Source organism: Rhodnius prolixus, unplaced genomic scaffold, assembly GCF_049639745.1.
Source record: "Rhodnius prolixus isolate KJV_2025 unplaced genomic scaffold, Rpr scaffold_6, whole genome shotgun sequence".
NCBI classification, from domain to species: Eukaryota; Metazoa; Arthropoda; class Insecta; order Hemiptera; family Reduviidae; genus Rhodnius; species Rhodnius prolixus.
In genome coordinates, this window is record NW_027411634.1 from 20,608,987 (window position 1) to 20,681,075 (window position 72,089).

Below are 72,089 nucleotides of genomic sequence, written 5' to 3' on the forward strand. Positions count from 1 at the left end.
CGGACGCATCAACTGTGGTACCTAATCTATCTTCTCTCAAAAACTACTTTTCTTTGTTGTACCATAGCCACACAAATTAGGATGACAACCTTTTAAATATGTGTTCAGGCTTCCTTTCACAGAGTTTAGCTGAGAGAAAGGCATGCTGGAGTCTTTTCCACCCTTGAAATAGAATAATCCATGCGGTATGGAGGTTATTGGCAACAGAAAACCAAGGGCGAAGACTGGAAAAAAACCATAGTTCTTTGCCCATTGGTAGCATGATCAATTACTAACGGATTCAGGGGAAGATGTTGGTGTAATGGTCGCGAAAGTTGCTTTGTAAGTGAGAGATCCCCAGTTCGAAAAACCGTGTGTAGCCTGACAACACAATAAAAAACTTGTATCTTGAACTCAACCAAATGTAAAAAAACAGAATTGCTAACGGAAATGACTTAGAATATTAGTATTTGCGTTGTAAGCAAATTTGTATTTAGAGCGAAAAGAATTAATAAGCGAGTTGCGTAAGATTGGCCCTTAATATTGTGGCTATTCAAGATGAGATTACTTTAGTAACTGTTGCGCCATTTTGGAAAAGTTGAATGAGGATGATGTATTTAAATTTGAATACAATAAAAACAGACCTAACTCATTCCTCCACAAACGGATGGAAAGATACACGAAGTTCCAAAAGGGACTTGTAAAATACCTTACATTCAATCCATAATCAGAACTCTAAATTCTCCTCAAACGATTTCTGGATTTGTAGAAAATGTGTTTAGCTCCTCAGGGCTCGATAATATCGCTGATTTATTTCATATTTCTTGTTGCCTGATCGGATTCAGTCTTAACGATTTATTTCCGGCTAACTTCTGAGACGTTTTAAGCAACAATGGGCTCGTGTTTTGATAAAATGATTCTATGTACTCTGAAATTATAAAATCTCTTACAGGGGAGTGCTACCACTGGATAAATTCTCTTCTCGTTCTTCTACAAACCAAGCTAAATTACTTGAGGCCCATTCCTGCCATAATAAAATTCATCAAATAAATTAATAGTAATAATAAAGAATAAAACGAGTAATGGCTTTCTACAAGTTCATATCCCTTGACTATTATCAAGTAAATAGTGCAAAATAGTTGGAAATTTGCCGGGAGAACATTGTAAAACATCAAAAACAGAAATTTAAAGAAATGAAGACTACCATTTATCTTGATTACACAAACGCATCTTTAACAAGATCTACAAAGAAACTGAACACGATTCAAGCACATGTTCAAAAGAAGTTTTTTACCCGCCTACATAGTATATATTTTTTATTTTTTATTTAGCATTAAATAATTATACGACAAACAATTCCATTGTTGTAGTATATACATATAAATTGTTATTATTGTATCATTTGAGGGACTTTCCAGATGACATAAGTACTTAGGTATGATGATATATCCTTAAATGACTTAAATATTTCTCTTTAATCATATAACCTGCATTTGCTGGGTAACGTCTCTTTTGTTAACAAAAATTGTGGTTGAGTTCGCCATTTTGGATAACATCGTTGATTTTTATTCGTCATACTTGTAGAACGCTTATTTCTTTTTATGTTTCTAATCTAGAGAGCTAATTACACAAACTTAGATAAATAACTTCGTTCGTAAAGATTTTTTTAGAGAAATTCTATGTCAGCTTTAAAGTTAGGGTTTAATCTAGAACGCCATTACTGTTTGCTGTATATTTTACAGGCTTACCAATGTTTGTGACAGTGGGTTTATACAATTTCCTTGCAGAGTGTACCAGATTGGGAGAGGGCCATCTAAAATATTTCTTTAAAAAAAACCTTACCATACAGGAATATGATAAATTTTCTGAATGGTTACAATAAGTGGACTCCATTAATTAATTTTTGTAAATATGCTTGTGTATCCACATAATATCTTATCTATTTCAATAATTACTTTTTACAAATTATTTGAAAATGTTAGTTGGTAATTACAAAAATGTAAATACGAGGGTCGTTTGAAAAGTCCGTGCAAAAATAAAATCTACTTAATTTTTTGGGGTAAACCTTTTTTATTTTTCAACATAGTCTCCTTTTAGGCTTATACACTTCGTCAAACGCTGCTCTAGTTTGTTGATCCCTTCCGAATAATAGGATTTGTCCAAGTCTGAAAAATAGCCATTCGTTTCTGCAATCACCTCCTCGTTTGAATAAAATCTTTTTCCCGCCAGCCATTTCTTCATATTGGGGAACAAATAGTAGTCCGAGGGAGCCAAGTCTGGAGAATAGGGGGGATGTGAAACGAGTTGGAACCCTATTTCCATTAATTTTGCGACAACAACTGCTGAGGTGTGAGCTGGTGCGTTGTCGTGATGGAAAAGGACTTTTTTGTGGGCCAATCGTGGGCGTTTTTCTTGCAGCTCGGTTTTCAAACGGTCCAATAACGATGAATGATATGCACCTGTAATAGTTTTACCCTTTTCCAGATAGTCGATGAGGATTATTCCTTGCGAATCCCAAAAGACAGTCGCCATAATCTTTCCGGCCGAAGGAACGGTCTTCGCCTTTTTTGGCGCAGATTCCCCCTTGGTAACCCATTGTTTAGATTGTTCTTTGGTCTCAGGAGTGTAGTGATGTATCCATGTTTCATCCACAGTGACGAAACGACGCTTACAGTCTTGCGGATTTTTCTGGAACGCTGCAAACCGTCCTTGCAACACTTCACACGATTTCGTTTTTGGTCAAGCGTGAGCAATCGCGGCACCCATCTTGCGGATAGCTTTGTCATGTCCAAATGTTGATGCAAAATATTATGTACCCGTTCATTCGAGATGCCCACAGCACTAGCAATCTCACGCACCTTCACTCTTTTGTCATCCATCACCATATCATGGATTTTATCAATGATTACTGGAGTAGTAACCTCAACAGGGCGTCCAGAACGTTCAGCGTCACTTGTGCCCATATGGCCACTCCGAAAATTTTGAAACCACTTATAAACTCTTCTAATCGAAGGTGCAGAGTCACCATAATGTTTATCAAGCTTCTCTTTAGTCTCCTGAGGCGTTTTGCCTTTCATAAAGTAGTGTTTAATCAACACACGAAATTCTTTTTCGTCCATTTTTTGAAAATCACTCGACTTCCTCGATTCAAACGAATGCCAAACACAAAGAAATAGACCGATCTGGCTGAAACTTGGTGTGTGTTCTTCCAAGAGATGCTACTAACTAAACATAACCTCGATACACGCCAGTAGTGCTATCTCTCTGACTTTGTACGGACTTTTCAAACGACCCTCGTATAATATATAATAATTGTTCAGATATTCAAAATTTTAAATCAACTTTTTTGAAATAAATAAATAAAAATATTTTATTATAACTAAAAAATGTTTTCCGGAATTAGTTAACTAACAACAACCCCGCTGATGGTATCGACCAAGTGTATGTCTTTAATTTTAATTTTATTTCTTTACTTTTGCTTTCTTTTGTAATGTTTTGCATTTTGTTAAATATTCTAATAAATAAATACTGGCTTACCATAAATATCGAATGAGAAAATCGAACTTGTTTTCCCAACTTGATAGAAATCGATTTACCTGGAAGAGCAGGCACTTTATCGAACAGAATTTTAAACCTTAAGAGTTTTTTATCAGCAAACAGCACCAAAAATTTGAATTGTTTAGTGAATAAAATGGAGAAAAAAAAGTAAAGTAATGTCAATTTTGTTTTTTAGGCAGGGTTTACCAATTTTAAATTAAGCATTGTGGACAGAGGCATCTAGAAAAACATATTTTACTATAAATTTCTCATATCGAGTAAAATCCAAAAGCCTAGCGTGACTTGGAAACTAACGAAAGAGTACCACAATACTTCTTTTCATGCTTTGCGAGCCTGGCCTCTAACCGCTCGGCTATCGTGGCGACTTCATGAAATGATTTTTTTTTTTCAAAAAATGATATTACCTACAACTTTTACTGCAAACATTTTACCCCTCAAATTTGGTAATAGAGATACTTCTGTGGATAGATTCCTTCAAAAGTACTAAGCATTAAATATGGACTCAAAGTTTCGGAATTTGTAGAAAATTTGTGAATTAGAATTTTGAGAAATTAGGCTAGGAAAATTAGACTCAAACGCATTCTATAAAGTATAAGTAAAGTAATCGCCCATTTTTTCAGGTGAGGCTTAACGTCCAACTACCAGTTAGGTATCGTGGACTGAGGTGGAAGTTCATAGTGCATTTTAAACAATTTTTTCTTACAAATAAAAAGTTAGTGGCTATATGCAAGATGCGAACCGGTGATCTCTCACACATAAAGCCACTCTCTTGACCACTAGACCATCACTCGCCCTCAACTCTGAAGCATTCTACGCAAATGAGTGTTACGATATAATGAACATCCATAATTAGGCCAATATGAGATCCAGAGTAGTGGATCGTGCGCATGTACTAAAAATCTCACATTCGCAAAGTCTTTCTCTCTCTCTCTCTTTGTATGCAGCCTCCCCAAAACATTCTTCAATTCCAGACCATGGACTAGGGGCAAGCCTGCCTAGCCTCAGGGTTCAAGTTCCCAGGTTTACTTTGGCCTAAAATTATTATAGTTTTTGGTTGTTTTGTTTTTCTTCCACTCTTGCTCGGCTCGGTGTTTAGATAACAAGATATACTGATTGAGCCAAACAGGATCTCTTCACTTATGTATTTTATACACTCTCTCACTTCGCCTCCTCCCAAGTCAATCTTTCTATTTCTTTTCACCTTTTTATACAGAATGATCTGCCGCTACAACAGAACTATGGTACACTAGCATGCTAGGTTTGTCTGTTGGTCCTACTAACTGAGTAGCTTTGTGTTTAATCTTTGTAGCTTGGACCATCTCTCCCCGCAGGAGGGCAGTCCGTGATCAATGGGTGTGGGAACAGTTTTGCCTTCTCACCTTAAGAAATCTCTCTCTCCTTACTTCTCTTCAGAGCATCTATTTTTTTTTTCTCTTTTTCTCTAAACGGGAAACATTTATCTTCTCGCTTAGGTTAACCATACAAATCTCTTTGAATTCTATAAAATTCTAAAATACGTAATATAACATTTTTAGATGTTCTTCTTTTGGTTAATTTTAGACTTATTTTTTAATTTAAGGCACGTTCAACATCTGAGGTTATTGGTGCCCTGAGCTTTTTTCAGTTCACTGCCGGTCTCCGGACAGTGTTCTCTTGTTACAGACAACACTGGTCCAATCACCGATCAGTGAGCTGTAAGAAGCTTCTAGAAAGAGAAAAATCTAAAGGTCAGCAACTGGATTTCGAACCCGGGATCTCTGCTTAGGAATACAAGATAGCTAATCCCTTATCTCAAATTTCTTTTATTAAACTTGTTTTTAAAGTAATATTTAATTATTTACGTTATCTATAGGTGATACAAACAAATGGAAATGTAATTTAAATGAAAACCTAATTTTCTGTTATCACGTAACAACTTGGACCTCAGCATAACCTTCTTCTTTGTTTCACCTATAGCCTCCATTGTCTGTCTCCAAGTTGTCCCAGGTGGACGTTTTCTTAACATCTAGACGTTCTCCTATCTTTTTTTTTTTACTAACCAAATATTAAATATTCATTAAAATAATGACAGCAGTCAAAAAACGGAAAATACGAAATAAGTGTACAGAAATTGAAAACAATTTAAAAAGTATAAAACTCGAGTTACTGGTTAAAATTTGCATTTATTGAATGAGATAACACTTCTGAAGGCCACGTGCGCTTCAGGTGACACTTAGGGATTTCAGAAAGTTTGGTAGATGATTTGGGATTGGCATGATTGGATACACCGGGATTTGTAAGCCATGGATGGATCCCAAAGTTCAGCTTCTTAAGCCCAGAAAAGTCGAATAATTGTCAAGTAAATCATACATAGCAATACATCTTTTTTAATAAAAAGTAGTCATACGCGGTATTCGACTGGTTAACTTCCACTTACAAAGCCACGCTCTGGACCACTAGACCAATACACTGGCAAGAGATTCTTACCGTAATCATAGGTCAATAAGTCTTGAATACGGGGTACATTAAAATGATGTGATAATTGCTTTCATTTGATGTTAAAACAAATTAATCTAACACACCCATAACCATTACATTACTCTACAATCTTTAAAATCTTCAATTTCATTATTTTTGTTCTTTGCGTCACAAATAACATTTTCTGCAGACAGAGGACCTCCCAAAACCTGTATTTCTGTTGGACCATTGAAAACCGATCACGATCAGGTATAATTGTAACTTTGATCTTAAATATCTCAACAAATATTAGGGATATCGAAACGGGGTCAACGTCATTTTTCACTAATTTTTATGTAGTTTTCGTAATCATTGTCAAAACCAGTGGTCCTTATATAATTTTGATCAGTTTTTTGGCCGTAACTCTGCCAAAAATGAAGATACAGTATCGGGGGTGGAAAATTTGAAAACTAGTCCAAAAAAAACATATAGTTTACTTCGTGAGTTTTTTCGGATTTCCGCTTTCCTAAAAAGTTATTAGCGATTGGTGCGTTTTAAATGGATCACCCTGTATATTGTACTTTGTCTGCATATAAGATTCTGATTGGGATTTGGCAACACATCAAAGAGATTTCAGATGATGTAAAATAATAAAATCACATGATTAATTATTATTAATGGATACCATTTAATTTTTTTTAAATTGAATTTCAACACTGCAATAAGACTAAATCGAAACACAGCATGAAATATTTATTACAATAATTTGTTTAAATTTAAAATAAGCTTTTGGAGGGAAAAAATTCGAATAGCTAAAGCAAAAAGATGGAAGATAGTTCAGGCAGTAAGAAACCAGAATCTTGTGGAAGTTATGATCAGAAGCTAGAAGATACGGAGATCTATGAAGAGATGTGCGAAGAAGAATTATTAGACCTCAATGAAGCATGTGACTTTTGCCATGATGAAAAGCAAATCAATCCAAAATTATTAAAATTATTAGCACCAGATGGATCTGAATATATTACTATGGAGTCATTGAAAAATATTGTTAGTAAGGCTCTCGGCGAAAGGTAAGTTTACTTATTATCGATATTGATATCTACCATACTTTTAAGGACTTAAATACAGAAAACTTTAAAAGACTTGATGAAGCTATATTTAGAAGCTTTCTTGCCAGAGTGGAAATCATAGATAGAGAATAGAAAAAACTGAATAAAAAATCTTACTTCTAAATTTTGAATTATTTTTTTAGGTTCACTGACGAGGAAATAGATTCAGCATTGAGTGACCTAGGCGTTCCACATAATGAGCCAATTCATTATAGGGTCTTCTTAGATTTGATCACTATGCCTTCACCGTCTGCTCTACGGCAGGTAATTTGATTTTCTAATTTGGGGTTGATCTTTAATTTGGATAAAAAAGCAAAAAAAAAAATGATAAATTAATTTGGTTCCCTTGTGTCTAGGCAGTGGATATTTTATTTGATAATTGCTAGCAAACTTGATCATTAACTTTGGCATGTATAATTTGGTGTTTTGTTCTTAGTCGCCACAGCCTTAATGATCGTCTTAATAGATAATTGATTAGATTTAGTAATTAAGTTTTTAAAATACTTCATTTTCTTTTTTATTTCTGAAATAATGGAAGGTTGGAATACCAACTTCAACATTTCTGATTTTTGGTCTAACATCACAGCTACTTCTTCAAAATAACTGCACTAGTTGAAGCTTTTGTTTTAAGTCTTCTTCTGCTTTCAATTACATGTAATTAACGTTAATTGCATTCATATTATTAAATCATTCATGAAAATCGGTTCAATTGTTGATAATTTGAAACGATTGCTATACTTCCCCTTAACTAGTGTAAGGGCAGATCGTCGCTTTAATGTTACGTAGGGGAGCCCTAACCCTATCATCCTGCCAAATTTTATCAAAATTGGGCTAAGATTTACTAAGTTATTAGCAATAATAATTTTGGAGGGGGCTTCACATATATGGTGCTAACTCCTCCCCCATTTGATGTACAGCGTCGAGAACCCCAAAAGGCACATCTACATAAAATTCCGAATCGAATGACATCTCATTCATGAAAATCGGTTCAAGCGTTTAGGCGCTACGTTGTTTACAAAAAAGGGTAACAAGAAGAACAAGAACATTTTCTGAAAATGCCGTTTTTGCCCATTTTCAGCAACGTATTTCTCGAAATCTATTTAATCGATGTTGTTTCAAAAAAAAATTACAGTTACAAAGGAGGATTTGCCCTTTATTTTAAAGAAAATTTGGGAATTCTATCTTTTATAGAAAAAGAGAAAAAAATTGTCAAAGTTGGGTGTTTTTCAACGCTTTTCGTGCAGTTTTTGACGATCAACCCTTATACAACTGTCCTACCGGACAGTTTTAATACAAAAAACAGTTGCAATAATTGGTTCATATTTCAATCATTAGTGATATACAGTGGTAAATTAAAATGTTTTCATTCACTATTTTGTACGTTACTTGCTAAATGAACCAGTTCACTGCATAAATCGATTAACTACATAAATGAAAAGTGGAGAAATGCGATGAAATAATGTTTCCGATGTTTCTTATATAAATGCGATGTTTTTTAAATACCGTTTAATATAAATCCAAATAAATACATGTACTCTTTTTCCGTTACTCTGTGGCAAAAATCAAATATAATGCCATGCTTACAGATAAAAGTTGATTATGGTAATGGTGAAAGCTTGACCGTAGAAGAATGGCAAGAAGCTATGGCGAGAATTGGTGTAGATATATCTAAAGAAGAAATTGAGAACATATTGTTGCGAGCTAAATCCGTTGTAGATAACGTTAGTGCAGAATATAAACCAAGAAGTCCGAAAGATGCTGATAATGCCATTAGTTCACATGGAGATCTTACTAAACGTTAGTTGATTTTAATTTTTTTTTTTTTAATTTTATTTTTTTAGCGCAGATGGCTTTTGTCCCATTTCTGTGGACGACACTATGGTCTTTCTGGATGGAGGCCGTAAAAAGAGGCGTTGTGATCCATATTGATTTTGAGTTTCCACCAAACAATATCCTTTTATTTTCATTTCGAAAATCTGTTTTTACCAATAGGTTTGTGTGTACTTTATAAGCATTAGTCAAAAACGGAAAATGCGGTAAGTTAAAATTTGATAATTCGGAATCGAAGCCTTTGTGGTAACTGAGCTAACCTGAAATGTCACCGTATACAATAGTTTCTTTTTTGACCTTTCTTTAAAATAGATAACTCACATTACTGTACAATACACACAAAAGTGGCTCTTCTGTGGGGATTCGTATCTACCACGCTTACCCAAAAATGCGAGTTCAAACAAAAGTTCTCATATTAAAGCATTAAATAAAATCTAAGGCCTAAAGACCGGGAATCGAACCCAGCCACTGCAATACTATTAACTTTGCAGTTCTCGCCTCTAACCGCTCGGCTATCGTGGCGCCTAGAAATTATACAAACAAAAAATTCGTATTACACCAGTTGCACTTAAAATTATCTATATTATATATACATTTTAATGTTTGTCAGAATGAAATATTAAACTTAAGCTGGGAACATAGTTTATTTACGTGGATGTTATCTAAGAATATATACATGCTTATGTTTACATATTTATATACTATCTCCTTAACAAAAACTTACAGTTTAAAAAGTTAAGTATAAGGGTTGATTAAACGCCAAAAGGTACACAAATCAGCAAGTACCCAACATTTCATTCAAGCTTAGTTGATATAATTTAAGTAATTTTGCTGCATTAACTTTTCCTTCACATTTTTTAGAATTTATTAGATGTCACAGACCCTTATGCTGGCCAGTTCGTTCATAATATTATTTGGTTATAATTATGATAAAATGTATATTATATCTTCGTTTTTAAATAGGTACTTTATTTTAACTCTATTCCAAATAATTATTATTCTTCTGATTTATCTTTAATATGCCCTTTATTCTGAAGTTGTCACATCTTATACATGCATGTTAAAGTAGAAAAAGACAAAGTTAGAGTCGGCTACTGTTTAAATTTGAATCACGGAGGATTTAAAACAATATTTCAGACTTGAATTCGTCTAACCGAAATATTCGTGAGCACAAATAACACACAGTTAATAACAAGTAGATTATTCAACAATTATTCATTTCTCAATTGTAATTTAATTTTACTTACAGTAAAATACTGGAATAATTATCTGTCCTAAAAGTATGCAATACTTATTTATTTTATATTACATAACATATTATAACATTGTGAGAAGAACAGCTACATTGAGAGTGTGATTGAAGAAAACTATATTATTTTCTATAAAGCCAGATAATTATTACCTATTATTATAAACGTTTGACTACTACATAAAGTAACAATTACTTTAATCGAAGAATGAACTTAAACAGACGATTTTTATTAAAAATAAAATAATGGAAATCATTGATGTATGTTGGTGTAAGCATTTTTTTAAAAAAGTTTTTAAATTTTGTAGCCTCGTAATTTTTTTTATTTTTTATAACGTTTTCTTTTTAACCTGTAATTAATAGTTTGATTATTATAGATTAATAGATATTACAGTCAATCTACAGTGCTACTTCAACAAATTTTTTGTAGATGAAAATGGCCAGCATAAGGTTCTGTGACATCTAATAAATTCTAAAAAATGTGAAGGAAAAGTTAATGCAGCAAAATTACTTAAATTATATCAACTAAGCTTGAATGAAATGTTGGGTACTTGCTGATTTGTGTACCTTTTGGCGTTTAATCAACCCTTATACTTAACTTTTTAAACTGTAAGTTTTTGTTAAGGAGATTTTTGTACCTTTTGGATAGATTTTCATTTTTGTCTATTTTGCTAAGTTACATATCTGCTTTACTGTTTTTTTTAAATTTGGAATAAGCAATTCTAACATTATAACCTGATAAGGTGTTAAGTAGGAACCGTAACTACCACTGGAGAGATCTTTTTAAAGAATGATTATAGTTGCGGTCCCCAAACCATCCTCAATAACAATTTTTTTGAGAAAGCCTTTTTATATAAAATAGGAAGGTATTTGTACGTAAAAAGCAAATTTAAACTGCGATTTCAGACCTTCCTTTTAAGAGGAGTAAGAAAAATAAACGGGCGATTACAGTACTTCTCCCTAAAAGGCAAAGAGGCAAAGATTTTGAATCGAACGACAATTCATTAATGTAAATAGGTTCACCCAATGATAATTTTAACGATTTCAGTACTTCCTCTTAGTAGGTGTAAGAGCATGATGGCACTTCACAGCCATGTAGAGGAGCTTTAATCACTTCTTCGTGCTAAATTTTATCAAAATCGGACAAAGCGTTATAGAAATATTGGTAATAATAGTTTTAGAAACGGCCTTACTTGGGTGGGGCAAACTCCCCTCCATATGAGGCGTAGCGACGAGACTTTTAAAGTGCAAATCTGTACAAAATTTCGATTCGAATGACACTTCATTCATGAAAATCAGTTCACTTGTCGATAATTTGAAACGATTGCTATACTTCCCCTTAACTAGTGTAAGAGCAGATCGCCGCTTTAATGTTACGTAGGGGAGCCCTAACTCTATCATCCTACCAAATTTTATCAAAATCGGGCTATGATTTACAGAGTAATTAGTAATAATAATTTTGAAGGGGGCCTTACATTAAGGGGGCTAACTCCTCTCTAATTCGGTGTACAGCGTCGAGACCCCCAAAAGGCACATCTACATAAAATTCCGAATTGAATGTCACCTCATTCATGAAAATCGGTTCTCGCGTTTAGGCGCTACGTAGTTTACAAAAAAGGTAACAACAACAACAAGAAGAAGAAGAAGAAGAACAACAACAATTTCTGAAAATGCCGTTTTTGCTCATTTTCGGCAACTTTTTTCTCAAAATCTATTAGGTCTGGGGGGTTGCAAAAAAATTACAGTTATAAAGGAGGGTTTGCCCTATATTTTAAAGAAAATTTGGGAATTTTATCTTTTATAGAAAAAGAGAAAAAAATTGTCAAAGTTGGGTGTTTTTTAACGTTACGCTTTTTCGTGCACTTTTTGACGATCAATCCTTATACAACTGTCCTACCGGACAGTTTTAATTTCTGTATATAAAAATGTATTATATATATATAACCATAATATATTCAAAAGCGAATACATGCACGCAATAAACACACAATAAACAAATTGTGAATTGTATGTATTATACAGTGGAATAACATAAATACCTACTGTGTTTATATCTGTGACATCGCATATTTACACACTAACAAAAATGCATATCTACCTTACAAAACATATTATTGCTGTATTATAACATACTACACTTTTCTTGTGTACATTACAAAACATAATATTACTGTATTATAACATAGTATACTTTTCTGTGGTGCGATCGTCTTCATTCTATTATATAGTTGGCATTGAACTTTATCTTTTTCTTTGTTTGTTCCATTTAAAGGAGACATTTTGTAGAATTCCAATATGGTTTCTTTTTTTGCCATTTATTTTGTAATTTATTGACTGTGTTTTCTGTTATTACTATATGTTTACAATAGAGAAATTTTCAGAGAATGCAAAAGAAGAAACGTCAACTGAACGTGAGGATGATGATACCAATGACGTGTTTGTTGATGTCAACGAAGATTTTCTGTATACTGAATAATAAATATTTCAAACCAAGTATACATTAAATATTGTAAATTTCCATATTCGAAGACATATTGTTATTAGTTGAAAAAAAAGGAAGGTTATCAATAAACTGTCCCAGAACTTCGTAAATAAGGACGTATTGTATTTATTTTAATTTATTATCTAAAAAAAGGCTGCTTAGTCTAAATTTTTGCGCTCCCAAAACGCTGACTTACAAATTCATTTTTAAATGAATAAAAATTACAGTACAGGAGGCAGTGATTGCAGTTGAAGTTAATGAGTTAATCTAGTAGACTAATTTAATCAAGCCCTAATTCTGTTAGGAAATCAACAATTAAATGTTTGATTAAAATTATAGTTTTTTAGAGGTGATGTAGTAAATATAAATTTTTATCAACTCATTGGTAAATTTTGAATAGCAGCTCCTTATTTAAATCATTAAAGTTGATTTATAATTTTGTTTTTATTTATTTATTTTTAATGATTTAACTCTTTGCGGCCAGGTGGGTTAAAAACTGTCCCACTTTTTGCTTAGCTTTTGCTGCATGCTGGGATATATTTTAACCCACCTCGAAAAGTTGAAGTTATTCATACACACAGCTTAATATGTTATTTAAAGTTCTCCATTCAGTTGGCAGTGCTGTGCACCAATGGTAAATGCGAAAATAAATGAAATAATTTTTATATTTATTATAAACTTGATCGATAGTAAAAAATGGTGGCACCGCATGCTGTTCTATTATTTGGATGCAGCTGTTGTTAATTCATATATTGTTTATAAAAAATTGGATCAAAACATGGAACTTAAACATTTCAAGGAACAGTGCGCTGAAGGACAGTGCTGTACTGTCTGCAAAGTTCCGCTTTGTTTTGGTAAAAAGTTGTGTTTGAATGAACACCATATAAAGCATTAGTTGCATAGTGGTCTTATACAATACCAGTGTCCCACACTCAAAAAGGACTATTGAAATGGTATTAATTTTTTCTCTTCTTTTTTTCGTATTTCGAGAGTGATGATTATTTGAGAGGGATGATTAAATATGGAAAATAATGGAAATGAATGTTTATTACCATTTTTTTTTATAATAAAAGAAATTGTGTGCAACTAGGGCTTTTATATTCTTTAAAATCGTGTGCCTCAAAGAGTTAAGGCGCGCAACATCTGAGGTTATCGCCCCCCTAAGCTTTTTTACATTGCACTACCGACTTCCGGACAATGTTCTCTCGTTACAGACCAACTTAAGCGCCAGCAGCTAGATTCGAACCCGGGACTTCCGCGTGGGAATCCAATACACTAAACGCATAACTAATCCCCATTTCTGATTTATAATTATTATTTGAAATTTTGTTTTTTTCAGAAAATTTTGTTTAAGGGCACTTTTAAAAGAAAATCAAAAATTTTTTTCGACTAAAAGTGCCATAAAATGAACAGATTTTGAGATTTAATTCCTCCCCTTCACAGTAATGGCGTCTCCAAACCTTCTTATCCTGAGAGTTTAACTGTTTTGGTTTCCTAACCAAAGGTAGGAGACATTTACCCTAACTCTCGCTGTTTTGGGAGGATCTAGAATTTTTTGGGGGGGAGATTTTTCTCTTTCAGCCGATGAAAGGCTTAAACTTTAAGGAACAGAAACCATAAGGTAGTGTACAGTGATGCCTTTAGGTTGAATGTACCTGTAAGGTCGCTTATTTCCCAATGTGTGGCAATCACGGTTACTTTAAATTACCGTTTACTAATTAAAAAGTAGAAAGTAGAGTAATCGCCAATTTTTTTCAGGCGAGGCTCAACATCCAACTAGTAATTAGGTGTCGAGGACCGAGGGTGGAAGCTCATACTTTGAAAACAATTTTTTCTAACAAATAAAAAGTAGCCATACGCGGGATTCGAACCAGTGATCCCCCACACACAAAGCCACGCTCTTGACCACTAGACCAACACCCGCCCATAAGTTTCTAAGTTTACTAATTATATAATACGAAAATCCTAAAAGAAGAAAGAATATGGCCAATTTCAGTCATTATTGTTTACTATTTTTGCTAAGCTTTTGACCTAAAGACTAGGTCATCTTCAGTGCTGTAGAACATATGTTACAGTAACAGAATGTTATTGTACATTAATTTGATATAAAAATAATAGTTCTCAAACGATTAATTACCTTATGCTATTAACAATAACAATATTTTTACATCTAAGGTTGGTCTATCTTCTGTCCTGTACATACATAATTGGCAATATTTCTTCTGCATTTTGGATTAATGAATCAGCCACCAAAAACAATAACTTGTATTTGTAAAATTTGAAACATGTATTTCTTAAATGATTTATTTTTATTTTGACAAAATCAAATTTTTACATAAATCAATGAGAAGGATGATGCTTAATGACGCATGGCAAGATTAGCAATGTTTGGTTTCGAAATTTAATTTAGTTTCAGCCTTAAATCGCCTCGAAGTCCTACATTTAATTTATTTGCTTTGCTTTGTTAAAATAGAATTAGCAAGAAGCCTGATTCAACCATATATGAGCTTTGGAATGCAATTTAAAAAGGGAAATGGCCACAAAGTTTTGGATACTTTTGAGTAATATTTATTGATATATTCGTACAAAATTTACTCAACAGTTTTTTTTTTTGGCGCATCAACAGCTGAGGTCATTAGCGCCCGGAGCTTTTTCCAGTGCACTGCCGGCCTCCGGACAGTGTTCTCTCGTTACAGACAACACTGTCCATCACCGGACAGTGAGCTGTAAGAAGCTCCTAGGAAGAGAAAATCTAAGGGTCAGCAGCTGGATTCGAACCCGGGAATTCACCGTATTCACCAGATTTGGCGCCCTGCGACTTTTTCCTGTTCCCATGATTGAAGAGACCCATGAAAGGACGGAGATTTGCGACGATTGAGGAGATAAAAACCGAATCGCTGAGAGAGCTCAAGGACATACCAAAAAGTGCATATCAGAACTGTTCCGAGGATTGGAAAAAACGCTGGCACTTATGTATTATATCTGAGGGGGACTACTTTGAAGGAGACAAAATAAAAATCGATGAATAAATAAATATTTTTTAAGAAAAATGAAAATTCACCTTATTTTTTGAACATACCTCGTAAATTTGTACCATTTTTTTTTAAAATCATTTTTTTATTTCACGAATATTCGTTTTATGGTTTATTTTTAGAGGGGAGGAGTTTCCGTTTCGTTTTTAGAGTAAATTACAGTTTCAAACTGTAGGATATACGGAAGTAATGCAGATTTTGACGCCAGATTATTTATAGAAGACTCTTAACTGAATTATATTAATGAAAAATTGGATTAATTTTGAAATTATTATTTTTATATTTGTCCTTCATGTTTCATATAATGTATGTATTTGTTTATATATATATATATATATATATGTGTGTGTGTTTGTAACGACCGGATGTATTGAACTTGAAGAGAGTGTGGGAGACCATGTATATATACATATATCTGTATCGAGAAAAACAGAATGGTTCGTTAAAAAGTAACATCATGAGTTGCAGATGTCGAACAGTCTCCATCAACATATATACATTCAGGCAAGTATGTGTACATTATACACATATGTAGGCAGGTTGAACCATACATATTACTTACAGATACCACTACATTCAACAATTACGCCTCCGCTAAATATTAAAACGAAAAAGAGATGTATATCTATATACAGCTGTACGATACTCATAACAAACACAAAAATATTCCTAACTAATCATTTTCATTGCCAAATATAAGATGATCAAATCATACTTTTAGATAGATCAAAACTAGAAAATAAAAATAAAATTAACAAACAAAGAGCCACTTTGTTTTTTGACATCAATTTTTTAGCTCTTTAAGAATTTGTTTTTATTGTTTTTAACTCATGAGCTTAAAATAAACTGTTTTTTAAACTGACCTGGTTTACGCAGCATATGGTAATAATATAGTACGAATTCAGATCTTAGAAATCATTCTATATAATTGAATTTTTAGGCGCTCGCTGAATGAAGAAGTTTCCGAACTATTAAAGAATTCTGCTCTAGATATTGATTGTTATGAAGCTAAGGTGTTGAGAGCTAGAAAAAGATGGACATCAATTTAACTAGACAACCATTGTTTCAAGTACTGGTGTGAAATAAATATTACAATTAATTAATCAGAAGTTCCAATCATGTCTGCTAGTAGCGATAGGTGCTTAAAAGTAACAATTATATTATTTATTTAAAAGTTAATTTAAAGCTTTACGAATAATCATACGGGGAGGCTGTAACTATGGCCATTACTAGGTTACACTATAATAAAACAATTAAGTTAATAATTAACATCTGCGTGTGCCCATATTAACACAAAAAAATGAGAGATCGTTATTTCGGATGCTGCGGGCTAGTTACTTTGTATAATTGTAGGAAAAATGTTTAACTGAATTTCAACTCTTTTCTGAATAACTTGACAAGAGTTTCATTTCACTTTCGTGAATAGTTTGGCCAAAGTTTCATCAACTTTCCGATAAGCTTGAACCGAGTTTCATCTTCTATCTGATAACCTTGGATAATCTCCTTTCCGATAAGCTTGCAACAGTTTCATCTCTTTCTTGAATAGCTTCGCAAATATTTGTCTCCTTTTTCGATAAGTTTGAAGAGATTCAACACTTGCTATTCATCTATTTTCTAAAAAGAACTGGCACTGTTTCATTTCTTTCCTGAATAGCTTTCATTTCATTCCCGATAAGCTTGGATTGAGTTTTATCTATTTTCTGAACAGCTTGAACAGAGTTTCATCTTTAATCTGATAGCCTTGGCACTATTTCACTCTTTTCTGATAAGCTTGGATTGAGTTTTATCTATTTTCTGAACAGCTTGAACAGAGTTTCATCTTTAATCTGATAGCCTTGGCACTATTTCATCTCTTTTCTGATAAGCTTGGACTGAGTTTTATTTATTTTCTGAACAGCTTGAACAGAGTTTCATCTTTAATCTGATAGCCTTGGCACTATTTCATCTCTTTTCTGATAAGCTTGGACTGAGTTTTATCTGTTTTCTGAACAGCTTGAACAGAGTTTCATCTTTAATCTGATAGCCTCGGCACTATTTCATCTCTTTCCCGATAATCTTGGACAGAGTTTTATCTATTTTCTGAACAGCTTGAACAGAGTTTCATCTTTAATTTGATAGCCTTGGCACTATTTCATCTCTTTTCTGATAAGCTTGGAACAGTTTCATCTCTTTCTTGAATAGCTTCGCAAAATGTCAACATCTTTTCTGAATAGCGTGGTAAATTTCAACTCCTTCGTGATAGTCTTGGCACAGTTTTGTCTCCTTTCTGATAAGCTTGACTTAGTTTCATCTCTTTCTTGAATAGCTTGGCAAATGTTAATCTCTTTTCTGAACAGCTAGACAGAGTTTCATCTTCTTTCTGACAGTCGTGGAAGCTCTTATTCTCGTTGTTCTCTTAGAACCTACTGAAATCAAATTCATATTTAAGTAATATTCCATTATTCTTTAAATCATATATCTTTATAACTAAACTTAATTTGTATTTTTACGCGTATTACTATTATTTTATAGCGAAAATTCGTTTCTTTTACATCCCAAAAGATTATCAGAAACTTTTATTATCTATGAATCATCGTGTAAGGTTTTGTAAGTAATTTGAAGCACATGTAACTTGAAAAATTACGATTTCTCTGTCGTAATAATCACCTGTCTAGGTTTAGTTCAAGAATAATTGGTTTCGTTTCTTTTAATTCAAACATTTTGAGGAAGATATGCTTTAAATTCAAAACTTGGCTGAATTTAATGAGAGGAAAGCATTATTTTGAAGCTATGTGTGCTTATAAATTGTGTCCTTTTTAATTTAAAGTAATTGTTAGTGAGAATTTTATAATATTATAATTTTCGAAGATTAAAATAAAGCGCTGAGACCTAACTCTGAACTTTTTTTCATCTTCATGTATCTATTTTTTTCTTTTTTAAATTTTTTTCATTTAATTCATTCATAAGAGAGCAACTACCAGTAGACCGTTTTTTTTTTTTAAACACATTAAAACTGTTGTGTAGTAAATGAAGCATAGCAGAGTTTAGTGATCTAGGCTCCAGCTGGAGGCACTTGTTGTACCCTACGGGGAACTGCCGGGGATGTGCAATAGACGCAGACAGCCTCCTAAGTGTGCACGGTGTTAGTAATAAACCTTAAAGGGCTGTGACTCATTTAACATCCTAACACCCTAACTACTAAATTAGTTACAATAACTTACTTATTATATTTAATAGATATTAACTATCTTTTTTTTTTGTTTTTTTTTTTATAAATTTTTTATATTCAAAATTTGATACGTAAATTTTCTTTTTCTGCTATCATACCTGTATAATAAAGTGAGATTCATTCTACCAAAACTACGTAATATCCGGCGTCAGAAATTGAAGTCAATAATACAAATTTCATAATTACTAGAGTTAAATTGTTTCAAGTACTTTTGCAATGATTTCTAGCTCATTTATGTAGTCGTGATAATTTATGTTTTAGAAGAATCATTATTTATTGAAACTTTTTAAAATAACACTTAAAAAAAGCAATAATAAAGATTTTTTTCTGCAACCATGTAGGAATGTTTTCATTACTCAATTAAAATCAGCTGTGTAATGCCCAACTTCACTAGTGGGGAAAAATTCCCATTAGTGTCACTTTCCTCACTAGTGAGTGGAAAAACTTTATTGTGCTTCCTTGATATAAGAAGTTTTGTTATTAACATAAATATTTTCTGTAAAACTTTAATAAGCTTATTTAACGTAACTAAATAATTAAAAAACGAATATTAAAAAATAAAATAAAAATTGAAAGGAATATAGACATAAAAATAATACTTTAATAAATAATTAGATATTTTTAATTATAACAGTTGAAAAGGTTATATAACTTTCGCTTCGCTCGCTCGTGCGTGCAAACCCTGCCTCGTGTGAGGAAAAGTACTACTTTCCACACTTGTTAAATAAATAACTATTATTGGACAAGTGAGGGAATTTCACTTTTCATGCACTAAGTATTGCTTTACCGACTACTTGGACGACGTTCCAAATTGCCCATAGAACTCAAACGTTTAATATACTATACTATCCTCAAAATGATGTGGACTTACGGCCTAGAGCTATGAGGTTCAGCCAAACCTACAAACATACGGACAGTACAAACATTTCAGTCAAAACTACTGCCGACCGATAGCTGACGCTCCTTTCTACGGTGACTAACCTCACTCTTCACAGCTACCTCAACATCTTATTCGTACACCAACTCGCCAAGACAGAATATCACAAGTTCCATACCGCTCTCTCTACTTGATCTAATCCTCTTGTACTCTCTCTCGCCTTCTCAGAAAATCCACCACGCCGACTGAATCGTCACTAGACCCGGAACTACCTTGAGGTCTGAAGACCATCACCATCTTAATCGATTTCCTGTAGAGAGTCCTACCGCTGGGTAGTTTCTCTCCTCCTGCTATTCAAGCACCAATATATCTCATCCACATTCTAATTTACCTATTGTATATACAGGGTGTTCAGCATAAGACTACGGTAACTTCGGGAGGCGATTCTGGGCATCATTTGCAACAAAAAATTCCATATAAACTATGGCTCGATTCGGCTCCGTTTTATAGATATTTTTAATTTTATGTTTTTTCAAGGTGTTACTACTTTTTAGCAAAAAGTTGTCTATATTTCTCAAACTATTAAAGCTACAATTATTTTAATAAGCTCATTAAAAAGAAGGTTAAATTTCCTTTTAAATAAGCTAATTTGTATTCCAAAAAAATAATATCAAGTATTTTACTTTGTGGCCCAAACATAGGAAATAGCAAGTTTCTAATTTTTTCCAAAAACTTTGACTTCATTTTTCTCAAAAACGTTTTATATGAAAAAACCGTGCACTATTCAGGAAAAACATCTACATACGATCACCTTTCGAACGGTATATAATAATTGGGGTTATGTTAAAAATTGATGCAGAAATCTGTGATTAATTGCAAAAAAGTAGGCCTCAAAACAACGTCGGCATTATGAAAGGAATTCTCCTACCATAAGAATATAACTGAACAGAATCATCAAATCCAGTACGATTTTTTGCAAACGTGTAATTTAATAATTCATTTATTTAAGAACTATATTCAAAAATATAAAACTTACATTGAAAGTAATAAAATAAAATAAGAAGAATAAAAATGAATATGATGTTAAATGAGTGTTAGGTACCAATTTCGAAAGAAAGGATTTTCGTTTAACGAGTTTAGATCTGTGTGTTATTCTTTAGTTAATTAAAGAGATATGCCAAATAATGTGAATAAATCACAGATTTTCTTGAACTACACAATAAACTTTTGGAATTAACAGGTTGTAAAGAGCTAATGAATAAGCCGAGAACTTACTTATCGCTATAATCTCCAAGTTAAAAACTGACATATTTTAACCTAATACGGCTTATAAAAACAAATAAATACAACAAGAAGAAAAGCTAGTTTAAAGTCTACATTTTCATTAGATATTTAGTTGTCATTTTGCTATCAATATGCCAACGAATTCGAATATTGAATATCGCGATATGTCATACATAATTATTATTTTTAATGTTAGTTTTATATTTTTGAATATAGTTCTTAAATAAATGAATTATTAAATTACACGTTTGCAAAAAATCGTACTGGATTTGATGATTCTGTTCAGTTATATTCTTATGGTAGGTGAATTCCTTTCATAATGCCGACGCTGTTTTGAGGCCTACTTTTTTGCAATTAATCACAGATTTCTGCATCAATTTTTAACATAACCCCAATTATTGTATACCGTTCGAAAGGTGATCGTATGTAGATGTTTTTCCTGAATAGTGCACGGTTTTTTCATATAAAACGTTTTTGAGAAAAATGAAGTCAAAGTTTTTGGAAAAAATTAGAAACTTGCTATTTCCTATGTTTGGGCCACAAAGTAAAATACTTGATATTATTTTTTTGGAATACAAATTAGCTTATTTAAAAGGAAATTTAACCTTCTTTCTAATGAGCTTATTAAAATAACTGTAGCTTTAATAGTTTGAGAAATATAGACAACTTTTTGCTAAAAAGTAGTAACACCTTGAAAAAACATAAAATTAAAAATATCTATAAAACGGAGCCGAATCGAGCCATAGTTTATATGGAATTTTTTGTTGCAAATGATGCCCAGAATTGCCTCCCGAAGTTACCGTAGTCTTATGCTGAACACCCTGTATACAGGGTGTTCATTTTAAGACGTCTTAAATGCATTTCATGCTTAAACGGTTGATCTGAACAAAAAAATGGGTAGAGGAAAAATTTGTTGCCCGTCAACTCTAGTTTCAGAATATGTGACGACTTTAAAATTCCTGCCGGCATACGCGGCAGACGCGCGTCCAAAAGTAAGGATTCGCAGCTTGTGCATCACGTACTGTGCCTTTAAAGGTGCCTCCTCTGGCTCGCAATCCAGGTTAGCCTGGAGTTTATCAACTGCTCTCTGTATCTGAGGAGGCACCTTTGAAGGCCCAGTACATGCTGCACAAGCTGCGTAAGGTGCATTATTTGATAAATTGAGCAATAATTTTGATCCTTTAAATGAAAGATATTGATCACTTAAATATGTAGCAGATTTCCATTTTTTTTGGTAATTAAACGCTACTCTCCCAAAGTTACCAAGAAATTATTAAACTTTCTTGTTTGTAACAGGTGTAAAATTAATTTTTAGCCATTTTGTGTATGCTTGAGAACATCTAAAGCTCTTAACATTTGATTATTGATTATAAAATCACTCGGAAAACTACTTATTTCCCGATATTAAGAAAAATACTAGCTTTACTGCCTTGGCAATATTTTCAGTAGAAAGGGGATGAAAAAATACATAAAAATGACCTATCGCGTGCCCTTCTTTCTCTTTGATAACATGTTAAAAAATTGAAATATGATTAATAATTATCAGATTTTGAAATAGCCTAGCACCTTTAATTTTAAAGATATCAAATTGCGGTTTCCGGTTTCTTTCATAACTTTTTATACTCATTAAAACTGTGTATATGAAAATGGGGGTCAACTGCAAACCCTCGCTTTTGGTCGTGCGTCAGCCGAGTATGCGGGCAGGAATCTAAAAATCAAGTCCCATATTCTGAAACTAGAGGTGACAGGCAACAAATTTTTCCTCTACCATTTTTCGCTCAGATCAACCGTTTAAGCATGAGATGCATTTGAGCCGTCTTAAAATGAACACCCTGTATTTATACAGAGTATAAATTACTAAATAATTTTTTAAAAAATGTGAAGTGAAAGAATTCAATTTTTAAAGAAAAAATGGACGAAAATACCTTTTTAGCAAACACCTTACACAATCAAGTGATATGGGGTTCCTGGTTGGTTTAGTTTTGGCTGATAAGTTTAAGCCGGATGCGCCAAATATGATCGGCAATACTTTAGCTATAAGTTTAGCTCCCAAATTAGTTATAACTACTATTTTAGAATGTAGATTATAGATACTAAGATATGTTCTAATGGAATGTGACGAATTAAACAGCACATGTCACAGAATGTAACTCTTCTTTAGTTAATTTTCTTTTTCTTGACTTCTCGTGGCCACAGTTAACTAACTCCTCCATCTTGTGTTCCAAGTGTATGTGGTGTGTCTTTTTTCTTTAACATTTACGAATCCTTAGTTCTTTCTGTTTCTTTATTTAGTTATATTTCATTTCTTATTCGTTACGGAGGAAGCTCTTTGTCGTCTGATACAAAGTAACAAATGTAGTGGCAAGTGAGACATAAAAATTATACCAGTAAGTTCATCTATCCATCTATCATAATGTACACTCGTGGCGCGTTTTAATTATTAATAATTTATCACGTCTGAAGAACCCAAAGTCACGTGTGGGTTCTTTTCGAAGGCAATGTGCACAACACTTCCCGATTAAAGTAGGATTATTTTTTTTTCATTAAATGTAATTAATTAAAAGTTTTTGAAAACTACATTTTAAGAGAGACCAAACCCGCCATTACCATAAAGGTAATTTTATTCATAATCCAGTCTTTCTATTTTAAGTTTTCTTCGAAAATGTGTCTCTGATAAAAAAAAGAAAAATATAATTTTCTAAACATCGTTTAATTATTTCTTTAAAAATCACTTACAAAACTTTTTCTTATTGTAATAGCCAAAGTTCTAACCAATAGAATTTATTAAAACTTGAAAATTCAAAAGAATTCGCCTAACACTAGACTGGGACTGCCTTCGGATTTTATGACTCCCAAATATAACTTCGACAAGCGTTTCAGAGTCTGTATTGGAGACCGGGAGGCTTGGAGACGTGGACCCCCAGTGGTGGGAGACTCGATGTGGTACACAGATGGCTCCACGGATGTAGCTTTTCGGTTAGCCTAGGAAAACTAGCTACAGTTTTTCAGGCTGAGCTAGCTGCAATTAGGTTCTGTACTGCCGAGATTAACGGGCGAGGATTCTAAGGTCTCGGTTAGTCAGGCTGCTCTACGAGCTAACATTTCCTACCTGGTCAACTCAAGGCTGGTTTGGGACTGTCTGGGTGCCCTAAAGGAAATTAGTGACCAAAATAAGGTCATTCAGGACACAAGGGAAACGAAGTGGCAGATTTATTGGCCCGGGAAGGCTCTGTGGGACACTTCGTTGGCCCGGAGCCCTATTTTGGGTCTTAAGACTGCTGCCATTAAACTATGGGTGCAGATTAAGGCCTCAGGAGTGGTGGCTTGCCACCACAGGGCAGAGACAGGCGAAGGAGTTTATTAAAGGGCTATTCGCCAAGGCTGACTGCAGAATTAATCCGTCAAGGCCGTGTGGGGCTATAAGGATAATTGTAGGCTCAGAAAGCATATGCATTGCATGGGCCTGGCGGATGATATCCTTTGTAGGTTCTGCCAGCAAGAAGAGGAAACGGCACTTCACGTGTTGTGTCAGTGTGAGGGGCTTGTCTGTGGCTAAGGATATTACTTCTCGGGGAGGAAAAACCAAGGCCTGGGAGCTTTACCCAAGAGTCGCTCTTCAGAATTAAGAGTCTGATCGAAAGGACGAGTCTGGAGGGTGAGCTTTAGAGTGAGGGAAGCCACAATAGATCCAAAGGGGTCGCCGTTGACCTTGAGCCGCCCTAATCTAACATTAGACTGGAATTATAGTTTTGGTTTTCGACCGTTGTTAAATTGACGATTTGGGGAATATTGAGGTGCTGTCAATCAATAAATTCAAACTCAAATTTGGTTTTATCTCACCAACGTTTCGGTAAATCTATTACCTTATTCAGAGTAGTGTAAAATTTGTGGTTAACATTTAACAATTATGATGATGTAACTTAACGTTAAACTTCAATTTGTGTTTGAATTTATTGATTGACCGCACTTCAATATTCCCAAAATCACTAGACTGGAATGTCAAGAATTGAATAATCGTTCTAGACTGCTTAAAAGAGATAAAAAAGAACCAAAATGTCTATTACCAACAATAAATTCCTTCTTAAAAGTCATCTAGAGCCTACGGAATAGAAAAACGATTGCAATCCCTGCAGTCCAAAATTTCTTCACCATTGTTATCGCTCCAAATCTTAATATCTTTTTTACTAATTACATTGCTTCTTCTTCGAAGTAAGAAACTTCTTAAATCCCTGTCTTTCTTACAGAGATTTACATCCTTTAGCGAGAATGCATTACCTTTTTCTGGACAACCTCTCCCTCATCGCCTCAAATGTCAGTGGCCTCCTTGATCTTCTTTCAAGAAGTGACAGTGAGTGACAAGAAATACTACTTTGGGTAGTTTCCGCACTCAGGTAGTTCGTGTATTTATTATTTCACTTATTGCTTATGCTCATTAAAGTAAAGTAAAGTAATCGCCTATTTTTTCAGGCGGGCTTTACGTCCAACTACCAATTAGGTGTCCTGGGCGCAGGCGACTAGCAAACGTTCTTTACTGTAAATTTCCTTTGTTAACCATTAAGTAAAATCCGAGGCATAGAGCGGGAATCGAACCCAGTACCAGCGGGAATCGAACCCAGTACCACAATACGTATTAGCTTGTTGGTCTCTTCTCTAACCACTCGGCTAACGTGGCGCCTGCTTATGCGCATTATGTTCTTATTAATCTACGATAAAGTAAGAACAATAAAAAGAAATATTTGATTGTTACAGGAGAATGTCTTGCAACAGTTTCAACCAGTTTTTTGTACACTCCATTTTGGCTAAACTTAAACTAGATCAGATCTATGCCATTTACTTCTGATTTCTTCTGTCATTCCTTATCATTAATGCTAAAACAAGATTCGTTTTTGTCTTCAAGTGGGCGTTTCTATTCTAACATTTTCTAGTTAAAATACTTAACTAATGCGTCCTATTTCATTAATATGTGTTCACAAATCAGATAAACTTGTTCAATTGTAAGTACTTTTGCGAGTTAGCTCTACCATAACTCGCGTGCCATGTGTCGCAATGCAATGCTTCCCAAGAGACTCATAAATTTCTGTGGCCTGTTTTGGATTAAAATAAGAAAGGAATCACTTAAGAGCAGTTCTAAGTAACGCCCTTCTGCCAGTCCACTTGGTTAATCTTGAAGCTATTTTTTGATAATTTTTCTTTGATGAGTTGTATCCAAAATGATACACCTGGAAAGCGACAGAATGTTTCCAGATATTTAACATTTTACGAAATAGGTTGAAAAAAACCAGTCGATGGATACTTTTTCCGGTTTCCAGGTGGTGACGCTTTCAAATTTGGTACCAAACTGATTCATATGACCTTCCCGTTCCTGAGAGAGCTACAGCCTTAATTTTAAGGAGCCATAGGAAGTGGGAAATGTGAAGGTTACGGAAACTGCCAAAGAACTTATTAAACGCAAAGGAAATCCCTGAATGGATTAGTAAATCTAGTATTGACTATTGAGAAACATCAGGAAACTGTCGCCATAGAATTTCAAGAACACCATTATAGATTTACAAATTAATTTCTTTTTCAAATTCCAATGTAAATAAACTAAAAAGATTTGGGATTTATATCAAAATAAAAGAGAGATTATCATACAAAAAGGTTATAGGACAAATTGGGACAACTATCGCGGAAATTTTCTTGCAAATTACCTCCTACAAATTCTTCGCAGCAATACTGCTTATTAAACAGATTATCTACTTGAAGAGAGGAGTACCATTGCGGATTCAGGGCAACCTTCGATTGTCCAGAGGTTTTAATTTTTGAAAATGCAAGATAAATGTTATGATTCAACGTCAAACTTCAAAAAGGTAACAACAACAATTTCTGAAAATACCGTTTTTCCCGAAATCTGTTTGATCTTGGTTGTTGCAAAAAAATTACAGTCATAAAGGAGGATTTGCCCTACATTATAAAGAAAATTTGGGAATTCTATCTTTTATAGAAAAAGAGAAAAAAATTATCAAAGTTGGGTGTTTTTCAACGTGACGCTTTTTCGTGCAGATCGTCTTAATAGATAATTGATTAGATTTAGTAATTAAGTTTTTAAAATACTTCATTTTCTTTTTTATTTCTGAAATAATGGAAGGTTGGAATACCAACTTCAACATTTCTGATTTTTGGTCTAACATCACAGCTACTTCTTCAAAATAACTGCACTAGTTGAAGCTTTTGTTTTAAGTCTTCTTCTGCTTTCAATTACATGTAATTAACGTTAATTGCATTCATATTATTAAATCATTCATGAAAATCGGTTCAATTGTTGATAATTTGAAACGATTGCTATACTTCCCCTTAACTAGTGTAAGGGCAAATCGTCGCTTTAATGTTACGTAGGGGAGCCCTAACCCTATCATCCTGCCCAATTTTATCAAAATTGGGCAAAGATTTACAAAGTTATTAGTAATAATAATTTTGGAGGGGGCTTCACATATATGGGGCTAACTCCTCCCCCATTTGATGTACAGCGTCGAGAACCCCAAAAGGCACATCTACATAAAATTCCGAATCGAATGACATCTCATTCATGAAAATCGGTTCAAGCGTTTAGGCGCTACGTTGTTTACAAAAAAAAGTAACAAGAATAACAAGAACAAGAACATTTTCTGAAAATGCCGTTTTTGCCCATTTTCAGCAACGTATTTCTCGAAATCTATTTAATCTATGTTGTTTCAAAAAAAATTACAGTTATAAAGGAGGATTTGCCCTTTATTTTAAAGAAAATTTGGGAATTCTATCTTTTATAGAAAAAGAGAAAAAAATTGTCAAAGTTGGGTGTTTTTCAACGTGACGCTTTTTCGTGCAGTTTTTAAAGATCAACCCTTATACAACTGTCCTACCGGACCGTTTTAATTCTTTTTATATTCTTCAAGTATCTTGAATAGAAACGCACTGCTCCTTTAGTTTCATCATAGTGCTGTTAAAGTCCTAGTTGGTAATAGTGAATTTTTTTAGGCCACAAACGAACCTCTGAGATAAGTCGTGGAATTGAATTACTGGCATAAAATGGAATTAACTTTGAAGATTTAACTAGCAAGTCTTACTGTTTTTGATACTTGCTAAAGTGAATAAAAAAAAAATGCATAGAATTTTGTTACACTCTAGTAGATTAATTAGTAAAGATCGAGGCGCCACGGTAGCCGAGCGGTTAGAGGCGAGACCTCCAAAACTAGTATGCATTGTGGTACTGGGTTCGATTCCCGGTCTTAGACCTTGGATTTTATTTAATGGTTAAAAAAAGAGATTTACAGTAAAGTATGTTTGCTAGTCGCCTCCGTCCACGACATTAAGCCCCGCCTGAAAAATAGGCCATTACTTTACTTTACTTTTTAGTAAAGATCATGGAATTCCATTGTAAAACCATGGTTTTTGTGCGTATTTTGTTTAAAAATAGAAAATAGATAAGCTATAATGAACCTAATAGATCATTTTAAATACACAAATCTAGTGCTGCACGAGAAACGAGACAAATCTCGTGAGCAGAAGACGAGACTTGAGCAACCGAGACCGAGACCGAGATCGAGACATGATATATATCTCGTCGAGAAATCTCGGTCTCGTCTCGGTTTTTCAAATATTAATTTTTAGCTACAAAATTATAAAATTGTGTTCTTTATTAATAAATAATCATTACGAGTATTGAATTAATTATTAAAAGATACGATTTTATTATATATGTTCAATATTACTACATCTATTTGACTTCGAATTACATAAGTAAAGTAAGCAAAGTAAAGTAATCGCCTATTTTTTCAGGCGGGGCTTTACGTCCAACTACCAATTAGGTGTCGCGGACGGAGGCGACTAGCAAACATACTTTACTGTAAATTTCTCATATTAACCATTAAATAAAATCCAAGGCCTAAGACCGGGAATTGAACCCAGTACCACAATACACTTAGCTTCGCAGGTCTCGCACCACTCGGCTACCGTGGCGGCCCCCTTCGAATTACATAATTTTTACATAAATTCACTAAATTTCACTATTCATATCATTCATTCATTCAATTTCATAAATTTCACTATTAATAATCTAATACTTTGAACTTTGATATCATTTGAATTATATTTTAGAATTTTGGAATTAGTGAATTTGAAAAAAAAGACTATCTATGCACCTAAGAAATATTGCCACAAATTTTCGTTTTTAAAATACACTTTGCCCAAGCATTGATACATAAAAGAGCTTTTACTGAGTCAGAAGTTAGAGAAGATCTTCTATTGGTCATTATCATCGCAGCTTGCGAAAATAATCTTTCCGATGGCACTGAAGTTGCACAGATACTAAAAATATCTTTCGCCATTCTAGACAAATTTTTGAAGGAATTCTCAAGTGTTTTCCACCATTCTAAAATGTCAACGTCTACTGGTGCTTGGTCTAATTTGGTGTAATTAATTATTTCTGTCTTCCATGCTTCGGTGATATTTGCTGATTTTTGAGCAAATGGTGAAAAAATATTGTCTTTCATTTGGCGCGTTTTTAACATCTTTTTGAAATTATATAAAGATATATAACAGTAATAGTAATATATGATGCATTGAAGTGTAAGTAGTTGTCTTCTTTTACACACATTTTCATTACCAATACATAAATTAAAATAATTATTAGAAAATAATAACATTTTTTGAAAAGTTATTAATAGCAAACCGCTTTTAATACTTGAACAAAAATTCAAAAAACCGAGACCGAGATATCTCGACGAGACCGAGACCGAAATCGAGACTGCATAAAGTCTCGCCTCGTCTCGGTCTCGTGCAGCACTACACAAATCTGATTTTATAAGAGATTAGTGCTAAAAAAATAAGTTCATGTCACGAACATGTTCAAACTTGAAACCATACGATAAAGACTTATTTTCTGCAAAACCTTCAAAAACATAAATCAAAACTATATAAATACAAAATAAACTTCGACATAGAACTGCATAATTTATCTTTTACAACCTCTACGAGTAAAGTATGTTAATCATAGTTGAATTTTTAGTTTGCATAAATAGCTAGACTGACTTTATGGCTAATATAGTATAAGTGTGTATCTATGTTTGAAAATAAGGTTTATAATGGTGTCTATTGAGGTCATAATTTCGGTGAATTCTTTCCCTTTTATTATAGGTCTATCATTACGTGAAACACAACTATACATAGTAACCTATTACACAATTATATCGGCATTACATACGCGTATAGCCACCAAAATAAAATAGAAACGTTTAAGAGAGTGTATGAGAAGTGGGGATAGAAACAGAGAGAGAATACATTCATAATCTGAGATGATCTCTGGGTATTGATCCTAATGCCTTCCTGATTCTAATAGTAGAGGGTACCTGTTACCCGCAGGTCTACCTGCACTTCCATTGAAGTACTAGACAGAAATCCTGTTTGATTATTTTTAGAAAAAGGAGTAAAAACAAAATTCATGTAAGTGAAAAAAAAGCATTCTGTATTTTTTGAAATGATTGTTACATCCTTTGTTCTTGTACGAACATCGTGGTCAATTGTTTTGTGAGGAGTATAATGTCATTTGTAATAAGATTGTAAAATTATTAAAGTATTCTAGTAAAACCAAAAAAATTATTTTTTGGGCTAACTTATCCAACTAAATAACCTATTGAATTTACATGTTAAATTAACAAGAAGTATTCTTTAACGGAGCAGCTGTTGAAGGCGGCATCCTGGAGTAAATAGTGTATAGTCTAAAGCAGGGATGTCAAACTGGGCGGCCCCCGAGGTAATTATCTTGTGGCCCAGGATGTACCGAAATAAAATGAAAATAGTAAAAGTTTTCTATGAAGGAAATAGCGCTTAGGGGAGGCTCGAGGCAAAATATCAGATTTTATTGTTTTTTGAGATTACAATATCTCCTAACAAGGAGTTGATAGTGAATACAATAATATTTATATAGATAAGAAAATAGTAACATTACAAACTTGTATTGAATTAAAAGGAACAAAAATAAATTTAATAAACAAAATCACCAACTTCTGGTGGAACTATTTAACAGGTCAATGTACAAAGCAATATGATGTGGTCGAAAGCCAAACTATAAACACTATTCATTCAAAATAAAAGCTCTTACTTTCAGTGCTGAGACTGTATAATAATACACATTATTCAAGTGCTCCAAATCAGAAATACATAAAATTTTTTCCAAATTACCCAGCTCATCTAACGATCTATCAATATATTTAGTTAAGTATTTTTTACGGCAGCTACCATATATTGGACAATTTAACAAGAAATGAATTAAATTTTCAGGTTTCTGAAGATTACAAATTGTACAATTTTCCCCTGTTTCAAGTGTATACAAATTTCCTTTAAAAAATAATTTAAATCGGTTCTCATTTGATATCCTTAATTGGCTTAATATTCTGCGTTTACTTAAATTACAATGAATTTGCAAATAACTTTCTTTAAAGCCTAGAGCACTTATGCATCTATACATTTTGTTATAGTTAGAATTAAGAACAGATTCTACATCTTTACTAACATGGTGGTTTACATATTTTTCCACCAAGTTAGGTAATTCTTTGCGTATTATATCTGGATTTTCATAATTTATGATATGTATCATTCCAACCTTGGACAATTTCTCTTTTAATTGTGTGTACCAATTATAGTGTATTTTATTGCCCGACCATTTATCTAGAGCTTTCAACCTTTGAATACAAATTTTAGGTAATCTGGACGAGTCCATTTCCATTACTCTGCACAGCCATGTAACCATACGCTTAACAATTTTTATTTCAATATTATTGTGACCACTTTCCAATCTTACAAAATGGTTAGGTGTGTTTCTTGGCCAGTGATATAAAGACTTATAAAATCTCAATGGCACTACTTCCAATTTATGACAATATAAAGGTGCCCAAACTTCTGCCGAATATAACACCATCGACTCTACCATGGAATTACATAAAATCATCTCAGTGGCCCAATTATTGCTGCGCGTTTTATTTAAAATACTTCGGGTATTAGCTGAGGCAAGCATACCTTTTTTAACAAAAAATTCTGAATTTTTCAGAAATCTACCCGACGAATTGAACAAAACACCAAGATAGCAGTATTTATCCAGAATTTTAATTTCTTTATTGGTATACATTAACGGCCTAGTGCGTTTATTTCTACCTCGTTTGAAAACTACAGCGTTGGTTTTATCCAAGTTAACTTCGAGTTCATGGTTCTCACAGTATTGCTCAAGTAGATGTAATTTCTTTTGCGCTTCTACTATTGTATTTGACAGAATGACCAAATCGTCGGCAAATAAAAGGGCGTTTAAATCGGTTAGCTCATCAATAGCGATACCGCTAGTGCCATCCGTCTTAAGGCACTTAACTATATCATGGACGAACAACGAGAAAAGTAATGGAGAAATAACATCACCCTGTAATATTCCCTTAGTTAATTCTATCTCTTGATTTTCAAGTTTAATTTTAGATTTACTATAAATATTTTTTATTAAATTTATCATTTTTACACTTACACCAATCTGTGCTAACTTCTGAAACAATATAATGTGATTAACGGTGTCGAAAGCCCGTTTAAAATCTACAAAGATGGCAACGAGCGATCTTTTATCAAGCCTAAGGCTTATGTTTATTGCCGAACTGAGCACGAATATATTGTCGGTGCATCCCCTATTACTTCTGAATCCATTCTGTTCTTCCGGTAGTATATTGTTCTTTTCTGACCAATTCATTAGCCTCTGAGCAAGGATGCTCGTAAAAAGTTTCGTGATAGTATTTATTAGAGCAATACCTCGATAGTTTGCAGGATTCTCTTTATCACCCTTCTTGTGTATGAAATGCATTGTAATTTCGGCCCATTTGTCCGGAATCTCCCCGTAATTAAAAACAGTATTAAAAAGATTAAGCAAGTAGTGTTCCCAGTTAGCGGGTAGGATTTTATATGCCTCATACGGGACAGTGTCAATACCTGGTGCTTTCCCTTTATTACACTTCAACACGGCAGTCTGTAGTTCTTCTAGTGAGATATCCGTATCAAGCTCGCGTACCGAAAATAACCCTGGACAAACAATTTTCAAATCCTCTCTGGGAGGGTATAGAGCCCTATAAAAAGCAATTATTTTTTCCAAGGGAACTGGCTCTCTCTTACCTTTAATCCTTCTGACTCGGTTTATTGCCTCCCAAAAATCCTTGCAATTTTTAACATTTGCCAACTGTTCCAGATATTGTTTATAAAACAACTTCTTAGCATTTATTACACATTTTTTATAAAGATTTTTGCAGTCATAATATTCTTTTAGCAAAATTGGTGAAAAATTATTTCTTTTACAGTTTTTAAAACTAACTTTAACTCTTTTTTTTGCCTCTTTACATTCTAAATTAAACCACGCATTTTTTGTTTGATAAATATTGTAATTATTTGCCGGTACAAAAAATTTTATTTCAAGTAATTGTAATTGAGTTGCAGTTTCCTCAATTGCTTCAATAATGTTATTATACAATAGGTCAGGAACATTAGAATTAAAATAAATTTTATCTGATTGGTTTAATCGATTAGAAAACTCCACCGATCTCCCCCCATCTAAAGAATATACCTTTCTCGCTGTTCGTCCACCCTTATTATTTTCATCTTTATCCAGGATAATCCCGTATAGGCTCAAAGAACACGGAAGGTGACAAGAGTTCTCTATTATATCGATGATCTCGAAATTTTTTATACTTGCAGCCAATGGGTAAGTCAGCCAAACAGTATCTACCACACTAGCACCGTTGTTAGTGAAACACGTAAAAACACCAGATCCATCATTTTTAGATCTCCCGTTTGCTACAAATAAACCGTGTTCTTCCATTAGTTCGCATAATTTTCTCCCTCTAACATTGACTACCCCATCCAAGGAATTTCTCACTGCCGACAAATTTATATCCTCAAATAATTCTTCGTCCATTTGGTTTAACATCCCTATACGTGCGTTCCAATCCCCTCCAATAACAATTTTATCACAAATTACATCATTCCCCAACTCTAACAACATTTCGTCTAATAATTGCAAACAAACATCATTATTTAAATCCGGTTTTAAATATACATTACCTACAATGATTGAAGATAAATCTGATTTTACATGTAATATTAGCCATAAATTTGTAGCACTTATTATTTTAATTTCCTGTTTTGGCCTTTTTCTAATAAAAATTAAAATACCTCCACTAGCTCTACCTTTTTGTTTATCTTTAATTGCATCTGAATGAAAAATTAAATACTGGTCCAGCCAGGGAGGAATACTAGCAGGGACACTAGTTAGAAATGTTTCTGAAAGGGCTATTATATCGTGATTTAATAAACTATTTTTTGTATCTAAATTCAAGCTAAAAATATTATTATAACCTTCAATATTCCAATATAGAATATTATAGCCAATATTACTTAACTTTACAGTACTAATGTTGACTTTGCTATTGATTCTTTGAAGTTCCTTCTCTGGTAGGGTGCTCTTCTCCGGGTCGATCTGATGTTGTTGGGCGTCGAAAAAGCCTATCCACTGTAGATGTCGTTCTAATCTTCCTCTTTTTTGCTATCTTGGTTGAGACATCACTCCTCTCCGACTGATCCGTATCCAAATCCTCTATATCAGTAACTTCCGCTTCCTGTGAGACATCCCCCAACAAACAGGCTCGAGGCAAAATATCGTACACACAATTCCCAGTTCCCGTTTAACAACAGAAGACGAGTATACTCGTGGACCTGGGCCTTTCCTGGAGGGCTAGTGGGCTTGTTTAAACGCGGTGACTACTTCCGGCGATGTTTGGAAGCCAAATGTCTGCCAACTCTCAGTGGAATTCCTGAATGATTCGGTTTTTTCAAAAGACGAAGTAGGAATTCCCCAAAATATATATTCTTATTTAGGTGAGAAATATCCAAAAAAATGTTTGCTGCACAAAATTCATGTTATTTTTGGAGTACGCCCTTGTGTGAGCAACTATTTCTCGTCTATGAAATTAAATAAAACGGCATACAGATCAAGATTGACTGGATAAAACATCTGTCTGCCTTAATGAAGATTGTCTGTTCTCAGTCTCTGAGTATCCAGATATTGGGAAACTAGGATAAATAATTTGTAAACATTTTGTGGCCGGCGTGAATCTTTCACCAAGTGGCCCATGATTTAATCGAATTTGATACCCTTGGTCTAAATTTAACAGTCCTTATCTGGAAAAATGAGTCTATGCCAAAAGTCTGGTTCAAAGCAGTGTTGTGCTCTCAAAAGCGAGATGAGAACAAAGTACAATAACTATCGCGGAATTCCCTTGGTGTGTATTACCTGCTATAAGTACTACTCAATCCTACTGTAAAACAGGTTATCCTAGTGGAGATAGTATTTCCTAGGAGGATTCAGGGCGGTTATCCAGATATTGTTCTTTTTTATGAGAATGCAGGAGAATTGCTACAAATTTAACGCCAAATTTCCTATCCTTTTTATATACCTGAATTAAGGATATGATACATTGGACACTTAGATGAATGGATTAGGTTTACCAAGATTCGGCTTTCAAAAAAATGTCGCTCCAGAAAATTCAGAAGGTTCTGTGAAGGTACAGAAATTTGAATTGTTGCAAAAATTTCGCGTTATTAGAGGCAGCTAAGCCCCACGTTTCTCACAATTCAACTAAATTTTATGAAAGATGATAAGTGCAACACGTATAATAAGATGCATCATTAAAGAATATGGGTGAACACTAATTAAATGGCATTGTGGTCAATGATAGCGCAAAGTCGAAGTCGCAATGGCAGCAACTATAAAGAATTCGAATAAGCTGTAAATAAGCGCATGCTTCAGTTAAATAAAGCAAAATATTTGCTGCACTTAAGGCAAATTGGAAATGATTTTGGCCATGTAAATCTAGCTAACAGTTTTTCACTAATTATGGTCGCTTATCACACGTTTAATACCAGTAAAGCAAAGATTCCAGCATGGAAACAGCGAGCTTTTAGAGGCTCCTTTCAAAATAATGATTTTGCTTCAAAATATTAACGAAGATGGCCCCAAGTTGTTGTTCTTTACAACAATTTTAAGACCACTAATGGTTAATGAGAGAGTTAAACGTGCTTTCTTCGCCTTTTTTTTTTTGGAGATTGTGAGCTTCCGTATTATCCTAATCCCGGCTATGAAGGCTAGGCCTTTTAAATCTTTTGGACTGCACAATTGTCCTGGAGGCACACCTGGAGATAATGATCGGATTTTATCCTCTTCTCCTCTACTTCAAATTGAGCAGAATAAATACAATAATTAATAACAGAAACTGATACTATGTAATTGATAACCTTACATCAAATATACAAAATGAATCAGCAGAAATTAAAACAATGAAACCACTTTAATGACATCTGGTTGTTTAATGATACATTATAAGTGATATAGTCCGCCATTTTTTTTACTTGTGCCGTATCGGTTCGTCAAAGCAAACAACATTCTTTTTAACCGCTCGCTTCTTTCGCATCTCCTGTCTCTTCATCGCTTAAACATTGTTTCATTAATTTCGCACTCAGCAACTCAATAATGTGTAAACTCTGTCTATGAACTTCCTCCTAGTTAAATAAAAATAAATAAATCAAAATTAATCCAGAAAACTGGGTCCATATTTAAAGTAAAGATATATAGCTAGGCTTTAATATTTAAGAGAATTGTGTAGATGAGATAGAGAAGTTTCGTGTAGACAGATATAACAGGAAGATTCTGGTCGCGGAGATATCTTTAACATTCTCAGGGATAAAGTAAAATAAAATATGGCGCACTAAATTTTTTTCCCAATTATGAAGCACGTAGAGTTCCTTGACCTAAGAGATTCCAACCTAAAGAATTTCCTTCACCCTGAGTGCCTACTGCTCTTATAAAGCACAAATCCCTAGCATTCTTCCACCTGTTTATCATAGGAGTTAGGATTTATTACGTACATATACAGGGTGTCCCAAGCTATATGGATAACGACTTTTTCTCGGAAACTAAGATAGCTAGAAAAAAACTAAAAAATACGTGTTCCTTTAGTTTTTTGTTAGGAATCCAAATTTACTTTGTAATTTTTTTTCGGAGAGGTAGCCAATGAATCGCCCCCCATGTCGATATAACACGCCCATCAAATTTCCTATCGAGATATCTCTTTACAGGCCTGATGGTGTTATATCCATCACGGGGGCTATTCAGTGGCCACCTCGTTCACCGGATTTGACACCTATGGACTATTTCCTTTGAGGATACCTGAAAAACAAGGTGATTATTCATAACTTTTTTCTTTCTTTCCTTATTTCTGCTTATCTAAAAGCATTTCTAAATCTAGGTGCATCAGAATCAAGCCGGGATTGCATCTGTAGATGAACTAAAGCAGAGAATAATAGATACCTGTAACTCGGTTAGAGCCGAATCTATTTCTTTGGCAGTAAGGGGCAATTGGCAGGAAAGTGCATGTCTATGCATCTCTAATGATGGACGCCATTTCTAGCATGATTTGTAATATTAATGAGGGGTACAATTTATAATAAAATAGTACTTTTCTTCTTATTTAATCAAAAAACCGTTAAAATATTATCATTTTGACGTTTATTATAAGAGTCATGTTTTCATTCATAACTTCTAAAATATCGCTCACAGAAAAAAACCGTTCAAGTAAATTTTCCTTTAAAAAAATAGAGGAATCCATTACTGAAATAAAAACCGCACCTTCCCATTTGAAAAAATGAAGTTGGTGCCTATATCTCGCTTCTGGAAGTACCGAACAAAATTTGCAAAGTAAATTTGGATTCCTAACAGAAAACTAAGGGAACACGTATTTTTTAGTTTTTTTTCTAGCTATCTTAGTTTCCGAGAAAAAGTCGTTATCCATATAGCTTGGGACACCCTGTATATCGATTTGATGTGATTTGGTTTTTATATCGATTTCACATTATATAACCTGTATGTGGAGGTTATATTGATGATAAGTTTCCTTCATTTATGAATTTATAATAGCTCTTATTAACTGTAAAAATATTATACGAGTATAAACGAGTATAATTCTTCTTTATTCTGTGGAAACAATACAATAGCATATTTATATACAATTCAGAAATAGCATGGCTACAAGCTGTCTGCATGATTAAATTAAATAATAGCACTTTTAAATAAATAAAATAAAATAATAATAACAAACAAATAAATAAAACAAACTAAAATAAAATAAAAATACAAGTAAAATAAAATTACACTATATTATGAATCATATTCCATAAAAAATAATTAAATATAATATACAAATAATAATCATGGTTGATATAATTTAAGTGGAGGTAATTTGTTTATATCTATAAGACCACGCTTTTTTTAGCAAAATAAATAACTTTTTGAGAGTTTACCGAACAGAGAAGATTCGCAATTTGGTGTGGTGATATATTAGAACCAAAATATTCTGTATGGAAATTGGATAATATTGGACAGGTAATAAGAAAATGAAAAAGATCCTCAGGACCCTGCAAGCACAAAGGACAAAAATCTCAGCCTCTGGATCCTTCATAAGACAAGGGACCTTGTTCTACGCCAATAATTCCCCTCAGACTAACCAACCACTTCAAATCGTCAAACTTCAGGTTTACGTAATCATTACTAATAATTTGACCAAATTGAGGTTTAATATCCATCAGCGTTCTGAATAATACAAACCGTTCAGTATCTCTTGCTCGTTTCAGAGACTCTTCACGAAAAAAAGCTTTTATTAAAAATATTATATTAAGGATTCAAATTAGCGAGAAATCGGTCCAAATCAAAAACAACAACTCGTCTTTTTGCCAACTTTTCGACAAATATATTGACCTTCTTCATTTCTTTCTTTTTAAGTTGTCTACTCGTTATGTTGTTATGAGTTTGTAAACAGTTTGATAGCCTAGCGCAAAATGTGTATGATGTACACTTTGATGTGTCACTACCAAATGGTAGTGAAAATAAATATTTTATAAAGTCGATAAATATTTGGAGAATTGGGGGTTTCTTACGTTATCCAGTGAGGTAGAAAAAACAAACTTAAGCCGAGACTATGGGGGGAAATTTAGGCACGATTTACTGCAGTCACAACAAATTGGACAATAGCTGGGTATAGCCTGGACTATTTACCAATCACAGGTTGTCTTCTGCCAGAAAAGAATTACGTTGCGTGCGTTTGTTCATTGTAGAGTGGCCCGTGCATAGAACTAAGAACAACGTATTGGCTGTTCAGCCTTAATGTGGAGTAATGCTGCAGTATGTTTGTACGAGTAGATGCTGATAAATTTTTTCGCCAGTGGTTTTGTTCACCACCACTCCTGTGGCTTATACAGCTCGCCCATTCTCTGATGGCCGCTCCGATAAGGCATCTAGCGATGCCACAAAAGGGTATTCAGGTCCTGTGATAACTGCGGTGAATATTTCCTGGGCTAAGCGTTCTACTGCCTCAGAGTCCTAGTATTCTAAATTACCAAGCACCCAGACAGAAAGATCTTATTCTGGCAATCAATTTTCTTCAGCAATATGTTCATAGAAGGTATTCATCTCATAGACAGACCCTGTGCTTATCTACTAGGGCAGTGATGGCGAACCTATGACCCGCGCAAGCTTTTTCACTGATCCATAATTGCTTGCAACCATTTATTCGTTTACGCGGGTTGATTTAGATTTTCTAATTGTGTGGATAATTTATATTCTATCTGTAATTTTTCAATCACGCATTGACACAAAAGCAATTTAAATGCTATCTATAACCTTTAGTTTGATCATTACAGTTCTAAAACGCAAATGACGACAAATGCTTTTATAGTATTTGAAATAAAGCAAAAGTGTATACAAAATATCGATTAAATTGTATAATTTTACTCATATTTTGTTTGTTAAAAAACTCGACAACCCAAAGCAAATAACCATATTTAGATTTTTCTTCAGATAAAACACACTTTTGTAAGGTTTTTGTTCAGTTATGTTTGTAAAAAGAGTCTTCCATAGTACTTGTTTCGTCCCCGTTTTACCCGTTAAGCCAACTGAATTTTAAAGATGTTTAGTTTTGAAAATATTCAGTTTAAAATTTTTTAAACTTAACTCTTGTGCAAATGGGCATTAGTGATCCAAGTGCTAGTAGTAAAAAGAAAAATGAACAAAATTTGACCCACTTCTCAAAAAGGTTCGCCATCCCTGTTATAGGGGTCGTGTGTCTAAATTTAAATTCAGGAGTTTACAAATACCTGTTCATTCGAGCTAACTTCCCTATTGGATAATTCTAAGTTTAATACATCGGCTGCGCAAAGATGTGCTCGTTCAATCAATGACTGCAATTCTGTATCTCCCAAATCAAAACCTAATGTCTGCAATATATTCTTCCAATCGGCCAGTTTGTTAATCACCTCAGGAGCGCTGGCCAGTACTTTCTTCATAGCCAATAATGATTCAGCTGACCATGTGTCCAATGAGAACGCACGGAAAAAATTCTGAAAAATAAGGTGAAGAATTTCATAGTTTTTTTAAAAGGAGATCATATTCTTCAACTTTATTTAACTTAATATTAGATATGTAAGCGAAAAGCAGTAGTTCTATTGTACAAATTCAGTAACATCTTAAAGATATTAGATATTGAGCTTCAAAGTAACTCAGGGAACTATTAAAAGTACTGTGGAATTAATTGAAAGGTTGGGAATCACATCCGTAAAAAAAAAACTGAAATCTTGAGGTAAATTTTACAATATTTCTTTTTTCTTAACTTAATGGGACCATGCTCAAAATATTCATCAAGTCTTGAAATATGAGATGTACACAGACTTGAAAGATTAAGTATATTATTAATATCGTTAAGACGATATTATTGTAAGCAACGGAGACTAGAAAAGTAACTGCCAGTTCTGAGCGGCCTTTTTCTACGTTGTTGGACTCCTGGAGAGCAGCATTTCAAGAGCACATCCAGATGGTGAGAAGAAGAAATAAGAAAATTAGGGTGATAATGAACGCTAAGGTTACTATTCTGAGAAGAAATGAGATGAGTTTGGGATGGATCAGGTCCTTTAACCAGATTTGGAGATGAAAAGGTTGATTAGGATGAAGAGATGAAGGTACTTTGAGTGAAGGAAGTCCGCCAGGAAATTTAGGAAAGACTTCATGAAAATTTAAATCATTTAAGGGAAAATCCTCAAGAGTGTGTCCTTAATAATCCTTTAAAAGCTTTTCTCTTTCTTTCTTTCTTAAAAGAAAATCTAGTAGGCACTGTCTCAGACGTACAGAGTTGCTGGAAAAGTGTGGATGGTTGCAGGTTATGTAAAAAAAAAAGATTCGAAGCGGATAACCTGTAATTAGGTTAAAATTCCTTTTCTACTTTGTATTCTTAAAAAAAATTTTAGAACGGAATAAAGTATTTAAGAACCGCAGTGAGTAGATTAAGCATTTGAAAATTGACAGTAGAATGCGCTAGTGAATGAAGGAGGTTATGAGATTTGCTTTAAAAGAAATGATAACCTACCAAACATTTACAAAACAAGGCTAAGGAAGTTCGTAACATATTTCTAAAACTGGTAAAACTACTTTCTCTAACCCGTAAATCTTTTCCAAATTATTTTCGAATGTAGCTTAAATCTTTGAAAAAAAAACTATAAGATTAATGTTGACCAAAATGATTACCTCTAACAAGATATTGCCTTCATGATCAGGTTTCATTGGATCAATAAGCATTGTTGCAATTTCCTCACTGAATAGATCGCCCAGTACAACTTTAAACAATGCAATTATCTTTTCTTTATTAATTAAAACCTCCTCATCTGGCCATAATGATGAAAATATTTTAGTACATTTAGTGGCTATTGGATCGTTCATCTCACAAGATGATGCACTTTGCGTTGTTGGATCAACCAATAAGTTGTTTTGTTCTAGCGATTTTTGTGCTAGATCTTCATCTAGGTTATCTTCTTTATTCGCTTCTAATTAAATCAATAAAAACAATAATTATTGTTATTAAAAGTTAACGCTATCAGTTTCAGAGCTAAAAAGTTAGAGATTATATTTCCTGCTATAATGTTCTGACATTATATTTGTGGAAATAGATGAACGTTTGAAAATTTACGCAGATAGTGAAATAATTACAAACAAAACATAACAAGATTTGTCAATCTCATTTTTTTTTAGTTCATTATCATTTAAAAATAATCTAACTTAAACATTTTTTTTTTTTGTTTAGAACACGGCAGAAGTCCTAGACCCAAAAAGAAAGAATCCGTATTCACCTAGTTCTGACTTTAGGAGGCATTGCATAGTCTAGGTCTATGTCTAGGTCTAAGACTTCAAAAAAAAAAAGAAGGAAAAAAAAGACTGGCTTGTTCAATGAGGTGGGCATAAGAATAATCAAACTCCTTTACTGTCGAGTAGATCAGAAAAACAGGAGAGTAGGAGACAATAGACCTGTTGATGATGGAATTCTGTTCAATGAAAGAACTGGCGGTATCTTTCAAAACACATATTACATACCCCAGCCATACGGCAATCTATATGTGTTCCGTGTGTGAGACGCTTTACATGCTTCCACCCTCTTACCTTCTCTTTGGCTTTACTATGTTTAGACGACACAGAGTGGGCGCTCCACTTCCTACCTGAAGGACCTCGTCAAGAGAAAGAAATCTTAAGGTAGGTTTATATATATATATACACAAAACAGTGTGTATGTGTTTGTAAGCCTTGTTCTCTCTAGGCCCTTTACAGAGTTATTTGTTAGATAACATTACAAAAAAGAAAAAAAATAGGATAGAAAGAAGGAAGGAAGATGAAGAAGGAATGATTATCCTTGGCGCTCGGGCCTTCAGTTCTCTTAATCATTTCACGTCCTTAGTTACATCAAAAATAACAAGAAGGTTTAAAAGCCTTGCCACTTCTACTATTAGCTATGTTTAAAAATTTGGTAATAAGATTTCACAAATAAAAAGTAATTAATTAGCAAGTGTACAATACATACATAAAGAATGGACGAAGAATTACGATTACGTAATTTGTAAGGAGATAACGGAAAAATCTGGGAATCATTTAAGAACTAATTCCTATCTAATCGATATACTCGATCTAATCGATATACTAGATCTAATCGATATACTAGATCTAATCGATATACTAGATCTAATCGATAAACTAGTTCTAATCGATATACTAGATCTAATCGATATACTAGATCTAATCTATATACTCGATCTAATCGATATACTCGATCTAATCGATATACTCGATCTAATCGATATACTCGATCTAATCGATATACTCGATCTAATCGACGTACTCTATCTAGAAAAATCTAAACATTAAAGAAACATTTTACGGTCAGCCGTTTTACTTTAAATTTTGGTAATTTGGTTCTATAAGTGACTCATAATAATAGTTGATTTTATTCATCATAACACGTATGTTTACTGTAATTCTGACCGAAAACGGACTTTTATGTGACATCAGATGGATGAAAGCCTGTAATCGATCTGGGGATTCGATAAATATGCGTGGTTACCGTGGATCAATTCCACATTTTCAGCAGATTCCTAATAAGTTTCGGCTGTTTCGGCGCTCTTTTCATACTATTGTAATTAACATTATAAAATTCATTTTTTGAACTTCAAATGTAACCAAATGTTTTAATTGGACCCTGATTGTGTATGAGATATTAATTTAATGTAGGTCAACATATTAAGAATACTGGTAGGTTTACAGTGTTCTCTTGTTATAAACAACATGTCCATCGCCGGTGACAGTGAGCTATAAGAAGCTCCTAGGAAGAGAAAATTTTAGGGGCCAATGGCCTGGATTCGAAACATCTCTGCGTGGGAATCAAATACTCTAACCATACAGCTAATCCCTTCTAATTACAAGTTATTATAACTAAATGAATGAATTACACCTTCAATGCATCATCTAAAATGAAAAAAAGAATTAAACATTTTAAATTGCGGTTACAAAATCTCAAATATAAAAGAGGTGAAGCCGGCCTAATCTATTGTCTGCGCCAGATGATATTTCGGCGAGGTTGGAAGATATATCAGCATATTAGACCGGATGGGTGTGTCCACCCTAAATCTGTACCCCAAACGAAGACACACCAATTTTTACTTCCTCTTTGCAATACGCCTACTGCTTTTTTTTTTTTTTGGACAAACATTCTTGAGGATTCATTTTGCTTTCGGTTATTCCCCCACCTTCGATCGCTAAAAACAATGAGATTTTTGTTGTTTTTTTTAACAAATAAATAAACAAGTTGTATAAAAATATAGTGGGAGAAATAAAATAGCGTAAATTCTAATTAATGGCTTCCCATCTCGGTCAATCATTTCTGTTAACATCCGCTTCGTGTTCACTCCCTACCCAACTTCAACACCTACACATTCTTAACCTCCTCAACACAATACTTCGACTTGTAAGTCCAGTTTATCACCATATTTCTCTTATCTCTGTCACAGACAAAGGTACTAGACCACCCTGTTGACAACTTTACATCATCTAAGGACAATAAAATGCAAATGCATATTGCTATAGTTCTGGACGAGATTAATTCATATTTTAAACGAAACATCTACCTTCGCATTATCAACCTATACAGCGTGAACCAGTAAGTAACGTCCATAGACCTGCTGTGTGTAGTACATCTAAAGTGCAGTTCAACGACGTATTGGCCAACTTCATATTTTCCACTGTTCTTGAGTGACGTCACTTTATTTGTTTTTTCTAAAATCATTACTTTTTTGCTATAAAAATTGACATTACTCAGAAAGTTTTAGTCCGAATTCGATTCCGATAACACGGTTAGAAAGCCAGATAAAGTTTCTAAAAATTGACACCATTTCGAAGCATAAAGTATACTCCAAACAGCTTCAATCTTCCTCCGAATACTGGGAATAATAAAAGTAATCGAAATTTTTAAGAAAACTCATTAGGCCCTTACGTGATCATTATTAGATCTAGGTGCTGGCCACTTTTTAGTAAAAGTTTCCTTGTCTAATGGGCTTTCTAACAGTATATCATTTTCCAGGATTCCTTTTATCTTCGAGCGAGAAATTACGTTTGTTTGGCAAGAAAACGTAATCACGAGCACTCAACAGTGTTAGTTTATCAAGTTGTTTAATTCATTGAAAAACTCTTTTTGATGGACCAGTAGTCAATTTTTAAAGTAGATTGTCTTAAAATAATGGAAGCCAAAGGTTACAAATTGCACTTTAAACATTTACTTCTGGTCTCTCTCTGAAATATTTGAGAAAATGTAAGGAAATATTTTAAACAAGTACTTAAACAAAAATTCATATAGTTTGTATTTACTCCAAATTAAAATTTCACACACAACTGCACTTTCGAAAAAAATCAAGATCGTGAATAAGCCTTAACAACCCTTTGCACCCTGTACATCCGTGAATAGTGCACATAAATTTTTCTAACAATTATTTGGCAGTTAAAATCGTACATTTGACTGAAATAATACTTTACAGTAAAGTAATTACAAAATTTTGATGAAGTACAAAATAACAATAAACCTAAAATTATTGATATTGTGCTTTTATCAGACTTGGCTAGTATGCTTATTGTGTCCTTAGCCGGTTTCGGGTCTTTACCCATCGTCAGAGGTTATTAATTAGTTTGGTGTGGTTTCACATGCTGATTGAAATAAAATTTTAATGAATTGTAAAACTTTTTATCAAAATATTGAATTACTAGTATGTATTTTAATGTCTTGCACTATACTTGCTGACGATTCAGTAAACAACTATAGTGCAAAACTATTGCACTATAGTTTGAGGAAGTAAAAAGTGAAAAATATCGATTCAGTGGGAAATCCCGGTTAACTTATTCTTTCCTTGTGATTTCTAAACCACCTATAGAATTTAAAGTTGACTCGATGGCAGTTAAATTTTTGTACAATGGGCCCCAACTAAGATGAAAACTTTTTCAATTTCTGTTAAACAATATAAACTCTCGTTTCGAAATCAATCTGATTCTATATTATTGTAGTTGAATACGTTCAACCAAAAAAATTCAATCTCTAAATTGTTAATTTCTCTTTTATACGTTTCCACTAACACCTAGCCTAAAATGGGTATAAGTAAATTTAAGATTGTAAAATATCATTGCCAATTTCAGATATAATTTTTAATAATTTTTTGCCAAGCTTACGTGACTAAGTCTTCTACAGAGCTTATACTAGTTGACAATTTATCATTCGTTTAACATTGTTACCATAAAAGATCGGTATACCTTCTGTTCTGACCGTTTAGGAAACCTACTAAGTAAATTGTACGCTATTCTGCTATTTTTGTTCGAAATCGCCTTCAATAATTTTCTTTACAGAACAAAAAAATCATTTTGGAGTTAAAGGTAAAATGTTCGCCGAGTTAGTAACTCGAGAATTGTTGATAAAAGTTTCGCAAGGGAGAGAGAAAAAACAAGGAAACCAAACAAAGCCCCAAATCTGACTTGTTCGCATTAGAAAATTATAATAATACAAAGAGAATATAGAAACATAAATTCTCATGGAGGAAACGGGTTACTCAGAAGTCAGAAGTGTACGATGATGGTAGTAGAAAAGCGAGGTGATGATGATGTGGCTCTCTGTGGAGTGGATGCTGAATGAAATAAGAGTTGAGCGGATGTGAATCTCTTACCTAGACAGATCCAAAGAGTATATAAGAGATATCTCTTAGCTTGGTCGGGTGCGCTATCAAAGTAGCCGTACAGCAAACAATACTTATACAAACCTCCCTTTCGTTCTTTAAAAAACATATCCAACTATATGTATACCATGTTCCCACGTTTTACACGGGACTATCATTCGAATAAACACAGCCCTCAGTTGAATATAAATCTGTTTATGATTCATTTTTTTATGAATGTTATATCCTCTAGTAAATAATAAAATGACTAAAATTCCTTAAAAACAAATAATGAAACAAAAATTTAAAACAAATTAGGGTACTAAATGACACTTATCCAAGCTATATAAGTGACCTGAATAATAATAATAACAATCATAACCTGACCTCACCAAACACATACGAGGGTCGTTTGAAAAGTCCGTGCAAAAATAAAAACTACTTAATTTTTTGGGGTAAACCTTTTTTATTTTTCAACATAGTCTCCTTTTAGGCTTATACACTTCGTCCAACGCTGCTCTAGTTTGTTGATCCCTTCCGAATAATAGGATTTGTCCAAGTCTGAAAAATAGCCATTCGTTTCTGCAATCACCTCCTCGTTTGAATAAAATCTTTTTCCCGCCAGCCATTTCTTCATATTGGGGAGAAAATAGTAGTCCGAGTGAGCCAAGTCTGGAGAATAGGGGGGATGTGAAACGAGTTGGAACCCTATTTCCATTAATTTTGCGACCACAACTGCTGAGGTGTGAGCTGGTGCGTTGTCGTGATGGAAAAGGACTTTTTTGTGGGCCAATCGTGGGCGTTTTTCTTGCAGCTCGGTTTTCAAACGGTCCAATAACGATGAATAATATGCACCTGTAATAGTTTTACCCTTTTCCAGATAGTCGATGAGGATTATTCCTTGCGAATCCCAAAAGACAGTCGCCATAATCTTTCCGGCCGAAGGAACGGTCTTCGCCTTTTTTGGCGCAGATTCCCCCTTGGTAACCCATTGTTTAGATTGTTCTTTGGTCTCAGGAGTGTAGTGATGTATCCATGTTTCATCCACAGTGACGAAACGACGCTTAAAGTCCTGCGGATTCTTCTGGAACAGCTGCAAACCGTCCTTGCAACACTTCACACGATTTCGTTTTTGGTCAAGCGTGAGCAATAGCTTTGTCATGTCCAACTGTTGATGCAAAATATTATGTACCCGTTCATTCGAGATGCCCACAGCACTAGCAATCTCACGCACCTTCACTCTTCTGTCATCCATCACCATATCATGGATTTTATCAATGATTTCTGGAGTAGTAACCTCAACAGGGCGTCCAGAACGTTCAGCGTCACTTGTGCCCATATGACCACTCCGAAAATTTTGAAACCACTTATAAACTGTTCTAATCGAAGGTGCAGAGTCACCATAATGTTTATCAAGCTTCTCTTTAGTCTCCTGAGGCGTTTTGCCTTTCATAAAGTAGTGTTTAATCAACACACGAAATTCTTTTTCGTCCATTTTTTGAAAATCTCTCGACTTCCTCGATTCAAACGAATGCCAAACACAAAGAAATAGACCGATCTGGCTGAAACTTGGTGTGTGTTCTTCCAAGAGATGCTACTAACTAAACATAACCTCGATACGCGCCAGTGGTGCTATCTCTCTGACTTTGCACGGACTTTTCAAACGACCCTCGTAGTATGACTTTCTCTACCAAAGTTCTTGAGGTTCTAACTAATACATTATATTGCATTTTAGTAAAACTTAGCAATTTTAAATATTAAACTACATAACAATTAAGAAACACCAGAAGAGCGAGATAAACGTAGAGTAAATACTGAATGGAGAAAAGTTAAGCGGTCTTTGGATCTACCAAGACAACTAAAAGATCTTCACATGAATAAATAAAATTTCAATAAAATCTTGGGAGTTGTTTTCAAGAAAAAAAAAATGCAAAAACAAAAAATACTAGAAAATTGATTTTGTAAATCGATGTCAATCTCTTATTCCATCCCAAAATTATCTCGAAATGAATTCTCATTGAAGAATTATTCAAATAAAACATAAACAAGTAAGAAATGTAGAAGCCATTCTCGAGAATAACAAGCCAAAAAGAAAAGTGGAACATCCCCTTACTTAAGTTTAGTTATTAATTAAAATTAATTTAAAAAAAAAACATATTTAATCTTCAAAACAAAACCTTCTTGTACAAATATTGTTCTTAATCGTAACCCAAACTTTCATCTAGTGAAAGCCAAGTTAACACCAAATTAAAATAAGCCACTAAATCAGATAAGTAAGAATAATTAAAGAAAAAAATCTTTAATATCCATTAAAAGAAAATAAGTACTTACAAATAGTAGTATAATTAGTACTGCAACCAAACACATAGCACAGAGCTGCGCTACTTGTGCCTAACTACCATTCGCCCAAAAATTAAAATTTAACATTTATTCATGAGTTTATTTAGGTTTGCTAAATAATTCTTTTTAATGAAATAATAAAGAACTTTTCATTTACTTTTATTTGGGGTTTATGAAAACATGCGACCTAGTTTACAAGCCGCTTTATGATAGTACCGTTTTTCATTTACATGAATCAGATAATTGCATTCATATTAAGGCTACCAACAAACGACACAAATACTAGGTGTTATCCAATTCTCATTCTTGAATAATGACTCATAAATTTAAATTTTAATTCAAAGTAATAAGGCTAGCTTTTATATTGTGATTATAGAAGCGATGAATAACATAATCATGGTACTATTATTGGTAAGATATAATCATTCATAGTTTCCAATCATGCCTTATCTATAAGAATAGAAAACGTCTTTTACTCACCCATATCTTATTAAGTGAATCAGCAAAGCGTTTGTTTCGTTAAATTACAAGAATTTTTATCGTAAAATGACCAAAAAATAGGAATTTACAGTAGAAAGTAAACTAAAAATTTCTCAGGAAAAAAATAATAATTTATATGGTGATTCAAGATTAAGTTTATAAAAAAAATTGATTCACATATGTTTTGGGAATACGGGAAATAATAATATTTAATATTTTAATATAATCCCATCTGTTTCTAGTTTGTGTTAGACTAGTGGGCGAAGGACACTGACGCGTTATTTATTTTGGAAAGGAATTTGAACTAGTCCATTTTAGAAACAACTTGCTTCTTCTTGTCTTCTTAAAACTCAAATTGATCAATTTTATGACAATTTTAATTTTGTTTAAACTTTTAATTTATCTAATCATAAACTAATAAATAGGGAACGGATTCGTATGTATTTTCATATTTTTTTCTAGGCAATTTACAGACGTTTTTCAACTAGAAGTGTTCATACTGACACTCTTTAAGCCGTTTGAGCCTACTTTTATTTCACATATTTCCACATATTTGGATGTTATCGCATATTTATACATATTTGATTAAAATAAATAAATATTTCTACATATTTAATCAAAATATGTACATATTTTTCATTTTGGGCATATTTTCATAATTGGGAGGTGGTTGACAGGAACTGTAAACCACAGACTGTAGGGCTGTGAATCACAGTGGTTAAAAAAGTGTTCTTAAAAGCACCAAGTCGCATTAAAATGCTAAAAGATCTCAATCCAGACTTGTGCCTTCCACCAGAACCAATATTGACAAGATGGGGTACTTGGCTGGAAGCAGCTCAGTATTACTATGAAAACTACAATAAAATCAAGAATGTCCTTTCACATCTCGAAGACGAAGCAGTAGCGATAAATACAGCCAAGTCTTTATTCGAGAAACCTAATTTAAGGAACGACCTTGCGTTCATTTCTGACAATTGCGTATTTCTTGCACAAGCCATTACCCAACTTGAGTCCCAAAATGTTCGACTGACAGAAAACGTGTCCAACGTTAAAAAAGTCATCGAAAAGGTGGAAGGAATACCTGGGATTAAGGGAGATCTGATCAGATCAAAACTGGTAGAAGTACTGAGCAAGAACAAAGGGTGGGAGACCATCTGCCAGATTTCTGATATTATCAGTGGAACAGAAGTCACCTCAGAACATCGCGTACCCTTTACAACCAACGAGATAACTTCTTTCAGCAAGGCACCTATAACATCTGTAGATGTTGAACAATCTTTTAGTCGTTACAAATCCATCTTACGCCCAGATCGTCGTCACTTTACGTTCCAACATTTGAAATTTCATGTGGTTGCAAACAATTTCGAAGAGTGAAGTTTTCAAAATTGAAAATTTAACACATCTTTTTATAAATAGTAAAAATGTTCTTTGTTGTATAAATCATTATAACTTGTAAAAACAAATTATTTTGTTCCTAATAAATTATTATAAATTGTAAAAATGTTCTTTTCTTGTATAAATAATTATAACTTGCCCCCCCCCCCAAAATGTCCATTTTACTTAAATATTCCAGAAAATATTTTAAGAAAATCACATATTTTCCACATAATTGACGAAAATAAATGCATATTTTAGTTAAATATTTGGCATTTTTAAATACATAAAAATCCGTTCCTTACTAATAAAGAATTATTAGTTTGTGTTGTTTTGTTCTTGTTTTTAATGACCATGGCATAAATAAGTCCCATGTTTAGAGCACCTGAATTTCATGATATTGTTTTGGAGATTGATTTGTATGTTTGATGTTATCACAAGTTTCTCAAGGAAATTGTACCGTTATAATATGATTGGTTTTTATCAGAAGACCTGTCTATAACTCGAATTTTTACTCTTTCGATTTTTTTGAATTATTATATACTTATTGTATTTATTTTAAACTACAATTCCTATTTGAAACATTATTCCAATAAAATTTTATTAAATAGTTATTTATTTAACAAGTGTGGAAAGTAGTACTTTTTCCTCACGCGAGGCAGGATTTGCACGCTCGAGCGAGCGAAGCGAGGCGAGTGCAAGTGCAAATTGTCGAGTGTGAGGAAAATACTTTACACTCGAGTTATAGTTATTTATTTAACAAGTGTGGAAAGTAGTACTTTTGCCGAGTGTGAGGAAAATACTTTACATTCGAGTTAAATATTATATTTTTTCTGCAACCATTAGATTTATTAACTAAAAAAATTAAAAATTTCATTTTTACAGTCTACAAAAAGTAATTTATTTATTATAAACATTTATTGTTATATTACAATTATTTACATTACTTACGTATTTACATTACTTATTACATTTTCTGCTGTTTCTTTTATTGATGGAGGAGTGTTTTCTAAACAGGCATCACTAGAATCCATTTTAAATTTCTATAAGGTAACACTATAACCTTTTTAACTGTTATAATTAAAAATATCTAATTATTTATTAAAGTATTATTTTTATTTCTATATTCCTTTCAATTTTCATTTTATTTTTTAATATTCGTTTTTTAATTATTTAGTTACGTTAAATAAGCTTATTAAAGTTTTACAGAAAATATTTATGTTAATAACAAAACTTCTTATATCAAGGAAGCACAATAAAGTTTTTCCACTCACTAGTGAGGAAAGTGACACTAATGGGAATTTTTCCCCACTAGTGAGGTAAAGTTGGGCATTACACAGCTGATTTTAATTGAGTAATGAGAACTTCCCTTGAGGAACTTTCATTGAGGAATGAAACTTGCAGAAAAATATCTTTTAATTACCACTTTACTAAAGTGTACACATTCATGTTTTTTTAAAATGTTTTCTATAATTTCAAATTTGAAGAACATCTCATACCCTTAAAATCCATTTTATTGTATGATTGTTTTCACTTTTCTCGATTATTTGCTGATATTATCAGAAGCCATTGGGTTCTATTTTTGTGTTGTTTTGTTCTTGTTTTTAATGACCATGGCACAAATAAGTTCCATGTTTAGAGAAATTGGCTTTGAGAAGTTTTAATGATGCAAATTGACGATTATGCTACTCTTCGAACTATGTGGCTATAAATTCGCCTAAAAAACTTTATTGTAGCCTTCATCAGGCAGTGTGCTATGTGTGTACAATCTGTAACTGAAACAATTGTATTGATAAGGTGAGACCTTTGTGGAAATATCTGCATTTTTCATTCTGATATATATCCAAACTTGCTATCAAAATTATTAGTCAAGCTTTACTTAACAATCTTTCTGAAATGAAAAAAATAACTTCTTCTACTTCTTGCTTCTTCGCCGAAGTCTACTAAACTTGTCGAAACTTACGACTCACCTTTATACTTTTCTTCAACTCTATGCTCCAGCTTACTTTGCGAACCACGCAGCTAGGTTGAGAATGGTGACAAATGTTTGAGTGGGCGATCCTAGTTGAACACCAGACTGATGAGAACATCTAACGTTATTGGAGCCCAGAGATTTTTTTTTTGTTTTCCAGTCAAATGCTGGCCTCCGGACAAAGTTTTGGCAACACTGTTCATCACCGAACGGTGAGCTGAAGAAGAAGCTTCTAGGAAAAGTGAATCTGAGGGCCAACAGCTGGATTCAAAACCGAGATCTTCGCGTTGGAATCCATAATACTCTAACCTTTAAAGTAATCCCTTCCCTAATGGCTTCTATTATTTCCTCTAAAAATGATTGTATTTCGTGAAATTTGTTATTTTGAATGTGTTATTTTATTATTATTATCTTTATTTGTATAGAGATACAATGTATCTGTTACAAAGGAGTTCAAGTTCATGTTCACCTTATAAACTTTGTAAAGTGTGTAAGATCTTAGTTTTAAAACTTTTTTTAAATAATTAAAAATTGCGTACATATTTTTCTCTTCAAGCTTATTAATTGATTTAATGTTCTTCTTTAGGATTATTGTATTTGTGCCCAAATCTACTAAATTGATTTCTTTTAAGCATTCAACTACCTGTAAGTACCAATTAAATTTAATGTTGCTTGGATAGAGCTTACTCATTACAATCCAGCCTCTTTAAGCAGATTTTTACATAGTTATCATTTAAGTTCTGTCACATGATAATTCTATTAAATTTTCTTTATCTTTTATTGATAATGATGTAGAAGGGGTTTAAAATCCAATTATCATTTATGTTTTCGGGTTTTGTAAAATACTCCATGAAAGACAATTTTAATCCTGTTAAATGTGCTATTATATTTTCTCGTATAACTTGAGACAGACCAACCTTATTACTGTACACATTAATAACTTTACTGTATCATATTAATGTTAAACAGAATTTGAAAACTTCAATTTATGGTTCACATTGTATAAAAGGTGTCATAGATTTCAAGTTATATTTTTTTTATTATTAAATTAGGTCTAATTCCAAAGGCAAGTCTATTAAAATTAAGTACAGTCATCGCCAGTAAGTTGCGTGCATTTCAGCTTGTTAAACTAAATAATAAGATAGTTTGGGAAAAAAAAATCTCAATGTTGCACTAGATGTGGCTCTTTGCCCTTAAGTTTAAATAGTACAGGTACAAATTATACCTCTTAACTTGGCAGGTAAACCTTAGTGTAGGTATAAAGACGGATACTAGTTTAAATTGAAGAATGATGGAAGGTTTTGAGTAAGGAACACATTAAAGGTCCACATTGATATATACAAGGGAGTTAGTTAGGTCTGTTAGTTACTTCTAGTCATTTACTGCCCGCAGGGTGTCCTCTGCTCAGGGGGCCCTAAAGTTCGGCTTTCCCTTACAGTTTTGTCAAGGGTAAAAAGGAAATAAGAAATTTTGCTGTAACATATCGCCCCCAAAGTGCCTGGGGTTCTCTGCAATTAGCGGGCGACACTAAGGCTTTAACCTGTCTCAAAACATCCTTAAGAGACTTTTAAAGACTTGCCAATCTTCTTTGGATCTTTCACCGCCTATAAACTTGGCAAATGTTGGGTATTTCCAGCTCTATTTATTGTTTCAAGTAAAAAAATTGATTGTTGTCGAAGACGTGAACAGACGCTACAAGCTACTTACTAGACTACTTGACCGCAGATCCAAACTCGACTTGAATCACAAACTGACAATTTACAAGGCAATGTTAAGACCCATATGGACATACGGAGCAGAAGTGTGGGGCTCAACCAAACCCTCTTAACTCCAATCGCCTACAGACACTACAATCTACAATCTTACGGAAAATCCTGAATGCTCCTTACTACATTTCTAACCTCACCATTCACACTGACCTTCACATCCCTTTTTGTCTCTGATCTAATAAAGTCTCGCCACTGCAACTTTCACAGCCTCCTAGCTCTCCATCCTAATCCTCTTGTACAACAGCTCTTTCCTCTCCTCACCTTCCAGACAATCCTCCTCGTCGCCTACTGATGTGAGTGTAATATCTACCGAGAAAGAGTTCCATAAATGTGTGGTTGCTCTTACAAGACATTCATGAGAACTTAACCAGTTTCATCAAATTTACTTGATGCAACATTTGTTGTAGGTGTAAATATGACAAATAAAGTGAAAAAAAATAAAATTGTCGAACACATGGTCCTAGATATTGAAATCCGAAGTCCTCGCAACTTTCAATGTGAAAAGGATAACAAAGGACTTCGTCAAAAAATTTCAGTGACATCTGATAGTACTTTTGAAGATTCCTTTCAGTAAAAAAAGGACACATTTTAAAAATTATTCAGCTCGTCCCGAAGCATAAATCACCTTAATTACAATACTCACTGTAATTACTTTACAAAGAAGTTATCAATCGTACTGAGTTATGATATTGTAGTAAATATATCTTACAAAACATTCTTTCCCCACACAATACTGTTTCATTTTGAAGGACCGTTCTCCACTCAATTTCGAGTATACCAAATTGCTTTAGACAAGCATAGAGGTCGTTTCACAAGTAAAAGTTATCTGCGCATCAGCTGGATTAAATGTGCAAGATTTCTTAGGTGTAGAAGAGCCAATTACCGCTAGACCTATTTAAAGTTCGGTTGAAATGCGTACAGTTAGCGTGTGAATGAAATCATCCCACATTGTAAACACTTTTATCTTTTGGAGAGGTTAAATACAAGAAGACATTACATCTGGGATCTGGGAAATGGTTGACGTGTCAGCCGAAATAAGGCGAAGAATTGTAGCGGCTAACAGATGCTACTTTGGGCTAAAGAAGCATCTGGGAATTTATCTGATATCAAGGCAGACGATTGTACAAGACCCTGATTCGCCCAGTCTTGACATACAGCTCTGAAACTTGGACCACATCTAAGACAGACGTGAGAGTTTCTTAGATTTCGGGACAGGAATGGGAGGTGTCAGGCGAATCAGGAGCTGTATGCGCTGCATAAAGAAGTAGATGTGGCCAAATTTATGAGGTTGGCTAGACTTCAGTGGGCCCTGGACATGTGGTTAGGATGAGGACATCCCCAAAAGAAGGTGATGAATGAGTACCTCCATGGAGCCAGGAGAGTTGACGAAGGTTGCGCTGGATGGACGGTGTTGCTGGTGATGAAAGGTCGATGTTGAATTTCGCCAACTGGAGAGCAGGACTGACTGATGAAAACTGGTTGAGGAGACCAAGACTTAGCAAGGAATTGTAGCGCCGTTGGATGATGATGAGGACATGGAGGTTTTCCCGATTGGAAGAGGTGAACACACTTTGAATATAAGAAAATGATCGATAATCAGTGAGGAAAAACACAACTTTTGCCAAAAAAGATTACGTTTCATCAGAAAACTGGAAAGTTTAGAGCTGATAAAATAAAACTTACTGGAAAGAAAATTTGGGATATAAATCTGGCTACAGAAAAACGGATTGCTGATGAACTTTGCCATAATCCCATCTTGAAATAAATTACCACCGTTAAACTATAGTTGCCATAACAGAAATCTTGCTAACCGCAGTCCTCCCCTCAAAGTAAAGACAAAAAAGAGGCCGATTAAATTGTGGTTAGCCGGACAAAGGTGAGTAAAGGACGCTTGAAAAGTGGTCCTACCGGCTTTATAATAAGATATTTATACCTAATGTTTAGTATTCGTCCAACTATGTAAAAGTGTAATATAAAACAGAGCTCTGAGAACAGCTATAGAAGCACTGTGCAATCAGATACCTTTGTCTTCGAACCGGCCTCTATCTAGTTCCCAAATGTGGGCCCTCTATATCCCATTCTAGCAATAGGATCTCTGTGTCCACGTATCGGCCAAAAACCTTTTGAAGTTTAAAAAAACCATAACTTAATTCCAGTTTGTTTACTATCATAAAGGAAGTATACTTCATTTGTGTTGTTATAATTTTGAAGGTTATATTGTAAATGGTTTTCTAAAACTGACTTTAAGTTTTACAATATTAATATTTATGATATTTTGTAAAATATTATTATATAACAGATCTATAAATAATTCAAGGTTTAATTGAAACATCTTCTGAAAAAACTGCTTTAAGTCTTTATCATAAACTGTCAGATGAATTTATTTTAAGTTATTTTTGGATTTTTTCATCGGAAATATATGTTTCAAATATTCTTGGTAGATTAGATTAGACTAGGGCGGCCTCAAGGCCTACGCCACTGCGACCCCTTTGGATCTATTGTGGCTCCCCTCAATTTAAAGCTCACCCTCCAGACCTGTCCTTTTAATCAGACTCTTAATGCTGAAAAGCAACTCTTGGGCAAAGCTCACAGGCCTTGGTTTTTCCTCCCCGAGAAGTAACATCCTTAGCCACACGAGCCCCTCACACTGACACAACACGTGCAGTGCCGTTTCCTCCTCTGCCTGACAGAACCTACAGAGGCTATCATCTGCCAGCCCCATGCGATGCATGTGTTTTCTGAGTCTGCAATGGCCAGTTAATAGGCCTACAATCATCCTTATAGCCCCACACGGTCTTGACGGATTAATTCTGCAGTCAGCCTCGGCGAATAGCCTTTAATAAACTCCTTCGCCTGTCTCTGCCCAGTGGTCACCACTCCTGAGACCTACTCTGCACCCATAAGTTAATGGTTGCAGTCTTAACACATTTCGGAACCCCAAAACACAGGGCTCCGGGCCAGCGAAGTGTCCCTCAGAGCCTTCCAGGGCCAATAAATCTGCCGCTTCGTTTCCCTTATGTCCTGAATGACCAGGTACCCAAACCAGAAAGACCTTATTTTGGTCACTAATTTCCTTCAGGGTACTCAGACAGTCCCAAACCAGCCTTGAGTTGACCTGGTAGGAAGTATAATTGCCCGTAGAGCAGCCTGACTATCCGAGAAAATTCCGACCTTGGAATTAATAATTCCTCGCCCTTTAATCTCGGTAGCGCAAAACCTAATTGCAGCTAGCTCAGCCTGAAAAACTGTAGCTAGTTTTCCTAGACTAACCGAAAAGCTACATTTCGGCTTCACCCCGTACACATATTCAAGGTAACAATAGAACTCACGTCTTTACTCCAGAAAAGACCGTGGAAAAGATGGTAAAGAAAAACCTCCACAGTTACTCTTTGAAGCAAGCTCCTCTAGGCGGATTCTAGGTAGATTATATAACCTTCAATCATCTCCATATCCTCCAGGAAGTGTGAGGGCTCTCCTCCAACGTCATGGCTTCACAACCCCCTTGATAATAATATGGAATCCCTAGAGCCTTAACATCCTACCTTCAATAGAAGTTATATCCACCTTTGCCACTTATTACATTTATGAAGTTCTCCCAAGCTTGCGTTAAGTCCGGGATATGAGATGGTGCCCAATACCTTAGAGACTTCATTTTTTTCCCACAATCAACCAATTCATTCACCAGCACCCGGTTGTATGACGACTTGGAACAGGCTAGGGAAGTACTGGGATGAGACAGCATCAGCAGTTTTGGGATATCTTGCTTCCTAGCGGCGTACACATCCTCCTCATCCAATAAAACATCTTCTCCTGATTTTCTGAGAGGAATAATCCAACTTGGCCGTCTCTCAGCAAAAGGAAGAATTTTACCTGGGTCCTTATTATGGGGAGGGTAAGTCCACAAGTGTTGTCCTGCTTACTAGGAGAAGTCCGGTTGCATCAGGAAAAGGTAGAGATCAGTTTTGGCCTCCCATATTCTGGTTGAATTGAGGGAAGTAGGTTTTGGAGAATACAAGATCTATATCTTAGCATAAATTATTCGTAAAAAGGTAAGTCATCTCGAACATTAGCAGCTCATGAGTTCTATATCAAAAATTTGTTGGTCAAATCACCTTGTTATTGGTTGGCCTCACTGTATTGTTAGTTTATATCTCAATTAGAAAATTCACTTAATAATCTTAAGTTGATTTGGTTTAAATAAAATAAATAAATATCTTTAACAAAATGTATCAACTATTTACTATTTACCACCTGGGAAGATCAGTAATGAGCAACAGAAACTTCCCTAACTATATAGAAGAACCAATTAGGAGCATCCATACATATATTTTGTAGGCACTGGTTGTATGCGGTGGACTGTGGGTATGTGTTTGACCAGAGAAGAAGTCCTCTCCTTTTGTTACTGCCGTCCGGACTACTTGTACTCCTGAAGGCCATCACCAGAAAGAATTGTATGTAAAACCAGGTTCGTAGTCTGTGTGCCCAATATATTTTCCAAGTCATCTTGTTGCTAAAACAGAGAAGTTTAAGCGACGTTTATGTTTTAAAATAATATTTCTCTCAAAAGAAAATAAACCCTAAAAAAAATCTAATTGTGAACAAAAAAAACGACTTAATCTTAAGTTCGAACCCAATAATTTCAAGAGAGTTCGAAAGAGAGAGTTTTCAGAATCCAAATTCAGGCGATGCTAAGCTGAACTCGATTAATAACCGCGGCATAAAGAAAAAAAAAAAGAAAAGAAAAGTCATTCCAAAATTAGCCATCGTCTTTCTGTCTTTTAAGAAAAAAGGAAATGATACTAAACTTATTACTTGATTTAAGTACATTTAAACAACTCCGCCATACTAATAAAACCAGTTTTTGTATTATAATAAAATGAATTATGTTTAAAGACACTAAAATGCCAGACGGTCTGGCTACCAATTTTTTTGTATTTTATTTCAAAGAAAAACAGGTTCACTAATTTATTTTTTTAAATAAAAACATAAGGATATAAGAGTTCATGAAACTTTTATTATTGATATAATTCATCTAATATCAGAACTTAGTGAAACAGGAAGTGAATTACTGGGAAAAAGAAAAGCAACTATAAACAGAATAGCGGTAAGTTGATTGGCCAATGTTTAAACTTGTATTTCCTGTAATATCTTTGTTTAATAGTTTCACTAGAAACTAACTAATACTAATTTGTAACTTAATTAATTGGGTTTTCCTTACGTTTGAAATTGTATTTGTTTTGTTTTTGTTGTAATATCTATTTATATTTTGTATTAAGCTGATTATTTGATGTTGTACGAGCTTAATAATGTTATCATGGGGGTCATTTATTTATTTTATTTTATTTTTGCTGCTTGTTTCAATTTAAGATGAAAAGTAAATAAACATGGAGGGTCTACAATGAACAGTTTATTTATTATGCAGCAAAATAAAATTGGAAATCAGTTTATCTAATTAAACATAAAGATTTTCCCAAAAGTTAAAATAACATTTTAAAAAAAGTCTGTACAATAACGATTTTATGACAATTTTATTACCCAAAATTTAGAGTTACAAGATTAGTTTGATTATTAAGTTTATGGAATAAAATGTTGACTTATTATTATCATTTATTTATTTTGATTTAACCAGACAGGTGTACAGAAGGAGTTGCATAAACAAAAAGTTTTAGAAACAAACATTAAAAGATACAAATTGAATAGAACTTAAACAAAAAATAATTATAAAATAATAAATCACAAAATGTAAAAATAATCCTACTAAATGAGAGATAAACTTCTAAATTAAATTATAACTTAAATATTATAACAATACATTATAACTTACATCAATCATTAAGCATAGACGAGCACAATATGACTAAGTTTGTGGTATAATATTGTAAATATTAAGACAGTCAGATTTCTATTAAGTTGATAGTAAATTAAATGGTTGTTCCTCTCTGCTAATTGAGCTTGCAATAGATAATTGGGGTAGATATTTTAATGTAATACATTCATAAATCGGGCAAATAATAAATAAATGAAATAAATTTTCATTTTCATGGAGATTACAAAGAGTACAGAGCTGGTTAGGATTTATTAAATAGGGCTATTGCTTTGTGAACGATTTTAATGGAGAAATTACTGCAAGTTCTAAGTTGGAACAATATGGTAGTTACAGAAAATGGTAGAGAGAGTAAAAGATAATTTAAGGAGATATTTAAAGGAATACTTCTAAAATAAATACTATAATTTGTGGAGTATAGTCTGGCTACGTCAGTGTAGTATAAATTGGCTTCATAGGTTGACAAAATTGTATTTAAATTTTTATGAATTACATAAAGATCCAACATTTCCCAAAGATGGTATAACTAACTTTTATAAAAAAAAAAAAATCCTTAATTTGGGTTACCTAGTTGAACTTAATATTATTAGATGATGAAGAATCGAGGTGTAACAGCCTATCGTAAAAAATACGAGGTAATCTGGATCGATCCTTAATGGAATTAAGTAATCTCCTTTGAAAAGTTTCGATTTGGCAGCATCATCCTTGGCTATTGACTTATTAGAATATGATCATTGTAGATTAAAATCTAATTATAAAAATGGAAACCTCATAAAATAGCAAAACACTAAATGAAATTGACTCTTTGACAAGTGGAAGGCCACTTTTTTTTAACAATTGTCATACCTCAACTTTTTTTTTTTTTTGAATTTTTATTTTCGTCTCTTATTCCAGATTTATAAAATAATGGTGATTATTTATTGCTTTAAAAGGAATCACCATAAAATGATGGTGATTATTTATTGTTTTAAAAAGAATTACCATAAAACGATGGTGATTATTTATTGTTTTAAAAGGAATTACCATAAAATGATGGTGATTATTTATTGTTTTAAAAGGAATTACCATAAAATGATGGTGATTATTTATTGTTTTAAAAAGAATTACCATAAAACGATGGTGATTATTTATTGTTTTAAAAGGAATTACCATAAAATGATGGTGATTATTTATTGTTTTAAAAGGAATTACCATAAAATGATGGTGATTATTTATTGTTTTAAAAAGAATTACCATAAAACGATGGTGATTATTTATTGTTTTAAAAAGAATTACCATAAAATGATGGTGATTATTTATTGTTTTAAAAGGAATTACCATAAAATGATGGTGATTATTTATTGTTTTAAAAGGAATTACCATAAAATGATGGTGATTATTTATTGTTTTAAAAAGAATTACCATAAAACGATGGTGATTATTTATTGTTTTAAAAAGAATTACCATAAAATGATGGTGATTATTTATTGTTTTAAAAGGAATTACCATAAAATGATGGTGATTATTTATTGTTTTAAAAGGAATTACCATAAAATGATGGTGATTATTTATTGTTTTAAAAAGAATTACCATAAAATGATGGTGATTATTTATTGTTTTAAAAGGAATTACCAGAAAATGATGGTGATTATTTATTGTTTTAAAAAGAATTACCATAAAACGATGGTGATTATTTATTGTTTTAAAAAGAATTACCATAAAATGATGGTGATTATTTATTGTTTTAAAAGGAATTACCATAAAATGATGGTGATTATTTATTGTTTTAAAAGGAATTACCATAAAATGATGGTGATTATTTATTGTTTTAAAAAGAATTACCATAAAACGATGGTGATTATTTATTGTTTTAAAAAGAATTACCATAAAATGATGGTGATTATTTATTGTTTTAAAAGGAATTACCATAAAACGATGGTGATTATTTATTGTTTTAAAAAGAATTACCATAAAATGATGGTGATTATTTATTGTTTTAAAAGGAATTACCATAAAATGATGGTGATTATTTATTGTTTTAAAAAGAATTACCATAAAACGATGGTGATTATTTATTGTTTTAAAAAGAATTACCATAAAATGATGGTGATTATTTATTGTTTTAAAAAGAATTACCATAAAACGATGGTGATTATTTATTGTTTTAAAAAGAATTACCATAAAATGATGGTGATTATTTATTGTTTTAAAAGGAATTACCATAAAATGATGGTGATTATTTATTGTTTTAAAAGGAATTACCATAAAATGATGGTGATTATTTATTGTTTTAAAAGGAATTACCATAAAATGATGGTGATTATTTATTGTTTTAAAAAGAATTACCATAAAACGATGGTGATTATTTATTGTTTTAAAAGGAATTACCATAAAATGATGGTGATTATTTATTGTTTTAAAAAGAATTACCATAAAACGATGGTGATTATTTATTGTTTTAAAAAGAATTACCATAAAATGATGGTGATTATTTATTGTTTTAAAAGGAATTACCATAAAATGATGGTGATTATTTATTGTTTTAAAAAGAATTACCATAAAACGATGGTGATTATTTATTGTTTTAAAAAGAATTACCATAAAATGATGGTGATTATTTACTGTTTTAAAAGGAATTACCATAAAACGATGGTGATTATTTATTGTTTTAAAAAGAATTACCATAAAATGATGGTGATTATTTATTGTTTTAAAAGGAATTACCAGAAAATGATGGTGATTATTTATTGTTTTAAAAAGAATTACCATAAAATGATGGTGATTATTTATTGTTTTAAAAAGAATTACCATAAAACGATGGTGATTATTTATTGTTTTAAAAGGAATTACCATAAAATGATGGTGATTATTTATTGTTTTAAAAGGAATTACCATAAAATGATGGTGATTATTTATTGTTTTAAAAAGAATTACCATAAAATGATGGTGATTATTTATTGTTTTAAAAAGAATTACCATAAAATGATGGTGATTATTTATTGTTTTAAAAAGAATTACCATAAAACGATGGTGATTATTTATTGTTTTAAAAGGAATTACCAGAAAATGATGGTGATTATTTATTGTTTTAAAAGGAATTACCATAAAATGATGGTGATTATTTATTGTTTTAAAAGGAATTACCATAAAATGATGGTGATTATTTATTGTTTTAAAAAGAATTACCATAAAATGATGGTGATTATTTATTGTTTTAAAAAGAATTACCATAAAATGATGGTGATTATTTATTGTTTTAAAAAGAATTACCATAAAATGATGGTGATTATTTATTGTTTTAAAAAGAATTACCATAAAATGATGGTGATTATTTATTGTTTTAAAAGGAATTACCATAAAATGATGGTGATTATTTATTGTTTTAAAAAGAATTACCATAAAATGATGGTGATTATTTATTGTTTTAAAAAGAATTACCATAAAATGATGGTGATTATTTATTGTTTTAAAAAGAATTACCATAAAACGATGGTGATTATTTATTGTTTTAAAAGGAATTACCAGAAAATGATGGTGATTATTTATTGTTTTAAAAGGAATTACCATAAAATGATGGTGATTATTTATTGTTTTAAAAGGAATTACCATAAAATGATGGTGATTATTTATTGTTTTAAAAGGAATTACCATAAAATGATGGTGATTATTTATTGTTTTAAAAAGAATTACCATAAAATGATGGTGATTATTTATTGTTTTAAAAAGAATTACCATAAAACGATGGTGATTATTTATTGTTTTAAAAAGAATTACCATAAAATGATGGTGATTATTTATTGTTTTAAAAAGAATTACCATAAAATGATGGTGATTATTTATTGTTTTAAAAGGAATTACCATAAAATGATGGTGATTATTTATTGTTTTAAAAAGAATTACCATAAAATGATGGTGATTATTTATTGTTTTAAAAAGAATTACCATAAAACGATGGTGATTATTTATTGTTTTAAAAGGAATTACCATAAAATGATGGTGATTATTTATTGTTTTAAAAAGAATTACCATAAAACGATGGTGATTATTTATTGTTTTAAAAAGAATTACCATAAAATGATGGTGATTATTTATTGTTTTAAAAGGAATTACCATAAAATGATGGTGATTATTTATTGTTTTAAAAAGAATTACCATAAAACGATGGTGATTATTTATTGTTTTAAAAAGAATTACCATAAAATGATGGTGATTATTTATTGTTTTAAAAGGAATTACCATAAAATGATGGTGATTATTTATTGTTTTAAAAAGAATTACCATAAAACGATGGTGATTATTTATTGTTTTAAAAAGAATTACCATAAAATGATGGTGATTATTTATTGTTTTAAAAGGAATTACCATAAAATGATGGTGATTATTTATTGTTTTAAAAGGAATTACCATAAAATGATGGTGATTATTTATTGTTTTAAAAAGAATTACCATAAAACGATGGTGATTATTTATTGTTTTAAAAAGAATTACCATAAAATGATGGTGATTATTTATTGTTTTAAAAGGAATTACCATAAAATGATGGTGATTATTTATTGTTTTAAAAGGAATTACCATAAAATGATGGTGATTATTTATTGTTTTAAAAAGAATTACCATAAAATGATGGTGATTATTTATTGTTTTAAAAGGAATTACCAGAAAATGATGGTGATTATTTATTGTTTTAAAAAGAATTACCATAAAACGATGGTGATTATTTATTGTTTTAAAAAGAATTACCATAAAATGATGGTGATTATTTATTGTTTTAAAAGGAATTACCATAAAATGATGGTGATTATTTATTGTTTTAAAAGGAATTACCATAAAATGATGGTGATTATTTATTGTTTTAAAAAGAATTACCATAAAACGATGGTGATTATTTATTGTTTTAAAAAGAATTACCATAAAATGATGGTGATTATTTATTGTTTTAAAAGGAATTACCATAAAACGATGGTGATTATTTATTGTTTTAAAAGGAATTACCATAAAATGATGGTGATTATTTATTGTTTTAAAAGGAATTACCATAAAATGATGGTGATTATTTATTGTTTTAAAAAGAATTACCATAAAACGATGGTGATTATTTATTGTTTTAAAAAGAATTACCATAAAATGATGGTGATTATTTATTGTTTTAAAAAGAATTACCATAAAACGATGGTGATTATTTATTGTTTTAAAAAGAATTACCATAAAATGATGGTGATTATTTATTGTTTTAAAAAGAATTACATGATAACCTGTAAAATAAATACTCAATTATATGGTAGAGTTAGAAAAAATGTAATCAGTAAATTATGTGCGCTCGCCTCCGTCCACGACACGTAATTAGTAGTATGTCGTTTAGTCTCGTTGAAAAAGTAGGCGATCACTTAAATTAACTTTATTTTTAATCGTGGTAATCATTAAAAAAATATACACAATAAAAAAACGAACTTTTTTTTAAAAAAGGAAGTGTATTTGAACTTTGTAACTAAAATAGGAACTAAAAGACAAGCTGACGAAGGAACTGAAATAGATGCCGACTATTAGCGTTGTGTGCGTGCATCTGGTGGGAATGCACCAAGTGCAGAAAAGTGCAATGTATATATATATAGTATATGTTGTGGGGAGTATGTGTTGTACATATCAGGGTCAAGCCGCACATAGGTACAGACTTGGTGGAATGTTGCACTCGGAACAGAGAGGAGAGCGCGGGGAGGGGGGCACTGCACCGGCTTGCACTTGACCCCTATGCACTCTTACCCGGCGTGTTATTGCGCGCAAAGCACATTACAGACGCCCGCCGTTCAATACTTGTGCCACCAACTTCACTTCCACTTTATACAAAACAATAAACATTTTATAACTCTTTAAGCATACATATTTTAATATAAAACGGGTTTATTCTGTTTATCGTTATTTTTTTTTATTAACTAATATTTTATTATTGTTTAAAATTCATTCACGTTCCATGTTTTCACATAGTATTAGTTATTATTATGAATTTATTTATAAGACGTGTCCATAGAAAGATTGTAAACATTAGTAAGGAGGGAATACTGTTCCTGAACCGCTGTCTAGACGGAAGATCCCTTTACAATCCAAGAAATTTCAAGGCATATGGAAACTAGATTTTTTTAGAACAGGCAGTTTACTTCCTTCTAATGTAAATAAGATAATTTAACTTCTGAAGAAATAAATCAATCATGAAGAAAGATTTCCGCAAGGAAGCATTAAAAAATACGAGGTGTGGCTATTTAATAACGAGACTATTGCTGTAAAACATTTTATTTTAAATTTATACATATTTAGTTATTATCACCTTCAATATACACCCCTCCCCTATCCCTACAACGCTCCATGCGAATTTACCATTGTTCGAAACAGTGCTGGAAGTCTTTTTCTGTGAACTCCTGCATGACGCGTGCCGCTTTTTCTTTCACTGTTTCAACGGACTGAAATCGTGTTCCTTTTAATGCAGATTTGAGTTTGGGGAATAGACAAAAGTCATATGGGGCCAGGTCAGGCGAATAAGGCGGATGGCCTAAAACTTCGTACTTGGCTGGAAACTGTCTTGACAGACAATGCAGTGTGAGCCGGCGCGTGGTCTTGATGGAGAACCCATGTGACTGGTTCTTCCACAAATCAGGTCTTTTTTTCCTTACTCTTTCACGGAGTTGAGCAAGCACCTTACGGTAGTAATTATAATCGATATTTTCATCCGTTTTGGACGTTGAAGGGCGACCTGGGCGGTCATCATCTCCGATGTCTTCTCGGCCATCTTGGAAACGCTTGAACTTCGTGATTAACATTCATCGCCATAAACTTCTTTTAATAAAAGATAAGTTTCAGTAGTGGTTTTACCCAGTTTCATGTTAAATCTCACGACAATTCGTTGCTCTACTAGATGTGTAGTATCATGTTTTCGGCAAAACGAAACTAACATCTCTTACACAAACGGCGGTTCCGGTCAGACAGATTTCTCTACAAACACGTGAGACGCTGCAATCGAAAGAGAAGGCTTTACGCTGCACAGCTGTCGGTCGTTAGGATTTGGCATAGTTCTTCTGTAGCAGCATCAGTCTCGTTATTTAATAGCCACACGTCTTAGATATAAGTTATACATTTATTTTGATTTAAGAAAAAAGTAAAAAAGAACATATTGACGAATAAAATAGTAATTTTACGCACAACTTTTATGCGTAATTTCAATTATCTAGAGAAATTTTGTTAATATCATTATTGACTGTAGCGGTTTCCATTCAGAGAGAGTTCTTAAAACATTTATTGTAGACCTGGGTTGCCACTTCCCGAGCTACAAGAGAGGTAGCAATGGTGTCTAAAACGCGATGACATTGCTGAATGGGAGAATGATGTCTACTGAAGCAAAAACTGATGGTCTGGAATTACTTTGGTGTTTTCCTGATGAGTTAGATTTTTTGTTTTAATGTTAGTTTCACTAGGATTTTTCCCTAGAATTGGAAATAAACTTATAGGGCGATAAGCGACGAGAAGATAATTGAGGATCCTTAGCGTTGGGAATAACACGATAATGGGGGATTCAGAAGAGTTAGATCAGAGAATTGAAGAGTAGAATTGAAACTGAGAGATACCATTTGATATTGTTTTGAAGGTGAAGTGAAGTTTTTGTAGCCTATGTTACAGTTTTTTATAGACCATTGCTAGAAAACTTTAATTTTTGTCTATTATATTTTCTAGGTGTCAACCAGTATAACTCTGCGTCTTGTACTATGCAAGTTACTGACGGCTTTATCCAAAGGAAGAGATAATAATCATTCTGGAGACTGTAGATTTGGCCATGCATCCTCTTCACCCAAAAAAATTTGCGTCTGCATTGTTTCAAAGAGTACGGTTAGCTAGCTTTGAAGGGACTGATGGTGATTTTATTTTAATTTGCAGGTTAGTTTTCAGCAAGCTTGTTCAGTATAATAATGTAATATAATCAAATATAATAATATATAACCTCAAAGTAATCAAATCTTATGATTAGAGAAACCACGTTTTCCAGTATTCAGCTATTTCGCTCGAAACTGCTCCACAATTTTTCTTTAAACTACACACATTCAGAGCTTCAAATGTTTAACTATCCTACACATTTAAAGCTTTATTTTTCTTTAAACCAGAGTTGGGCAAAAATTTAATCAATTAAAAAACAATTGAATTAAACAGAAATTTAATTTTAATCATGATTAAAATTAAAAAATTTAATCGGCCAAAATTAGTTGATTAAAATTAAATTCACTTTTAATTTAATCAGAATTTAATCAATTAAAATTTTTAATCATAACTAAAAATTAGGATTAAAATTAAAATTAAATAATCAGAATTTTAATTGATTGAATTAAATTCCAAATTTAGTTTTAATCACTTTGGACGATTAAATTTTTTAATTTAATCAAAATTTGAGAGATTAAATTTTTAAAACCAAACATTGCCAATGGTTAAACCAGAATCGGACCAATACATCTTTATTCCGCCTACCTGGTGCCTCTTCTCTATCAATATTATCACTTTTCCCAAACTTGGCACCTTCATTCTACCAGTCTGGTGACTCATCTATGCCATGTTAGTGACTCTCAAGACTTATATAGGACCACCATACACTCACATTTAACCATGTTTACCACTCACTAGACTTAGATAGGACCACCTTACACTCACATTTCACCATGTTTACCACTCACTAGAATTAGATAGGACTACCTTACACTAACATTTCACCATGTTTACCACTCACTAGACTTAATATCTTCTAAAATTGTAGATCTGTGCACAAAATAACTGTAGTTTATAATTGAGAAAAACAATGTGTATAAGAGAACCAAATTCCATACCAATACGTGGTTCACAGTGGGAGATATAGAACGGTCATAATAATACAGAATTTCAAGACCCAAAAAATTTTCAACCCTTTATATCTTCTACATTTATAGATCTGTGCACAAAATAACTATAGTTTTTAATTGAGATAAACAAAGTGTATAAGAGAAAAAAATTCCATACCAATACGTGGTTCACAGTGAGAGATATAGAACGGCCATAATTTTACAGAATTTCATGACCCAAAAAATTTTCAACCCTTTATATCTTCTACATTTATAGATCTGTGCACAAAATAACTATAGTTTATAATTGAGAAAAACAAAGTGTATAAGATAATTATGGAATTTTGTTCCCTTGCACACTTTGTTTTCTCAATTAAAAACTATAGTTAATTTGTTCACAGATCTATAAATGTAGAAGATAAAAAAGGGTTAAAATTTTTTGGGTCATGAAATTCTGTAAAATTATGGACGTTCTTTATCTCTCACTGTGAACCTCGTATTGATATGGAATTTTTGTCTCTTATACACTTTGTTTTTCTCAATTATAAACTATAGTTAATTTGTTCACAGAACTATAAATGTATAAGATATAAAGGGTTGAAAATTTTTTGGGTCATGAAATTCTGTAAAATTATGGCCGTTCTATATCTCCCACTGTGAACCACGTATTGTTATGGAATTTTGTTCTCTTATACACTTTGTTTTTCTCAATTATAAACTATAGTTATTTTGTGCACAGATCTATAAATGTTGAAGATATAAAGGGTTGAAAATTTTTTGGGTCATGAAATTCTGTAAAATTATGGCCGTTCTATAACTCCCACTGTGAACCACGTATTGTTATGGAATTTTGTTCTCTTATACACTTTGTTTTTCTCAATTATAAACTATAGTTATTTTGTGCACAGATCTATAAATGTTGAAGATATAAAGGGTTGAAAATTTTTTGGGTCATGAAATTCTGTAAAATTATGGCCGTTCTATATCTCCCACTGTGAACCACGTATTGTTATGGAATTTTGTTCTCTTATACACTTTGTTTTTCTCAATTATAAACTATAGTTATTTTGTGCACAGATCTATAAATGTTGAAGATATAAAGGGTTGAAAATTTTTTGGGTCATGAAATTCTGTAAAATTATGGCCGTTCTATAACTCCCACTGTGAACCACGTATTGATATGGAATTTTTTTCTCTTATACACTTTGTTTATCTCAATTAAAAACTATATTTATTTTGTGTACAGATTTATAAATGTATAAGATATAAAGGGTTGATAATTTTTTGGGTCATGAAATTCTGTAAAATTATGGCCGTTCTATATCTCCTACTGTGAACCACGTATTGTTATGGAATTTTTTTCTCTTATACACTTTGTTTTTCTCAATTACAAACTATAGTTAATTTGTTCACAGATCTATAAATGTGTAAGATATAAAGGGTTGAAAATTTTTTGGGTCATGAAATTCTGTAAAATTATGGCCGTTCTTTATTTCCCACTGTGAACCACGTATTGGTATGGAATTTTTATCTCTTCTACACATTTAAAGCTTTAATTCTCTTTAAACTAATCATCCTACACATTTAAAGCTTTAATTCTTTTTAAACTAACCATCTACACATTTAAAGCTTTAATTCGCTTTAAACTATCCTACACATTTAAAGCTTTAATACTCTTTAAACTAACCATCCTATACATTTACAGCTTTAATTCTCTTTAAACTGACCATCCAACACATTTAAAGCTTTAATTCTCTTTAAACTAACCATCCTACACATTTAAAGTTTTAATTCTTTTTAAACTAACCATCCTACACATTTAAAGCTTTAATTCTTTTTAAACTAACCATCCTACACATTTAAAGCTTTAATTCTTTTTAAACTAACCATCTACACATTTAAAGCTTTAATTCGCTTTAAACTATCCTACACATTTAAAGCTTTAATTCTCTTTAAACTAACCATCCTATACATTTAAAGCTTTAATTCTCTTTAAACTAACCATCCTACACATTTAAAGTTTTAATTCTCTTTAAACTAACCATCCTACACTTTAAAGCTTTAATTCTCTTTAAACTAACTATCCTACACATTCGAAGCTTTAATTTTAATTTAACTGTGGATTAGAGAAGAGCACCTTTGTACTAATATAAACTTTTAATATAGAATCTTAAACTATTGTTCAAAATTTTATATAAAAAATCTTTTTTCAAAGTTAATCTTTGGGTTGATGATCTGATCCAAATTTTGATTACCAGAAAACAGGATCATTCTTAAAACCATCTATTTCTTGAAAGAAATACTGTCCAGTCTTAAAAAAAAAAAAAAATCCATCAAAAATATTTTTAAAATGTATAAAGTAGACTGACCCAGTATAGACCCCCCACAAGGTTTGTATATAGAGGATGAGACAAAAAATAAATAAAAATACACCTGTATCCTTTCTTCCAATTTCTGTGGTGGTACGTACATCCTCCCGTCCAGACTTGTTCCTCACCTTTTCACCACTTTTTCGATTAATCAAGCACCTTTTTCGGTAAACCGGTCTAACCAGGTCGTTTGCCTGCTTCCATTCTTTTCCTTCTATTTCTTCGTCTATATCGCTTCTATTTCCATTTCACTTTATTTTCTCTCTTTTTTTTTTCTTTGAATCGTCATCTACGAAGAGACATCCAAAAATGTACATACATTATGTGGTTATCAGCTGGAATAGACACATTTCTATAACCTCCGATTTCTGTTTTCATTTAAATGCTAAACGCTCATACATTTCAGTAATGTCAATCCTTATTTGCAACTGTTTGACGATTTTATATTTTTATAACTTTATTTTGGCTT

The 72,089-nt window shown here is 32.7% G+C and overlaps 2 protein-coding genes across 3 annotated transcripts; one reads left to right on the forward strand and one right to left on the reverse strand.

The window, feature by feature from the left end:
* The first annotated feature begins 6,609 nt into the window (after positions 1-6,609).
* On the forward strand, positions 6,610-16,860 carry LOC141460109 (uncharacterized). 2 transcript variants are annotated; one of them, XM_074139784.1, is made up of 4 exons: positions 6,610-7,043; positions 7,226-7,346; positions 8,669-8,879; positions 16,616-16,860. In XM_074139784.1, exons 1-4 carry the CDS (start codon positions 6,799-6,801, stop codon positions 16,624-16,626), a joined length of 588 nt encoding a protein of 195 aa, XP_073995885.1. In that variant the 5' UTR covers positions 6,610-6,798; the 3' UTR covers positions 16,627-16,860. The 2 variants fall into 2 exon arrangements, with proteins under 2 accessions (XP_073995885.1, XP_073995884.1); XM_074139783.1 differs by lacking the exon at positions 16,616-16,860 and adding an exon at positions 12,543-12,756 and having other exon boundaries at positions 6,621-7,043.
* Positions 16,861-36,399: 19,539 nt separating this feature from the next.
* On the reverse strand, positions 36,400-49,654 carry LOC141460516 (uncharacterized). Its single transcript, XM_074140606.1, has 4 exons — positions 49,494-49,654; positions 41,695-41,990; positions 40,275-40,517; positions 36,400-36,629 (listed from the first exon to the last, which is right to left on the reverse strand). The coding sequence occupies exons 1-4, from the start codon at positions 49,495-49,497 to the stop codon at positions 36,519-36,521; spliced, it is 654 nt and encodes a 217-aa protein (XP_073996707.1). The 5' UTR covers positions 49,498-49,654; the 3' UTR covers positions 36,400-36,518.
* Positions 49,655-72,089: the final 22,435 nt, after the last annotated feature.

Excerpts from the sequence above, each read along its gene's own strand:
- LOC141460109 (XM_074139783.1), top strand. The coding sequence starts at position 6,799 with ATGGAAGATAGTTCAGGCAGTAAGAAACCAGAATCTTGTGGAAGTTAT. Across the intron at positions 7,044-7,225 it reads AGTAAGGCTCTCGGCGAAAG|GTTCACTGACGAGGAAATAG; the intron begins GTAAGTTTACTT and ends TTATTTTTTTAG. Across the intron at positions 8,880-12,542 it reads ACATGGAGATCTTACTAAAC|AGAATGCAAAAGAAGAAACG; the intron begins GTTAGTTGATTT and ends AGAAATTTTCAG.
- LOC141460516 (XM_074140606.1), bottom strand. Across the intron at positions 40,518-41,694 it reads AAGGCAATATCTTGTTAGAG|AATTTTTTCCGTGCGTTCTC; the intron begins GTAATCATTTTG and ends CTTATTTTTCAG. Across the intron at positions 36,630-40,274 it reads AAGTTAGCTCGAATGAACAG|GAGGAAGTTCATAGACAGAG; the intron begins GTATTTGTAAAC and ends TTATTTAACTAG.